The sequence below is a fragment of the Parasteatoda tepidariorum genome, chromosome 7 (genome assembly GCF_982258835.1).
Source record: "Parasteatoda tepidariorum strain Cologne lab strain chromosome 7, Ptep-v5.0, whole genome shotgun sequence".
Taxonomy (NCBI): domain Eukaryota; kingdom Metazoa; phylum Arthropoda; class Arachnida; order Araneae; family Theridiidae; genus Parasteatoda; species Parasteatoda tepidariorum.
This window is the reverse complement of record NC_141761.1, coordinates 38,816,250-38,888,338: the sequence shown is the minus strand read 5'-3', so window position 1 is coordinate 38,888,338 and position 72,089 is coordinate 38,816,250. Positions and strand designations below refer to the sequence as shown.

At 26.5% G+C, this 72,089-nt stretch overlaps 1 protein-coding gene and 1 long non-coding RNA gene across 2 annotated transcripts; one reads left to right on the top strand and one right to left on the bottom strand.

Moving 5' to 3' along the window:
- The first annotated feature begins 47,187 nt into the window (after positions 1 to 47,187).
- On the top strand, positions 47,188 to 57,840 carry LOC107447046 (short-chain dehydrogenase/reductase family 9C member 7). The gene is made up of 5 exons (XM_043040358.3): positions 47,188 to 47,453; positions 49,538 to 49,750; positions 51,130 to 51,312; positions 55,383 to 55,515; positions 56,108 to 57,840. Exons 1-5 carry the CDS (start codon positions 47,225 to 47,227, stop codon positions 56,439 to 56,441), a joined length of 1,092 nt encoding a protein of 363 aa, XP_042896292.2. The 5' UTR covers positions 47,188 to 47,224; the 3' UTR covers positions 56,442 to 57,840.
- Positions 57,841 to 57,893: 53 nt separating this feature from the next.
- On the bottom strand, positions 57,894 to 65,591 carry LOC107447055 (uncharacterized). The gene is made up of 4 exons (XR_001584474.4): positions 65,542 to 65,591; positions 64,313 to 64,327; positions 61,115 to 61,132; positions 57,894 to 58,019 (listed from the first exon to the last, which is right to left on the bottom strand). It is a non-coding gene; the product is annotated as an uncharacterized LOC107447055 (long non-coding RNA).
- Between the last annotated feature and the right edge of the window lie 6,498 nt (positions 65,592 to 72,089).

Sequence of the window (72,089 nt, the reverse complement as noted above, 5' to 3'; positions counted from 1 at the left end):
ATGAACGGACCACCCTGAACAACTTTTGATCTAACGACTGAATCTTTACATTCTAGGACTCAATCATAATAATTCGATGAAGTGACTTCAAATATGCTAAACAGCAATTGCAGATGATATTTTAAGCTAAGAAATAAAAAACCCTCTTTCTCTGAATAAACGTACTATTTTTTGACCGAATCCTATTTTTGAAGCCCCCCCCCCTCTACTTTGAAAAAATAAATATAGGGAAAACAACTCGTTCTAGACAGATTTTTTAACTATGTCTATATATTCTTAAAATAATAAATTGTGTGATTTCTTTAAAAAAAAAAAAAAAAAAAAAAAAAAATTAAATTTGTAATAATGTTACTCCTCTTTCTGACCTTTTATTGTGAAGGAAAAACTCGACTTTTCTTATCTGTAATTTAATTATTTAATAATATCTACCACAAAGTTTTAATAAAGCATTTAGATTAAAATTAAAGCATCGTTTTTATTAATTTTTAATTCTGCATACAATTTTTTCAATCTTTTTTTTAACACAGCAGATTTTTTTTCTCTTCAAGAAAAGAAATCATATTTACTGCTTTGATTTACAAATATATAGAATTATGATCTAAGTTATAATGTGGTAAAACAATCATCTACACTCTATAACAAAAAAATCGAACCACCAAGAAGCAATCATCCAATTGCTTTGAAATTTCGTTTGAATGAATGTTTTGAATAGATCAGGCGGGAATGATGCCGACTGGGGACGTATAGTTTTTAGCGACGAATCCCGCTTCCAACTGTGTCCTGACGATCATCGAAGACGTGTTTGGAGACGCACAGGGCAGAGGGGGGATCCTGCCTTCACTATTGCATGCCACACCGGCCTTCAACATTATGGTCTGGAGTGTCATTTCCTTTGACAGCCGGACTCCTTTCGTCGTCATTAGAGGTACACTTACTGCACAGCGGTACGTCGACGACATCCTGAGACCTCTTTTGCTACCGTTCCTTTCGCAGCGCCCTGGGCTGGCTTTTCAGCAGGGCAATGCCAAACCACATACGGCACGTATTGCTATGAGCTATCTGCAAGCTTGTCAAACTCTTCCTTGGCCTGCCAGATCACCAGATCTCTCTCCCATCGAGCATGTCTGAGGTATGATGGGAAGGCGATTGCTTCTAGCACGGAATGTTGATGACCTCGTTCGACAATTGGATCGAATTTGGCAGGAAATACCGCAAGAGACCACCCGGGATCTTTATCGGTCTATGCCACGCCGTGTGGCAGCTTATATTCAGGCTAGAGGCGGGTCAACACCTTATTGAACTTGTTACTGTAACTCTGCAATGAATTATTCAATTGTTCTAAAATTTTAATCATATACTATTCTGTACATTGTCTTCCTACCCACTAATTTTCGTTTCAATCGGACAAATTCTTCTTGGTTCTTTGATTCTTTTGTTATAGAGTGTATAATTCTTAATAAAAGTTAAGTTACAGAATTATAATAATGGCAATATTTCCATCCCAAATATGAAGATGATTATAGTTTGACAAACGGAAAACAGTATAGGCTTTAAATGGTTCCTTTTATAGTACGTCTTTTACGTAGATAGTTTTCTTAGGTGATAGGACAATATGTTTATAAATTTTTCTAACGTATAAAAATATTTGGAGAAGCGAATAAAAATCAAATGTCCTTGCATCATAAACAGTGATTTGATTAAATTTATTATTAGAAAATTAAAAGATCCTCAAATTTTAAACTAACAATAATAATAATAGACTTAATTCCCAAGCAAAAATCAACATAAATTACTCCTTTTGTTAAACAAAATAAAAATTTTCTCACCTTTGGATACAGTTTTCTGCTTTACATTTTGATTCTTTTTATGCAATATAGTTGGTTACATTAGTTATAGTTGGTAATTATTTTTATTAGATTGTTTATATTACATTTTTTTAATTAATTAATTTTTAATTGTAAATACAATTTCTCTATAAATCTCCCATATAGAGGTCATTGACCTCAGATATGCAAGATATAACATATTACTCATTATCCACAAACTTTTCTATGTGACTCATCTTCATCAACAAGATACTTAGAACAAGATTTATCCTGTATCATGTTGATCTGCTTTTCCTCGCTAGAATTGCTCTATTTTCCATTTCTATACGCAACTACGCAATCATAGAAACTGAAATATTCACAAAATGATCAGGTTGATAGTTTCAGATATTGGAATGTAACTGAGAAATGTTCTCTGAAACTATGTCATTATAACACTGAGAAGAAGAAAAAAGTATGGTCAAAACTACCAGTACAAGGTCAAATTTGTGATGTGTGGGGACATCAAGAGATTTCGGTAATTTCTACCAAAGTGCTTTGGTATGTACTTTTGCAAAATTTACAATAAATTATGGTTTTTAAATATATGATAAAATTTGGAAAATCTGGTAAATTTTAACATTTTTTACATAATACCTTAGAGCACGGTATAAAAACCGTTTATTAGGTTAGATTTGAGTTTCAGTTTTACATTGAAAAACGTGGTAATAAGACTGATAATTTTTATTAATTGTTACTATATAAATGGAGTAATTTCCAAATGAATGATTTAAATACATTGTAAATATTTCTGGTGCATTTAGGTGTACTACCAATTTTTGGTGTTGTGGTAAGTTAAACACATTTTTAATTACAGAGTTATAGGTATTGTACAGAAAATTATATAATATTCACTAATTAACAATTGCATGGCAGAATTTTTGCAAAATATTACTAAAAACTGTGCTTGTTTTTTTTTAATGCTTATGGAATAAAGCTAGATTGATTCTTATGCTTATAAAAGTATGCGTTGTCAATAAACAAACAAAGAAATATGAACAAACAAATAAATGAAACGACAACAGTAAGAAAGTAAATAAAAATTACAACTACATGCACTGTGAAAATTTTTAGTTTATCCCAACGCCAAAAATGGTGGCAACTATAAACCAAATTTTTTGAAATATACCGGGTATTTTGGTTTTATTGACAAATGTTATGGTTTTCTTTACCAAAATCGTCATGGTAATTTTACCAGAATTTTTTTTCTTTGTGTTCATTTCTGAGACACCCCGTTAAAATATGCTATGCAAAATAATGACATTCATAAGTCCAAGTGGACAGGAATTAAGTTGTGATCTAATCATTGTGGTGTCAGCTGTATTTCGTATAAAATTATCTTGATGTGTCTTATCTTGAATGCAAAATATACTGATTGCTTACTGACTACAGAAAAATTAATGATTTAGAAAATGTTTGACGAAAATTAATAGCCAAATATAATAAATATTAATAGCTAATTGAATTTGTTATTTCATTTCTTAATCATCGAATGTTAAAAAGCGAACCTTTTTATTTTTTTAAATAATTGTTAAAAAGCATGATACTTAGCATTAGGTGGGAATAAATTGAAATCAAAGAACTTAGTTATTTTGTTATAAAAATATAAAAAGTTTAGGCTAAAAAACAGTTTTTATCTTTAATTTTTTTTTAAAGTTAAGATCGTGAATTTTTTTTATTTTACGTCATAAAAAATCTTGAAAACTTTAGGCGAAATACCACTTTATATTATTTCATTGACAGTAAACAAATCATATTATATCATATTATTAAACATAACATAATGAATTGTTTTTACAATGAAGAACATGAATTTCACAATAGTCTTTTTTTCATTAAAGAACTTCATTAGATGGTTTCATTAAATAAAATGCTTTTTTATCTTGAAAGAGTAATTAATCATTTAGTTTTATTCAGAAGCTGCGTAAAAATGAAAACCCGATTAGTGCAATTTGTCTTTTCTTACAAAATCTAGGAAATATAAATGCATCCGAAAGTCTTTTATTTAAATTTGAAAGCCACATATATTAACAGATGAATAAGAAAAGCAAACAAAAGAAAACACACAGTAAATCTAGGCATTTATGGAATCGTTGAAAGAAATATGACGCAATCAAGCACGCAAGAGTCACATATAGAAAATGTTTGCAGAGTTTTCTACAGAAAATGAGAACAAATATGTAAAAAAAATATATATATATATATAAAAACTACGATTTTTTATCTAAGGTAAGTTCCAGACAATTTCATCATATGTTCAATTGACTTGCTACTTAAAATATACCTTCAGAAATTTCTCGGAAACAATGATTAAAAAGCAATTCGTAAAATTTTTATTTTAACATATTCAAACAAAACAGTCGAATAATCATAAATGAGATGGTATTCAAACTGTTAACTGTGGGAAAAACCATTTATCAATCAATTTTCTGCAATAAGGTTAAATAACTAGAAATTTTACGCACCAACTAAGCCCACTAATGAAGTCACTTGCAGTAGGATACACATTATAGCCGAGAGGACAAATCTGTTTAACTTTTGACCGACTGAATGGGGATTCGAGCCTCATCATAATCTACCTCCAATGCTCATCACCTAACAAAAAGCCTAGATCTAATGTCCACTTAAAAAATTGTATTGCAGTTTTGAAACCCCGCTACTTGTAAATGGTTAAGAAACCATTTAGTTTTGTATTCATGTTTTTTTAACCATACTGTTTTTTTAACCATACATCGATAGTTAGTAGTTGTGTAAGAACAAAATAAAATATTTGATAAATTCCGTCATCTTAATCTCATTTAATTTCTTTTATTACTCTTCTTTTATTTAAGAAGCTCCGCTATTAGTCTTATAAGTACGTGAAAATTCAACTCTGTTGTTGCATTTTAGCACATAATTGAATTCTTTGTATTACAAGTTTAACAGTTAATAAATCTCTAACCAATTGTCTAATATAAAAAATTTTTATGCTACCGTACTTCCTATTCTTATTCCTGCATGCCTTCGTAATCCCAAGTTTCTAAGTCTAATAGATTTTAAGCAGCAAAGCAAAATGAAAAGTATACAAAAAATGTGAGAAAATATTTTCAAAGAGCAAGGCACTTAAAATTGCATTTCAGACAACTTGAAATTTTCAAAAAAATAAAGTAAATCGATAATACTTTGTGTTAAGTTTATCAGTAAATATGGTACTTTTCACACACGTTAGTATTTTTTTGATACATGTAAAACAGTCGTTAAACAGCGGACCCTATTTATGGGTTTACGACTATTAACCTTCAACTCCGTACCCTTGTGATTTTGAACCCAATTTAGAAGGCAAGGGAAATCCTCGATCGAATATTGGGATAAATTTGCCTTCTTGGGGGACTTTTTGATGGATATAACCCGCATTTGCGTTACATGGAGAGGAAGATCACGAGAACCTCCCACGGTTACCCTGACTGCAAGGAGACTCTAACCCATCATCCGTCTACCACTGAGGATATTTCACGTCATCACTGTGGTTGGTGCAAGCCGGATGCGGAATTCCTATTGACTTGGATTCGAATCCGGTTAGCCTCATTGGAAGGCGAACGCTCTATAACCTGAGCCATCGCGCTTTATAAGTTTTATAGTTTTTGTTGAGCAACATAAATATAACGTTATGTTAAAAGCTCTAAACAGAAGTGACGTCGGCGGCCCTTAAGATTTTTTAATTTGAAGAGTTAGAAAAGAGTTATAGCGATTTAAAACAATTGTGAAAATTTTATAAGTAAAGTGTTTAGAGTGAATCAAATTTAAGAACTCATTAAAGCAACATAACACTGAGCATAAAGCATAATATAATAACATAAAGCAACATAAATATAACGTTGAGTTAAAAGCTCTAAACAGAAGTGACATCTGCGGCCATTAAGATTTTTTAATTTGAAGAGATAGAAAAAAGTTAAAGCGAATAAAAACAATTGTGAAAATTGTATAAGTAAAATGTTTAGAGTGAATCAAATTTAAGAACTCATTAAACTGTTTAGTAATTTTTGAAAAATTTCAATACAAGCAAAATGAAATTTCAGTTTTACTTACACTGAGAAACTTCCAGAATAAAATTTACCACAATTTTGACTCTATTGGAAAACGAAAAAACTCGGGAATTTCAACCGAAGTGCTTTGGTAATGATTTTGGTAAAATGGGTAAACATGGTTTTATTATGTGTGAAGGAATGTGGTAAGTGTTGTAACTTTGGTAGTTTTATCAGGATACCTTAGTGCATGACATAAAAACCATTTATTCAGTTAAATTTACTCTTCAGTATTGTATGCGTGGTAAGAACTATAATTTTGAATACCAGAATTTCCTGTAAGCCTTTGTCACATAAATGCGTACAATATAAATGAGGAAAAATGACCTTTTGAATTGTTAAATACCATAAAAATTTGATTTTATTAACTAGTATTATGATTATTTTTTAAATCAGAAATGTCATTTCCGTAGAATACGATAAATTTATCAGAATTTTCTTCTCAGTGCAGTGCCATTGATTTTTAATTTTATAGATTTTTTTTATAAACTTTTATTCTATTTCACTTGGACAAACAGTAATCGTATTGCAAATCTAAATTGATTACTGATGTGCTCAATATTACATATTGCATGCCTTAAGTATTTTTATGCCTTAGTAACAATAAAATAATCTGACAATGGCGTGTAAATTTTTTTTGAAAACAAGCTGAATATTTGAGTCAAAACTTACGTTTTTCTTTTTTTCATTGGTTTTCAAATGAAATAGTTCAAACAAACAAACTTTTATCTCTGAGCAAATTCAACTTATAGTTAGTCTACTGTAAGAACTCCATCCACCAAAAAGTCTGAGACCGTTTGCTGCTATGGAAACAAGAATAGTGCATTTTAGGGTGGGTAGCTTCTCTTCCCTCTAACACAATAGACAGGAGAAAAAGATTACCTTTCTCTAGCCGACCCAAACCAAAACTTGTCCTTAAAGATTATCCCACACCCCTACTTTAAGTAGTTATATCCCATTACCATAGTCACAGCCACGGATCCAGACGAATGACTGGGGGAGTTCTTACTTTAGACAAACTATAGCTTGTTATGTCTCTCAAAAAACAAGAATTAATACGCAGCAAAGCAATTTAAATCTCTGAGTAACTGCATTTACTGAAATTTAGTTTCCATAGTAGTAGTTTTGGATGAGCTTCTAAAAGTAACTTATAATTTTAATAGCCTTATTACTTTAAATTGTATGCAGAGATAAGAAAAATTTATTAAATCTCTTAATATTTTTTTTAAAATTTCATACGAATAACAAGGAAAACAAGATGTAAATATTTTGCCGTTCAAATTTTACGGATCAAAAAATCTGATATACTGTAATTTTTACAGTAATAATTATTGTGAAAAATCTGAATCACTGGAATTTAATAAATATTACAGTAAAAATTACAGCGTAAAATTTTACTGTAAAAATGGACTTTACGGATGCTTCAACCAGGATGCCAGTACCTTTTACAGTAATTTGTTCTAGAATTCCTTACAAGTTACATGATTTCTGCAGAGTTGATATTTTTTTAATTTGCTGTTCCATTGAAGCACAAAAATTTTCACTTAATAAACAGTTTATTTATTATTTTTTTATTAAGTAATATAAGTATGTAATAAGTTGGAAAAGAATTAGGGATTTAATTACATACAAATTCATTTTTATTTTACGATTCTAAATTTAGGTACCAAGTTACTACTTCAAATATATTTTAAAGCTTGTATTGTATGAATAAAATTAAATAAATCGTTTCCTTTCTTTCATAAAAAATATGATTTTTTATGTTTGTGTTCTTATTTTTTTTAACGAAATAACTGAAACACTGAAAATGTTAAATAATTTTAATTTTAACATATATTTATACATGCATAAATACATCATTATTTATATTCTTCGTTCATTTTTTCGGGGATTTATGTTTTTCAGTCTGAAATAAATAATAGAAATTAGGAACAGGACAATATGAAAGGGATAAATAATGATAATTTATATGAAAATGCAATGAAAAAATATATAATTTGAAAATATTTATATCCTCACCAGTTTTTCTTCTGTTACTTTCTAAGCTAAAATAATAAAAAAATATTATTAGGGAAAATATATTTATTGCTTAAAAAAAATTCCATGTTTGAAAATCTAACTTTACAATCGTAAGTTAAAATATAAAATGAACTAGGGTACCATTTATGTCATATAAATAACCATTTATGTATATAAACGTATTTATATTTTGAAACCTTTAAGTAACATTTTTGAAATAACTTAATTTTAAATTTTCACTATGAAGAACTTGGAGAAGATAAAATATAAACATCGCGAAAATATATAAAAAAAAGTTTAAATTAGTTTTTAAATCATGTGTGCAAAAAATTGATGATATATAAAAAAGAGTCCAAAAATTTCGGCCCTTTACTATAAACAGTAATTTCTAAATTTGTATCGAATGCATGTCACTAACCAAAATTTAATTTATGAAAAACATGCATAGGCTTTAATAAATTTTCGACCGATTATGCCAAAATATTATTATTAACGATCTTTCAAAATATTGTTATCTTAAGTGATGATAAGGGTATAATTTTTGAAGAAAAAATATATTTCTCTAATATTTGCCATGCTTATTTTAGTAAATAAGTTCAAAAAGCGTAAGGTTCTAGAACAATATCGAAGTTTGTTTCTCCAGTAGATGGCAGCACTATTATGGTTTGTTAAAATTTTTGGCATGAGTTAGAAGAAATAGTAGAGTGTTAAGGCCGTTCGGTTAAGGCCATAATTTAATGTAAAACTGTTGTAAAGTTTAGTAAGATGCTCCGAAAATTTGCGCGAATAACACCAAATGTTGTGAGATAAATAGGCAAAATTATTAGCCACGATATAAAAATTTAGTCCTGTCGAGAAGCAAAAAGGAATAAAAGGTCAAATAAGTTCATTATAGTTTAAAATTAAATTATAATTTGGTGCTTTTAAGAAATGTATTAATGTTATTTGCATAAACATCAATATTAGTTGCATTTATTTAATTAAGTAAATAGTAAGGAGTTAATAAGTTTTCGGTGGGGTACAAACTCGAGTCGGTGTAGTACAAAATTTTATTAAATTAAAGCTAATTTAGCTGCGAAATTATGTTCATTTATTCATTTAGTTTGTTAAAAAGTAATTTGAGCAAGTTTAAAGTTTGAGAATTTCATTCCTTCATTCAATTTAATTTTAACTACTGGTATTCAACCCTTATTATTTTCAGACTTAAACAATTATTGCTTTTACGAAGTCAGTGTTCTTTATTTCATCATTATTCATTATGAATTTTTGAGGACCTACCTGCTTTAGCTGCTGGAGCAGGTGCTGGAAAAAAATAAAAGTATGTATTTCTTATTAAAAATATCGCATACATATATAGGGACAATTTTTTTTTTAATTTTCAATTTGTCACTTATTGAATTTAAATAGAGGAAATATTTATGTTACTTAATTTTTTTCAGTTTTCCATGTTTAAAAAGTACAAATATATTTTAACTAAATTTTATTTTGATTCGTAGGAAATATCATATGAGATTAAATAAATTACTTCCCACTGTTATGGATTGAATTAGTTTGATTATCATTTTAAAGCTAAACCAAATCGGTAAAAAATTAAATTTGAAAACTATAAATTATTTTGTAAACGAATTGATAGTAGTTGAACATGCAACTACTATGATTTTAATTAGTTTTATTACAGTATTAATACAATCAATCCAGCCGGTAACAAATAAAATTAAATTACTGTAATTTAGTTTGTAAATACTTTCCATAAAAACATTTTTAAGTTTTAGGACTATCCATTATTTTCATTGATCATCTGGTCTTTTTTCTTTTTCGAAGCATTTGTTAAGGTTGCAGTTTCGAAACCATGTATATGGTTTTCGAACTAAACAATCATTGTGAAATAAACTCTAATGCAAAAAAACTTTCTGCTGGACAAGTATTTCAATTGCTTCACTTACAGAAATAAAACTTTCACTTTTGACGATTCAGCAATCCTTGTACAGTTTTTTCGTTAATTTTGAGAATAAATTGTCAGGAATTCACGTGACTTGTGACCAAACGCAATCACACAAATGTATGACGAAAATGTTTTCTCACCCCGAAATTTCATTGTAGTGTATTGTGGGGATTGTTGTTGTGGTGTATCCCCCAAAAGCTAATTTATTACTCAGTAAGATGCTCCGAAAATTTGAGCAAATAACACCAAATGTTCTTAGAAACATAGGCAAAATTATTAGCCACGATATACAAATTTAGTCTTGTCGAGAAGTAAAATTGAATAAAATGTGAAATAAGTTAATTATTGTTTAAAATTAAATTCTAATTTGGTGCTTTTAACAAATGTATTAATGTTATTTGCATAAACATCAATATTACTTGCATTTATTTTATTAAGTAAATATTAGTGTGTTAGGATTATTTTTTGATGCAGATTTAGATAAATTCAAAATGAAAATAAATAAATAACTAACTCCAATATATAGAACAATTCACTACTTGCAAATGAAATTAAAGTAATGGAATTTAAGTTATTTATCGCAATATATTATTATGTATGTAAAGAAATATTGTGAGCTAATTAATATTCCCAATAATAAAACTATTCCAAATGATGTGTTGTCGCTAGTGTTAGCCTTATCAAATTTAACGAGGAAAAAAAACTCGAGTCGGTCAGGTACAAAAGTTTTCTGATTTAAAGAAATTTTCAGAATATGGAGAGAGGGAAAACGTTTTCAGACTTTTCAAATTAAAACTATTTTAGCTGCGAAATCATCTACTCATTTATTTTGCAAAAGGTTATTTGACCAAGTTTAAGTGAAACTGAAAAATTTTTCCTTCATTTAGTCCTGTCGAGAATTAAAAAGGAATAAAAGGTCAAATAAGTTCATTATAGTTTAAAATTAAATTATAATTTGGTGCTTTTAAGAAATGTCTTAATGTTATTTGCATAAACATCAATATTAGTTGCATTTACTTAATTAAGTAAATAGTAAGGAGTTAATAAGTTTTCGGTGGGGTACAAACTCGAGTCGGTGGAGTACAAAATTTTATTAAATTAAAGCTAATTTAGCTGCGAAATTATGTTCATTTATTCATTTATTTTGTGAAAAAGTAATTTGAGCAAGTTTAAAGATTGATAATTGAATTTCATTCCTTCATTCAATTTAATTTTACCTACGAGTATTCAATCCTTATTGTTTTTAGACTCAAAAAATTATTTTACGAAGTCAGTGTTCTTTATTTCATCATTATTCATTATGAATTTTTGAGGACCTACCTGCTATAACTGCTGGAACTGGAAAAAAAATAAAAGTATGTATTTCTTATTAAAAATATCGCATACATATATATAGGGACAATTTTTTTTTAATTTTCAATTTGTCACTTGTTGAATTTAAATAGAGGAAATATTTATGTTACTTAATTTTTTTCAGTTTCCCATGTTTAAAAAGTACAAATATATTTTAACTAAATTTTATTTTGATTCGAGGGAAATATCATATGAGATTAAATAAATTACTTCCCACTGTTTTGGATTGAATTAGTTTGATTATCATTTTAAAGCTAAACCAAGTCGGTAAAAAATTAAATTTGAAAACTATAAATTATTTTGTAAACGAATTGATAGTAGTTGAACATGCAATTACTATGATTTTAATTAGTTTTATTACAGTATTAATACAATCAATCCAGCCGGTAACAAATAAAATTAAATTACTATAATTTAGTTTGTAAATACTTTCCATAAAAACAGTTTTAAGTTTTAGGACTATCCATTATTTTCATTGATCATCTGGTCTTTTTTCTTTTTCGAAGCATTTGTTAAGGTTGCAGTTTCAAAACCATGTATATGGTTTTCGAACTAAACAATCATTGTGAAATAAACTCTAATGCAAAACAACTTTCTGCTGGACAAGTATTTCAATTGCTTCACTTACAGAAATAAAACTTTCACTTTTGACGATTCAGCAATCCTTGTACAGTTTTTTCGTTAATTTTGAAAATAAATTGTCAGGAATTCACGTGACTTGTGACAAAACGCAATCTCACAAATGTATGACGAAAATGTTTTCTCACCCCGAAATCTCATTGTAGTGTATTGTGGGGATTGTTGTTGTGGTGTATCCCCCAAAACCTAATTTATTACTTAGTAAGATGCTCCGAAAATTTGAGCAAATAACACCAAATGTTCTCAGAAACATAGGCAAAATTATTAGCCACGATATACAAATTTAGTCTTGTCGAGAAGTAAAATTGAATAAAATGTGAAATAAGTTAATTATTGTTTAAAATTAAATTCTAATTTGATGCCTTTAACAAATGCATTAATGTTATTTGCATAAACATCAATATTAGTTGCATTTATTTTATTAAGTAAATATTAGTGTGTGAGGATTATTTTTTGATGTTGATTTAGATAAATTCAAAAATAAAATAAATAAATAAATAACTCCGATATATAGAACAATTCACTACTTGCAAATGAAATTAAAGTAATGGAATTTAAGTTATTTATCGCAATATATTATTATGTATGTAAAGAAATATTGTGAGCTAATTAATATTCACAATGAAACTATTCCAAATGATGTGTTGTCGCTAGTGTTAGCCTTATCAAATTTAACGAGGAAAAAAAACTCGAGTCGGTCAGGTACAAAAGTTTTCTGACTTAAAGAAATTTTCAGAATATGGAGAGAGGGAAAAAGTTTTCAGAATTTTCAAATTAAAACTATTTTAGCTGCGAAATCATCTATTCATTTATTTTGCAAAAAGTTATTTGACCAAGTTTAAATGAAACTGAAAAATTCATTCCTTCATTTAGTCCTGTCGAGAAGTAAAAAGGAATAAAAGGTCAAATAAGTTCATTATAGTTTAAAATTAAATTATAATTTGGTGCTTTTAAGAAATGTCTTAATGTTATTTGCATAAACATCAATATTAGTTGCATTTATTTAATTAAGTAAATAGTAAGAAGTTAATAAGTTTTCGGTGGGGTACAAACTCGATTCGGTGGAGTACAAAATTTTATTAAATTAAAGCTAATTTAGCTGCGAAATTATGTTCATTTATTCATTTATTTTGTTAAAAAGTAATTTGAGCAAGTTTAAAGATTGAGAATTTCATTCCTTCATTCAATTTAATTTTACCTACGAGTATTCAATCCTTATTGTTTTTAGACTCAAAAAATTATTGCCTTTTACGAAGTCAGTGTTCTTTATTTCATCATTATTCATTTTGAATTTTTGAGGACCTACCTGCTTTAGCTGAGGGACCAGGTGCTGGAAAAAAAATAGAAGTATGTATTTCTTATTAAAAATATCGCATACATATATAGGGACAATTTTTTTTTTAATTTTCAATTTGTCACTTGTTGAATTTAAATAGAGGAAATATTTATGTTACTTAATTTTTTTCAGTTTTCCATGTTTAAGAAGTACAAATATATTTCAACTAAATTTTATTTTGATTCGAGTGAAATATCATATGAGATTAAATAAAATACTTCCCACTATTATGAATTGAATTAGTTTGATTATCATTTTAAACTGAGCCAAGTCGGTAACGTGATTTGTGACTAAACACAATCTTTCAAATGTATGACGGAAATGTTTTCTCAACACGAAATCTCATTGCAGTGTATTGTGTGTGGGGGGGGGATTGTTGTGGCTTATTCCCCAACCTTCTGACGAAGTCAGGCGAGATCCATCAGACCGCTAACCAGCAGAAAACAGAGAACCAGAAGAGACGAAGAAGTCCTCCCTGGAAAGACCGAAATAGTGCAGGATGTGTTCTGCAGAGGACTGCTGAGTTTGACATTTATAGCAGACTACAAAAACCGTCTTTCGCTCAAAAAACCAGAGACTCTTTGCGTGTCTACTTGTCAATCTTGAAAATGCCGTTCGTGATGCTCTGCCCCAGTTAATAATAAACTAAGATGCTGTCTCTTTGCCGTTATACCAGTGGTTTCAGGAAAGGATCTTCCACTCTTTTGAAATTTCAGATTTAGCCTTAGATAGATGCTCTTATTATGTAAAGACTGAAGGGAAATGTGAAGAATTACAACCCTCCTTTGCAAAACAATCCGCTTGCTCATTTGTTGGAGATAGTTAGCAAGAATGACGAAACTAGTACAAAGACTAGGCAATTGAAAGTAAAGTGACGATTTAAGCAGAGTGGGCTGTATGGCAGTCAAGAAGATGGCTTTTTATCAGGAAGATATGGGTTTTCAATCCTGCTTCGGACACGGGTGTAATTTAACTTTCCATTCTATCTGTTTTTGTTGTGAAGTGCCCATGGTAAAGTGATTATAAGAAAAATCAGATACATTAGGCATTACAAGATTTTTTTCTGAGAAAAAAATAGAATTTCGAAATATTTCTTTAATTTTGTTGTAATTCGTTACCACGAAGTAGTGATAATAGTTAATTTGTCATTTTGAAGAATTATCTCGGAGTATATGCCAGAAATCGGTTTCGTCAAAAACAGAGAAAGTTTGGAGATATTTGCGAAATATTTGAGTATTATTTTCAATGTTTCGTGATTTTTATTAGTAAATATCAGATGAAATCAAATTTAAAGATTTCAAATTGTATTAAAAGTGCCAGATTCTTATAATTTTTTGAGATTTAATAGATTTTTAATAATTGCTTCGCTCCAAAATTTTCACATTTCAATATTGCTTAGTTTTTTCTTTCAAGAAATTAGAATATCTACCTTTTACTATATATTAATTTTAATGATTTAAAAAATTTGCTATTTTTGTTACTGTAAAGGCTGCCTTGATATTTCATTACTAATATTCAGAAGACAATATATTATTATTCTTATTATTTATGTATTTTCGTACACTTACCTGATTTAGCTGCGGATGCTTTTTCAGCTGAAAGGTATAAAAAGTTTTAAAGAGAAAAATTATTTTTTCTTTTCTTATAAAAATATTTATTTTGAGTTTCTTGTGCTTTAAAATATTCAAGAAAATTATGGATGAAAAAAAAATTATATTTTATAAAAAGAAGATGTATTATTATTATTATTTTTTTTTTTGCTCTTTAAATAAGTTTGTAAATTATAATTTTTTTTTTGATTTCAAGACACTTTCAAGAAGGAGGCGTTTTTAGTAAACTAATTAATTAAAAATATTTAGTGCAAATTTCGATGTATTTTTCTTTTTAAAAATAAAAGCCTTCGTAACATATTCATCTTTTGGCATCGTAAGAGCTTCAAGTTTATTTTTATTTGATTTCAAAATGTATTATTTTCTGATTACAGAATTGACCAAAACTAGTACTTATTTTAATGCAATAAAAAATCAAACGAATTCTGTTAATTTTTTTCAAATCAAGTTACTACTGTTAAATTATTTGAAATTTAATTTAAACTATTCATATATTTAAATTTAATTACTATTGTTACATAATTTAAAAGTTAATTCCACGAATCTTATAATCATTGAAATATAATTTTAACTGCATCATCTGTGATTTTTCTGTTCTCTATGTAAGCAAATTGGAAAGGGGAAAGAATGCAGAGAAGTAAATTAAAAATATGAAAATGCTTTCGCATGAACAAAACGTTAAATTTCATTTAAAAATAGTTTATTAAAAAAAGTTCACGTGCATGGTGTCCGCGTTACAATGGTTAATGGAAAAGTTCAAATACATTAGGAGCTATGAGATTTTTATTTGTTTGGGGAAAAAAAAGAATGACGAAACACTTCTTTAATTTTGATGAAATTTTTGATGAAATTTTACGAAATTTTTGCTAGGATCATATACCAGTAAACGATTTAGTCAAAAACGAAGAAAATTTAGTGGAATTTGAGCATCCACTTTTTATAGTGTAGCAGGTGGACTAATTCAAATTTATAAGATATATCGTTAAAAAAAACACTACAAAATTAGCTATGAATGCGTTTAGTTTAAATTACAAAGGATGTCAGTTTCCTACGTATATATATATGTATATATATATATATATATATATATATATATATATATATATATATATATATATATATATATATATATATATATATATATATATATATATATATATATATATATATATATATATATATATATATATATATATATATATATATATATATATATATATATATATATATATATATATATATATATATATACATATATATATATATATATATATATATATGTTTACCGGGTGAGTTTAATGAATAATATGTCATATTGGTGATATCAAAATAACGACAATTACTTACCAGATTCTGCAAGCTCTAAGGAAGATTATAATATATAGGTTAACTAATGCTATATTTCTTAAGAAGTTATGCTATCCATTTAAAACTTAACTAAATAAATGGAAAACAATGGAAATAAATTAAATGTGCTATGCAAAAATAGAAATAAATAGCATTTTAATGTAATTGAAAAGTTAATGTGTTAAAAAAAATTTATTACAACAATAGTTATTTTTAACATTTTTGAAGTTGCCTAAAAACATGAGATTTCAATTAGTTTTATACAATAAACAAATAAATAAACAAAATGGAAATTAAACTAGCGTTTTGATTTAGCCTATTAGACAAAATATGTTTTGCCAATGTTTTTAATTTTTCTAACAAGAAAAAAGACCCCATGTGATGGTTTGAATTTACTTTAATAATGGATTTTTACTTTAATAAGTTTGTAGAGAAAAATTTAATAAATTTGCCTTTTACAAAAAATTGCTTTTGGATTGTGATTAGATTAGGAAATGAAATTATATGATTTATTCTTTCAACTGGAGCGTATTTTGTACATGTCTTTGCATGTTCCATTCATGCTCGTTCTTTGAGGCGATGTTATCGAAGTTTATTGTAATATTAGCTACAAACAAGTCTCAAAACTTTTATTTATTGTTATGATTTGTTGATAAGTTATTACAAGTTATAATTACTATTTATTAAAGCTTATCATTGTTAACTTCAATATTTATATTAAATATTAATTTTAAATAAAGCTTAATGTTAAAAAATTTATTTTACTAAAGTCATAGTTGGTGGTCCTTATTTGTTCTCTATGAATTTTAAAGTTTTGTTTGTATTAGTATAAACATATTATTGTCATATTTAAAACATAATATCTATTTAATGATCAAATATATATTTACATTTAGTCTTTTCATATCTATTATTTTCGCAGTGCAATGAAATTTAACTGCTACCTTCAAAGGGTTAGCGGTCACTCAAAACCAAATGTTTTAATTTTTATCAGATCATTCTGAATTTTTTTCGGAATGTACTTTTAATAGAAATATACTTATGACATTTTATAAATATTTTTTTTAAGTTATGGCTAAATATATGTTTTAATTTTACGATATGATAGCTTTATAATAAAAAGATCCTTGCGTCTCAGTTTTGAATTGTTATGCTTAAATGACAATTAATTTTAAATTATATACATATAAGTATTACACTGTATTTAAATGGCTTTAAACACTTTATAAAGAAATAATGTTTAAAAAAATTTAGTAATGCTCAAATTTACAAAAACTCAAACACCTTATTTTATATGATAAATTTTAAAATAAGTCTTTCTTATCTATGTTTATCGATGATTTGCTTACACGCATTTAATATTAAAATTGCAAATTTTCAATTTGTTATCATAAAGCTTAAGTAATTTTTAGACTTTAAGAAGTTAAATACTTATAGGTTGTCAGATACTTTCGGCAATTTAGACACACATATGCTTTTATACATATAGCTGGATACATATGCCTTCACATTTATATACTATTGGTCAAACTAGTGTTCAGTATCAATATACACTGAAGAGCAAAAAAAACTGGTACAGGCATGAGTATGCAAATAAAGGGGTATGGAGCCAATCCAAGTACGGCCCTGCGATCGGCAACGCGTATATAAGACAACGAGTGTCTTGCACAGTTCTTAGATCGGTTACTGCTGCTACAGTGCCAGGTTATATAGATTTAAGAGAGTTTGAACGTGGTGTTATAGTCAGCAAAAGGGAGATGGGACATAGCATCTCCGAGATAGCAATGAAATTTGGATTTTCACGTACTACTACCATTTCACGAGCATACCGTGAGTATCGGAAATCCACCAAAATCTCCAGACATGAACATTATTGAACATATTTGGGATGCCTTGCAACATGATGTTCAGAAGATATCCCCACCCTCCCTTACTCCCTCTGGTTTATGGACAGCCCTGCAGGATTCATGATGTCAATTATCTCCAGCACTACTTCACACATTGATCGAATCCATGCCACGTCGTGTTGCGGCACTTCTGCGTACTCGTGGGGGCCCTACACGATATTAGGCAGGTATACCAGTTTTTTTGGCTCTTCAGTGTAAATACTTAAATAAAATTTCTAATATACTTACTTTGTAACCCAGCATTGACTAAAAAACACAATATTTGATTTTTAATTTGTAAATGAAATTGGTAGCTTTAAACTAAGGAGTATCTTTAAAATAATTATGTGTGTATAAAATTGATTATTTAAGACTGATAAAAGTACTTACTTGCTTTTCCTAGTTCTAAAAAAATTAAATTAATTTTATGTAAATAATTTAGTTGTTAAAAGTAAACATTTGTGCTTTTTAATTAAATCAGATGTAATACTATTTATAATTCAAAATTAATAAGATTTTATAAATATATTTCAAAATTAATATAACTTTTTTTTATTTTTTAAATGACTTTAAATACTATCAAAGCATGCAATAGCGTAAATTCTCTGTGTTTAGTCACTGGTCTAAACACAATGAATGAAATCAATGGCTGTGTTTGTTAAACAAGCATCAACAAGCTAATGATGCATGTGAATTGTGGTGAATTGGCATGTCTATGCTTTTCAATGAAAACATTCCTGTTTCAGGAAATATTTAGTTGACTTAATTTTTCTTCAAATTTTAACATTTTGTCTTATAGTTAACGGAAAGTTATTACGTTATAAATATAATGATTTATATTTTTATGATATTTTAAAGTTTTTACAAACACTGATTTTGTTACTTACCCTGTAAACCATCTTTAGCTAAAAAATGTTAATATTCACATATTAGTTTTGCTTAAGTTTTTACTGAAAATAGAATTTCAAAACAATTTTTAACTATGCAACCATAAAAATTACAGATAATTTGTAAAAGAAATTGTATTGATTTTAAAATAATAAATTAACAACATTTTTGAAAGTATAATTTAGAATTCATAGTATGTTTATCAATTTAATCTAATGGGGAAACAATGAGTTCAAAAAAATCTGCCGTAAATTAAAGTTGAGTCATGAGAGGGGGAATAATAGAAAATATATTTTAAAATTTTTTCAATTAATTTTAAAAATATATGTCAAAATATTTTAATATGCATAGAAGTATATTATTAATATAAGTTTTGAAGAAAATGTTATTGAAATTGACGTTCATATTCTATTATGCAAAATGTTGACTTAAAGCGAAATTTATATTAGATTGAAAAAGAATTATGAAAGTTCATATGAATTTTAAAACTTATCTTTAATCTGGATGTTCTGACGTCATGTAATTAGGTTCGTTTTGATTGAAAACAAAAAATGTCTTAAAAAACATTTAAAATAGCAGAAATATTTGGTATATTGGTATTTTCTAGATTATTTTAACCTTGTTTTTAAGAATGCACTACGGAAGAAAAAAGTTTAAAATGTAATAATTTAAAATTTTTATAATTGGAATAATTTTAATTTTTATTATTTTTAACTAAAATTAAATGAAGAAATAAAGTAAAATAAAATTTTGTGGGGAAATGAAGTTTACCTTCTTGTACTCCAGCTGAAAATAAATTATAATACAAAATTATTACTGTCTAAGTTTAAAACATTGCAATTTATGAATCTCAAATATTATTATAATAATATTTTATCACTTAAAAAAATTTACTTAAAAAGCAAGTTAAAACACAATTATATGCACTTAAATAAATGATTTTATTGCGTACAAGTGATTTTTAAACATAATGAGTGAACAGTGAAAAGAATTTAACCCCGAAAAGTATCGAAAATCAAATGTTAAAAAGAAAAAATTATAATTCGACATTTAATAACATCGACGTTTGTTATTTTATTTCATTACTGTCTAACGCATTTTATCAAATCAGTTGCTTATCAAATTGAAGCATCTAAAGTTTAACTACTAAACATACTAAAGACTATATTGCAAGCAGTGATTCTTTTTCACAATTCTATTAGGGTTAAATTTTACACATTTCGTTTTCTTTGTTCAATTAAGATTACTTCATAATAAGAGATGAATAATGTCTACAAATGCACATATTATTCAGGGAGAGCATGTTTTTAGATTTATGCATTTATTGATTAGTAATTTTTTACAGTTTCCATAAATTTTGGAAAAAAAAACTTCATTAATATATCAACTAGAAAATTTTATTCATTAAATTAAATCTAAATATGCATTCAAATTTTTTCATCTCTTTTTTTCATGCTTCAATTTATATTAAGAGTAAAACATGAGTATAAATTACCTTTAAGATCATCTCCAACTGAAAAAAAAAATTTTTTTTATTTTTATTACATTACTTTTTAAACATGTAAGACTCATATATATTTGTAACTTTCTTGGAGAAAAAAACCAGCTCACATAAAATAGAAAATATGAACAACAACAGCAGTTCTATTTTACATGCTCACTTTCTGAATTGTTAAGAAAATTTAATAAAAGTAATACTAAAAATAAAATTAATCAATCTATTCTTGCCATTACGAATAACTATGAGAATATAAATGAATCTGTGCGTTTTCTTTGTAGAAAACACTTTAAAAAAAGTGATTTATGGAAATAATATTTTTGTTATATGATTCGAATATATGAACTAAAATCATTATTATAGCTTGTTTTATTGATTAGGTTTATAAAACATAATTAAAATATCTTTTACACTAATACACTACATAATAAAGAATGTTATAGCATATGAAACTTTTTAAATACTTACCGGTTTGATTGAGTTCTAAATTAATTGAAAATTAATAGTGTTTAATGAAAAGAGGTAAATTATATTAGTGAATGACATAAATATACATTTAATTAACATCATATCAAATCTTAATATATTTAAACAAATTTGACTTATTTATATGACATATATTTATATGACATATATTTATATGATATATATAAATATATATCATATAAATATGTCTAATGAAATTTTTATCAAGAAATCAAACTTTTCTTTTTCTCGGGTTTATTTTCATTTTTAAAGAAGAGCTAAAATCAAAATTAAAATATTATAAGTTCTGATAACTTATTATATTTTAATTTAGTTCTGATAACTTTTTATATTTAAAATATAATAAGTTTAGTCATTTTATCTAAAGCTGTATGCATAAAAATATTTCAAAATTATTTCTATTTCTGTGAAAATTGAATAAAAAACTGTAAAAGGCCATCCATAAATGATGTATCGTTAATATTTTAACATTTCCACTTTGTCACAAAGTTATACACATCACTTAACCTTACACCCATTGTGAAGCTAAATAATATAAACATATACCAGTAGTTGTGAAACAAAATACAGAATACATACTATAAATCATACTCAAAGTTTTATTTTTAAACTACATGTGAGTTTAAAAATTATGGCATTAGTGAGTTTAAAAATTATTATAATTGGATGCTTGTATATTTTAACATAAAATATGAAAAAAGTGTTAAGGACAAGTAATGTAAAAATATTATTTTAGCAAAAAAATTTGTTATTACACTTCTTGTAACCTTCTCACTTTTCCATGTTATAAACTGACACCTTTTTACTTTCAACTTAGCATGACAGGAATTGAAAACGTCCTCTTAAATCTTGTCGATAAATAAACACTTTTATGAATTTTGTCTAAATTTACTACTAAGCTCACTTTAAAATGCGTATAATGATATAGATTTTTAGTGGTTAGTAGATTTCTAGGGAGTGTACTTTTTCAGATTTATGCTGTTCTTTATTTTCTATATTTTATTTAGTTTCATTTATGAAAAAAAACATGTCATCACACTTGTTGGGTGAAGTTTATTAAGCTCTTATAAACAATAAAACAAGGCAATAATCTGACTAAAAGGAAATTTGTTAAAAATCATTCTATGCATTTCACAATAACTATCCTATTATTGTTTAAGAATAATTCAGTAAAGATTATTTAGAATATACAATTACTGACATTAATAACAATTATTATGAGAAATTTTTTACCTTCTAGTTTTCCACCTAAAGTAGATGAATGATTTTATTTTACTACTGGTTTATAAAACAGCATACAGAAGAAACAGATATGTTTAATTATGTTTTTAGGTTATGTATAACATATATGTTATGTAAAAATATATGTTATGTAAAGAAATAAAGTTATTAGATACTTTTTATTTTAATTAAAATTCCTCCTTAATATTTAGATTTTCTCAGAATTTACTTTTACATGATTGCTGATTGTTTAAAATGTTAACTGAAAAAGAATTTTAATAGAATTTGTTATTTTTATAAAGATTTTTTGACTATAAAAAGATTTAATCTAGTTAAATTTTTTATGCACACTAAATATGAAATGCTTAAACACTGTTTTACTTTAACTTTGATGGAATATATACTAATAAAAGTAACTTTTTCGTATTAAAACGTGACATGATAATAATACAGTAAATAAAATTTATTAAATACTCTTTCGTACTAGAATTTAAATTAGTATTGAAAATTTTCTGCTTTTATTAATGCAGGTAGATAGCTTAGTTTCATTCAGAACAAGACGAAAGAGTAAATATGTGATAAAAAATGAAAACATAGCTTACTTTTCAAAAGTTCTGAAAAGCATTAAAATATATATATTAATATCCATTATATGAAACTGATTTTTTACAACGCATAAAAATTTCAACATATTTTGCTATAAATTTTTAATAAACTCATGTTTGTATGTTATCAATTAAAAATTTATTCTAATACTTTTAATGATTTATAAAGTTTAACCATAAATCTTAAATCTGCTTACTTTCCTTTATTTAATTTGCCTCTCGGAAACTAGTATGAGAGTTAGATAATTTTTTTTGACATCGTAAAAAATTAGGTTTAGTACTGACATTCTTTAAAATTCTTCATACTAATGTATTTAGTCAAAATCTGAGTCTAAGAACAAAAACTGGAGCAGTTCTTACAGACACTAGATACGGTGTTATGTTAGTGTAGTCAGATTATTTTAATTGCAAACACAAGCAATAGTTAAAATTTAAAATTTATTAGCTAAAGTTAATAGTTTAAGTTTACAAACTTTTAAAACCATTTTCAAAAAATAAAATCTTTTAACTGCATTTCTGAAAAAATTAAGTAACTAAAAGAGATAATTGAAATGTTGACATGCATTTATTTTAAATTTTAATTTTTTTTCACTATTGAATATATACTAAAATAATTGTTATAATTATTGTTTTGAAAGTTTGTAATATTATTTATTTCGTGCCCAAATTTATGTTATTTCAAATAAATATTATTTTTCTATTAAACTAATTACGCTATAATTTACTATCCATTTAAAAATTCAAAATGGCTCCTTAATGATTGCTTGCCTCATTGATACATTTTCTCACCAATAGAAACGAAAATTTTCTGTTACGTTTTATGCACGAATATTTAGTACTACTGTGTTACTAACCTTTTTGTAATAAGGATAAATATTACATATTTCTAGTTGTATTATATTTTGCTTATTAGAAGCTTAAGTTTTTGTTTTATATGAAAAATGATAGATTCGGTAAGCGGCAGATATTTAATCAGCAAATTAGTTTACTTATTACATACTAAGATTCGTTTACTTTTTAATTTATCTTTCAAAAATTCTGTAAAAAATGCGCATTTTACTTTTGTGGTTAAAATTTTATTAAACATTAGTGCGCCTTTTAAACCGTTAAAATTAACAGTTTGCAATTTAATAGTAAAATGGCTAATGGTACTTTAGCTGCAAAAATATCCACTTTTTTTCATTTTTAATGGTCCTCATTTATAAATACTAAACATCTTCAAACTGAAGATTTTGATACTTACCATCAATACCGGTTTGCACTACCAATATAAATATAAAAATTTGAATACTAATCGAAAGAGCAATTTATGAAGAAATGAATCTTAAATTAAAAGATATTTATTTAAAAACAATTTTTTGCTCCTAACGTAGAGATTAAATAATAATGAAAATATTTTTTATTAAATATTTATTATTTATAAAAACAGAAATATATCATTTATAACACTTAAATTTGCTGCTTATGTAATTCATACATCACAGATATATGAATTATATTGCAATTCCTTCATGATTTAAGAATCTTTAGTTTATCAATTCAAATTCCAATAAGAAACTTTAAATTTGTAATAATATACATAAAATAATGTTTAACTCCAATTCTTTTTTCAAATTGTAGACAATAAAAGAACATATTTCAGACACCTTCTAGTCACTGAAAAATGAATTTCTGAAACGATTATTTTCAAAACGTAATTAATTGAACGCTTTAAAAGTTTTTAGGCTTTTCAAACATTTATGTTTTTAAATATTTAATAACTTAATTTACTTATATCATTTTATATCAAAATATCGAAGACTTAATCAGGTTATATTAACTTGAAATATAAAGTTCTTAAAGTAAGTCTCTCTGAAGAAAACACGTGAAAGATATTAAGCTTTTTTCTTAGGTGCAATTTAATCTTTTCCTGAATTTAATTATATTTAGGCGATTTGATTTAATGATTTAAGCCATAATTTAGAATAATTTATTTTTGCTCCAAAATTCTCAAAATTTGTGCACTAGTGTTTAGATTTTGACCTTAAAAGTCATTTTTTCCAAACTAATAATTAAACTGTTGTAAAAAGCAATGTATTTTTTTTTTTAATATTAACCGTTTTTTCTTATTAATAAACATTAAAAAATATTAACATTCTTGACAATCATACTGTACACAAAGTTGTTCAAAATTATAAAATCTGCATCAAATAAGGTTTAATGAACCCTTATAGATATTTTAAACTTCTTGGGTCTAATTCGCGTAATAATAATTATAAACTGTTAAAAAATAAAATGAAGTTAATTTTTTTCCCGTCTGTCCGGTTTTTTTTCATTCCTTTATTGTCCATTTCTTTACTTACCATTGGTAATAAATTCTGAAACAATGAAAAAAAATTATTATTTATGTTATAGTTCTGATCTGTAAAGTTTTAATGATTTTATGACCAATTAAGTAGTAAAACTACGCGAATATAACATATTAAAAATATTTTTAGGAAGTTTTCTAAAATATTTTGATAGTTTTTTTTTCTTACTTAAACTTATTACTTATATTAAAATGTTTCATGCACTGTTAGAATTTTCATACTAAAAGTACCTTGAAATAACTAGCAGCAGACTGTTCATCCAGTTAACTGTGAAATTTATGCATAAAAAGCTTCTTTAAAATTACGGGTTTGAAACCGTTCACAATCAGTATAGTTAAAAAACGGTAAATACAAAACTGCATGGTTTTGTAACCATTTACAGCTGGCTTGGTTCTTGAACTATAAAAAGGAAATCTATTTGCACAGGGTTAGGTTATGCTAAGCTTTTCGTTTAATAATGGATATTGGAGTTATAGCTGAATTGTGTTTTGTCAAGTGAACCATGGAATATGGCCTAATCAATCCTTCTAGTGGTGCCATCTGTTGTGATATATGAGGAATACTATGTTATACAGCATGTGGTTTTGCAAGCTTAGCATTAATAATATTTCATTTTTCAATAGTTCAAGGTTTTGGACTATAGGGATCTATAGGGATAGGACTATAGGGATCTAAGTGGCTTTATTAGGTGCTCACCACACACTTATTTTTATAATATTATTAGGCTCCAGCTGTTTTTTTTTCTTTTTTTTTCTCTTCTTTTTCTTTTTTTTTCTTTTTTTTTTCTTTGATGATGGAAGGAGAACACTCGAATTCGTAAATCTCATCACATTACTAAGTTTACACCTTTCGAAGTACGTGCGCTAGATTCTAATTGGCTCACAAAATTCTAGTGCTCCAATTGGCCGTAAAATCTTCGTTATTTGACCGTATAGACGAAAACAGAGAAAAAGTGAATACCGCAGCACAGCTTGAATACCGTAGAATGCATATCATAATCTATTCTTTTCTTTTATAGTTATTAGATTTTTTGGTTGAGCATTGCAAAATGCCAATTAAACAAAATGTTTTTTAATAACGTTTTTCAGGAAATTTTTAACATCATGTTGTATGTTTTTAACTTCATGCTATTTTATAAGCTGTACATCCGAAAAATATTTCCCAACTATTTATAATTTTATAGTTTATAGTTATGAAATATATTATGAATTTACAATTCTTTAAATTCATAAATCAAATAAATAAATTTTCAGTAAAAATGTAGGGAATTTTCATATGTTAATTGCTTCATTTTAAAGCAATGCTAAAAGTTTGGCTAAGCTTTGAAGTAGTAATATGAAACGTGATTTACGAAAATTCTTCTTAAAAATAACATTAATTATGCAGAATACTGTACACTTACTTTCGGCAAATGATGCAACTAAAAATAAATAAAAACATTTTAAATTAATTTTTTCCGTCAATTATTTTTGAAATATAATTGGTGCAAATGTATTTTTTTTTAACAAATGTGTAAATTTTTTATATTATGTTTGCAAAAAATGCACTTAACGGCTTTAAATATGGTTCCAAATTTATTTTTATTAAGGAGTATATTAGCATTTAGTTATAAATTTCAAATTCTGCTAAAAATTTTTAGCGGTTGCTCTGTAAAGACTAACCTTAATATGTATTTTTAGAATCCATAATAAAAATGGTTTTGAAATCTCAGAAATCCCTTTATAAGAAAACGGTAGTATTCAACACAATGTGTTTATTGCCGCAATAAATAGAGAGCAGTTGAACGACGATTATTAGCATCATTTTCGCATTTCAACATCCAATTAAACTTGTTTTGATGCTTATTTCTGCTATTAACTAATCGAATTTGTCAGATTTAGACGACGCCTTTCTTTTTTCTTCGGTTAAATATTAATTTGCTCTCCCTCCTAACGTGTATACTTTTTCTCATTTCGATAAACATTTTAAAAATACATATTAAAGGTGATCTTTATGAAAAATTTTTTGCATTAATGCACTTCAAGTTTATTTTGTTTACAACCCTTTAAAAGTCTGTTTCTAAACTATGATAAACTGCTTTTTTATAAAATGGTGACCTACATGACAAGATATGAAAGCCTCATTCTTTTAAGAAAGAGAAATGTTTATCAAAACTAATTCTAAGAATAAAAATTTATTCAAGAAATTTACTCTATTTACGAAATTTTTCTTTTTTAAATTTAATGGATACATAAAAGTTAATGATTAAACTAAAAAATTTTATCCTTGGAGCTGGAGTGAGCTTTTGAATTTATGGTAATTTTTATGGTGATTTATTGTTAGTATTTAATTGAACAACCAAGGTACCGAATTTTTGACCTCTTTGGGGGCTATTCATTTATTTGGCATTCAACTAACATGCATTTGCATTTCTAATTGAATATGATTAAAAAAAAATCCAGACAGAATTACATCTGTTTTACAGTAAAAGAATAATAATTTGAAACGTATTGTTTTTTAGGTAATTTTTATCAGTAGCTTCTCTTATATTTTTTAACTTACATTAGAAAACTATTTTATACACAGATTAAAAAAATCAGAAATTATGTAAACTTACCTTTGTCAGTTAAACCTAGAAACACAAATAAAAAATACTAAATATTTTTTATTTAGAATGAAAGCACTTTGTGAAAAAGAATCTGAATGGTGTTTCCGAACATAAAACTAAGTGTTTTCATTATGAAAATTTGAATTTTATCTGTAAAAATATAGTGTTAAATGAAAAATAAAATTCTTAAGTTTCAGAGATCATGAAGGACGGAAGAACTAACAAAAATTACTGTGTATAAAGGAAAAAATAAGAAATTGTGACAAAAGTGAGACAATAAGATGCAAACACTTTGTAATGTTGTAGACATTGATGAGTTGATTTGGGTAAAGAAATAAAAGTTAGGGGCAATCATTGTTTCTACACACCACCAATTTTTTGTATTGAAACGAGAAAATATTACAATATTTTTGCTCAAACATAGAAGAAGAACAGAATTTGAGAAAAAAAAACTTGCTGTAATGTTTCAAAAAATCTTGCTGTGATGTTTGATATTTTTTACTAATTGTTATCTAATTACCTTGTATATTTTTAAGTGATTAGCAGCTTATTGCATAGCTGATGTTAAAAATTCTACTGTTTTTTTTTAACTTTTCCTTGCTAACTGCAGACGCCTGAATTACATTTTACAATTTCTAGCCATTCAAAAGTAAATATTTTCAGGTTTTGTGTTCTATATTTTATTTCATAATCATCGTTTAGCAGCCGACCCAAATGTTTGGGCTTACAGCTACTAATGTTCAACTTCGTTCGGTTAGCCTAACGGCAAGGGGACTCTGACATATGATTCGTCAACAACTGAACTACGTCAACACTGTGCTCGATGCAAGCTAGATACGGAATTCGCATCGACCAGTCGTCAATGGGATTCAAATCCGGTTCACCTCACAAAAATCATTGAAAATGCTTTCTAGTTAAAATAATTATGCTCAAACTAATATACCCTAATCAATCCGTGAATTAAATCTTCACGCATATTCCGAAATTAAAGAGTATCATTAAAGTAACAAAAAATTGCAGCATATAAATCAATATTATTAAATAATCTTAATAATAAATCAATATCATCAATAGCAATAATTTTAATTGCTCTCCATACAGAGTATCTGGAAATTAGCATAGATTGTAATTGTTGTTGATACAAATTGAAGGTTAAAATATGAATAAATTTCAATTTAAAGCTCTTTTCCAAACTATTTAGAAAAATAAAAGTTTATTGATTTGAAATTAAGATTAAGTATTCTTTATTTAAATGTTTTTGCGCGTATTGTTCAGTAAAAGTTTCCTCATCCGACAGACTAGCTGCAGTTACAAAAATTATCTTTAAGTACTTGAGATATTTGAAGAAGTAACGCTATCCTGATAATACTGCTGGTACAATTTGCTGATAAAATTGATATAAGTACTATTATAATATCCAATTTTTAATTTATAATTTTTTATAGAAATTGTATATGCTTTAAACAATTGATTCTTTCTATACTACATTCAAAATAATTAAGAGCTTTTCATTTTCATGAATAAAATACATACCAACAAAAACGTCATCTGAAAAATTTAAATGAATTTAATTTTGTAAAATAAAATATTGCTTATGTAGTTAAAGGTCTAAATAAATATTTGTAGATAATTTGAACTATATTTAATTAGTAATTATTTGATACGATTTAGGTCTTTTGAAATGTTTAAAGTGCAATTTAGTTCTGTATTTTTACGGTGAAAACAATTCTGTTAAAATTACCGTACTGTATGGTAATAATATGTCTGGCACAAAAAAAAACATTATTCTGGTTAATAAAATCAAAATACATGGTATTTAAATCATTCATTCTACAATTTTTCCGTTCATATGTAAACGAACGATTTTCGAGAAAGTCTGTTTTTTATAATTACAGTTCTCACCTTTGAGAACGGAAACGTAAATTTACTAGAATTAATAGTTTTTGTGCCATGATCTAAGATATCACTATAAAATTACCAAATTTTGTCTCATATTATAAAGCAATATTTTATTTTTAATTTTACCAAAATTATCAACGTAACGCTTCTTTAAAATAAAGTATCTTTTGGTATTCGCGTAAAGTTAGCTGGTTTTACCATATTCTGGTAGTTTTGAGTTTTTTTTTTCTCAGTGTACAATTAATGATATAAAGAAAGTAATTTTGTCTTTCCATGTCATTTTTTATTTTTGATAATGTTGGTACTTGGTTATTTATTAAAATTATGTTGTTAGTATTTTCAAAGTTTGTTACGGAGACAAAAATTAGTTTTAAAAACAAAATTAAATGGCTGTATATTTTTTATAGTTAACAAATTATGCAAATAAAGTCTAAATACAGTTATTAAATTTAGTTTTATACTTATTAAATTTGGTCATTAGACTTTCAGTTTTGTTATTGCGTTTTTAAACCATCAAATTTATTTATCAGAATTTTATGCAAATAGCCTAGTATTAAATTATGTTAAAAAGTAGTATATTTAAAATATTTTAAGTAAATTTTTAAAAAAAATTAAATTAAAAAAAACTCTTCTTTTATAATGAGTGTAACAGATTTTATCGATATTTTACAGATTTTATTGTCAGATTTTGCGGATTATAGACAAATTTTATAGTTTTTAATTTTTTTAAAAATTCTTTAAGTTCGCAAACTACTTTTAATACGATATTATTTCAGAGAATATCATTATACCTCAGTATATAGCAATTGTTTTAATACCTTAGTTTATTGTATTGTGTATTGTAATTCTTTCCCTTATAAAGTGAAATCTATGTGCTATAGCAAAAAAGATTGTGAATTAATACCACCCAAACTTTGAATCAGATAAGAATTATTAAGAATATGCAATAAAATTACAATAAGAAAGCTCTCCAAAAATTATACTTACGTAATTCGTTTAAATCTAATCAGAAATAAAAATATTATAAATATATAAGCTTTTAAAAATCAGCGAAAATTATTACTTGATTGAAATTCAATAAAATATAATATTATTCAAAAAGTGTATTTCGAAGGTGCATTTTTTTAAATTTTACTAGATTTAAATTTCTTTTTTAATCCCTTATTTTTTATTTTATTTTAATTTAATAAGCATTTGCTTAATTTCTAAGGAATATGCGGATTTTTTGAAGATGAGAATTCACAATTTATTCATTAATCATAAAGACAAATATTTAGGAAATTTTCTTTTTTTATGACCAAATCATTTTCCAGAAAATGTTCCAAGCAAACGTTTTGTAAAAACTCACACGATTTCATGTGAAAATCATTTGGCAAATCGTCAGAAAATAAAGTTTATTTTATCTAAATATAAACATCTCTTTAATAAACATCTCTTTAATAAATCAATAAACATTTTAATAAAAAATTGTCTCTCAGAAATAAAATAATCAATGCATTCTGCATTGAATTCCAGGTAAAATGCCTAAAATAATTGTATTTTTTTGTATGATAAAGCTTTGGTACCGAAACGTAAATAATCTAATAGTATGCATTGAAAATTAGCTTGATTTTAATATAATCGCATTTTATAAGTTACATTATAACATTATGCATAAATTTATGAATTATTTTATTTTTTATTTGTGTTATAAGTAGTTTTTCACTCGCAAAATTATTTCTAAGTACAACATAACAAATTTAATGACTTACCATTTTCTAAAATAAGAAAAAAAGTTATTTGAAATGTAATATGGTGATTATCATAATGGAAAATATTAAGTGCATGTTACAAGAATATTCTGCCATAAAAGCTTAACAAGCATTAATTTTATACATTGTAGTTTTTTTTCCTTTTAGTTGCATGAAAAAATTCAGTCTCGCTTGAAATTAAATCTAAATTAAACATTAAAAAATCATACTAGAAAAGTCTATCGTAGTACAGTTTAAAAGCTTTCAAAAGCATGTCCATGAAATTTTTTTTTTACCAAGTTTGATAAAATTTGAAGGAAGATCTTTTGATTAATCTCTTTACAATGTACTGCTCAGAAAAAACTTTTTCATTTGTAAATTTGTTAAGAACTTCTGAAAATTAAACAGTATTTGTAGTATATTTTCTGAAAACTTGAAAGGAAAAGGAATTTTTACTCAAAACAAGAAGTAAGGTTTTCAGGGTTTTTTTACACCAGGAAAATTTAGTACAGTCAATAAATAACAATCAATCAAACAATCTAGAACTTCTGTGTTTCTATCGATGCGTTTTACTTAGGTTATTTATGTTTGATCTTAACAGATAACACTTACACGAAGTGTTATTTGTTACCTTCTTCCCTGGATATATCCTGGACATATCGTCGATAGTTTGGGGTTAGCTCAGGAAGATGTACATGCAAGTCCATTTCTGGTGTTGGACTTTGCTAGGGTAAATAGCCTCATGGATCTGATCTAGTTGTTGCTAGATTCTGAAGGGTTGAACACAACATGTTTGATTTAGCTTTGCATTTTATTAAAAAAATATCACGCACATTTCAGGCATGGATTACGATAACTTATGAAAATTGAACAAAAATGAAATTCGAGAAATAATTTTGGTTCAAAATTAGAGAAATATATATATGTCTCTATTTGTTGTCTGTATTTAGTATGCTTAAAAATAAAGGTTATAAATAAATGAATTGATATTCGTAATAGGTCGAGCTACTTGTCTGTGCTCGGTAATTTAAATGTTATGACTGTATTATTGTCTTTATATTTTTATAATTTAAGTTGTGCAAGCAGCCTATTTTTCTGTAAAATATTTATAATCAGCGAAATAATACATGTAGCAGGTATAACTGTACTTTTGTTTACTATAAAAAATATTTTAAATAAGAAAATAACTACTCACCAGTGGAATCAGCTAAATATCAAAAAAAATAACACAATATATTTTATATGAAAACAAATTTAACAATTACGTTTACAAATTCAACTTAATCTGAAGCATGCATAAGAAGTTATATACTCAAATCAAATTTCAAAATAGTTGATTTTCAGTAGGTTGGTTCAAACTCAAAAGAAGTATTCATAATCTGAATTAGATATAAAATGCTTTACATTTTTTGAATGATTGAAAAAACTATATATTTTCGATGCGTAGTTAATTCAATTTTACAAATCCACAGCGGAATTTTAAAAAAGAAAAATATTTCAGAGTCAGAAAATTTAGAGAAAATTCTCATTTCAATTAATGGTAAATAATTATTTGAAATATATCTATAGAATAAGGACATTCTTTATGCAAACATTTAGAAACTATTAATTTTGTAACGCCTGGTTTATGTATATTTTGTGCAAAACAATCGTTATTATAGTATTCCCTAATAAAAACTTTTTATATAAATTTTAACAAAATTATGAATAAAATATTGAATATTAGTTTAAGATAAAACTATAACAATTAAAAGCTTGTTACGTCATATTAAATAGAATCATATTGTTTAGATATCTGCAAAAAAGATTCAGAAATCATGTATCTTATTTATCAAAAAAAAGTGGAACATTTTTTGCTGATATTAAATTAATTCATTAGTTTAAAAATTAGAAAATGAGTTTTTAGGAACCATATTTTAAGCTGATTCCACAGAATTGATTACTTTATAGCGAAAATTGATTAAAGGAATAATGTATTGAAATAACGTACGTTGTTGCTAATGTGGTCTTACAATTTTAAGCTTAGCGTTTCAGAAAAGTAACTTTTGTCCGCTTTAGAAATATTTTAAAACCTGATGCCTACTTACTAACTGAAGGCAAATTGTACATTTTAATCATTATGTCTGTAAGAACTTGTTTACAAACATTTAAATATATGTTTCTGATAGCACTTTATTTTTTTCAGAAAGTATATGTTTTATGTTTTTATTGTAAAGGTTTAAGTAAAACTTGTAAACAATACGACTACCAAAGCAATATTGATGAAAAAGTTTAATTTATGTTTTAATTATTATTTTGGAAACATACTTAAAATCCTGTATTCTGTTGTGTTTTATTCAAAAGCTTGATACTTTTGGAATTGTTCGAAAGCAATATATCATCAAAAATTATTTTCGAGTCGCATAACACATCTCTTCATTTGTTCAAGAGGGCTTATTAGCACCAGCATTATTTTTTACCTAAAGCATGCACTAGCGAAATCACTCAGTCTTTTGGAACGGTTAAAAGCTTAAAGCCACGGTCACTGATTTTACTTTATTCTTTCTAAACTAAACAGGCTTGTTGGATAGGCTAATTTTCATTTCCTTTCTCTTTATTTTCATTTCCTTTCTCTTTATTTTCATTTTCTTATCTCTTCCTTGGATTGAATTTTCACTATCCAGTTATCTGTTCACTTTTTAATTTCTATGTTGTTGTTTTTTTTAATTTACATAACAGAATCATATTTTTATTAAAAACCTCTATCCTGTTGAACTTAACTATTTTAAACTATTTAGAAGAAATATTTATTACAGAGATAATTTATTAAAAATCATAAATAATAATATTAAATACAAATAATAATTAAGTTATGTTTTATAATTAATAGTTGGAAAAAATATTAGATATTTTATTTAAATTTATTCAAAGTGAAATGTAATAAAAATATATTTATTGTTAAATATATTTTCAAATTTAGTTAAAACACACTCCAAAATGAAATTCGCATCACCTGGAAATATATTTCAATGAATAATGGAAAAATAGGACGTAGAAAAAGAAAAGCTGAGTTTTAATTTTTTTCTTCTGATTTCTAATGCTAACACGAAACTGTATCAAATTTATAAAATTCAAATTTGTTGATAGAGTGTAAATCATGTTGTTGATTTTAGCTAAATAATGTTTTATACAGTAGAGATAAATATCAATGTTTCTATTGCGTGAAAGTTCCGGACATTGCTTGGAGAACTTTTATTTTTACGCATGTTTAGAATTTCTAAACAAGTGCAAGATTGCGTTTCAAAGTAAAATAGTTTCAACAGCATCAATGCACTATAATCTGGACAAAAAATATGGTTTAACACTTACCGGGAGCTGCAGCTAAAAAAGGAAAATCAGGTTTTTAAAATACCAAGTAATTTTATCAAAAGAAAACACTTTAGTATAAGAAAAATATATGTCTTCTCAATTAAAAATAATTAATTCATGATTTCATTTAAGTTAAAATATTCGATAAAATCTAAAAATTAACACGCATGGATGGGATGAGTTTAAAATAAATTTCATTATGTTATAAGAGACATTTTTGATTGGATATTTCATTTTTCAAAATACAATTGAATTTCCTATAGATAGTTTCTGGATTCAAGTTTCTGCTGTTCAAAATTTTATTATTCAGGCTACCAAGATTATGCATATACAGGCACGGTGTTATAAAAATTGTCAAAAATAAATTTGAAACCCTTAATCCAAAGGAGATTGATCTATATAATATTACATTAAAACTAAAAATTATTACAAAATTTTAACTGTTATTGTATTTAATACTTGCTCTTTCCCAAAACAGAGAAGTAAATCCAAAATGAAAGAATATGTAGAACCTAAAGACTGCTGTTAAAATGCATTGCAACACTACAGAAATCTCGTTATATCCTTATATGAAGCTTTTTTTCCTATAATTTGCTTAAATTCCCCAAAACAGTCTATATGCTCTGAAAACAATGTGAAAATATAATAATTTAATGAAAATATGATTTTTAAATATATTAAATATATTAGGAATCATTAGGAATTTTGCAAAAAATATATTAGGAATATTGCAGATTGCTCTTTAGCATCCTAACACATAGTTTCTAACTGATGAAACTACTTAAGTGCAATTGACGAAACTTTTTATTGTAAGTGTATACTAAAGTGAAGCAATTTAAATATTATTCCAACAAAAGCCTGTTTCTGAAAATACGAAAATACAATTGGAAATTAAGATGCTTTTGAGTCAAACTTTAAAAATCTCTCAGGAACACTACTGGTAGCTCGTTATGTCCTATCTATATGCATATTTTTTTTATCGTAATCAATTCAGAGCCAAATAAGTATCTAAATGTTCGAAAAAAAGTGCAAAATAAGATAACCTTTAAGTCAAACTTTTAAAATTCTTCAGAAATGCTAGAAAAAGCTCGTTATATAGCAACATACACCTTTTATTTTTTCTTTCCATCCATTGATATTACATTCAATTGTACAACTATTACAAGGTCTTGTATTTAAAAGAAGCTCCAATAAAGGTGAAACATTTCAGAAATTCTACGTTAATTTAGAAATAAAATTAAGCCAAACTTTTAAAATCGGTTTTCAATTTTAAAGAAAGCTTCTTATACCCTAACTATTATTTCGACTTTTTATTTTTAATAATTTAGACAAGAGACTTCAGATTTAGAAAGTTGATAATTGACAGAGTGGGTATAAAAATGTTTCTTTTCTTCTTATATAAACATGTTTTAATATTTTAGCTAAAATTTTAGAACTTTTCCACTTAATTATTTAAGAAATATTAGTGCAAACCATTGGAACAATATTTAAGTTAAATCTATTATTTTCTGAAGAAAGTAACTAAATAAGATTTAAAAAAAAATCTTATGGTTTGTTTGCATTGTACTGCTTATCACGAATTTATAACCAAATCGTAAAATGTTCCAAATGAGATTAAAACAAGCTCATTTTTTTAAAATTAAAATGAAAACAAGAGGATTTAATACCCTTGATAGTCTTAGAACATACATAATAATAGGAATGTTATAGTATTAAAAACATTTGACAAATTTATTTTATAAAAATATTTAAACCACTTTTAAACAAGCAACGTGTAAATGATGTATGGAAAAATATTTAAAGAATACTGAAATATCAGAAATTTAGTTATTATTTTGTTTAAATCAAACTAACATTTATTATTAGCTTTTTTTAATTTTATTTTTAGAAAAACATTTATTTAGAATTACTTTCTATTAATCTATTAGTAAAATTTAAGAATAAATTATTCTAATAATCTTTATTTCAATTTCTTACCTGCTATTCCAGCGAAAGCTACAATTAGGGCAAAAAACAATTTAGACATTTTTGTTTCGCAAACTATGAAACTCCTGTAACTACTATAAAGAAGTGTTTTGCTAAACTTCGAAGTTCTTTATATACAATTCAAAAAGTCAATAAAATAAAAATAAAATAAGAGATATTTATGAATAAATTAATTTTTTCACATTATTTCCATAAATAAATAAAAGTTGAGGCATATGAATGATTCATGATTATTAAAACATAAAGGTCGCAGTTGAATCTTAGAAGCATTAAACGTTGAAAAAAATTTATTTCAGTTAAAAGCAATTTTATTTTTATTAGATATAGATATCAAAATATATATTCTAGAAAAATCAATGTCGTAAACCTGTATATTATGTTTAATTAAACATTAAACGCATAATGGTTATTTAATGTCTGCATAAAATGTTTTACTAAATAAATGTTAAATGTTATAATGTTCTTGGAAGTAATTTATTGCAGAATTTCATAAAACTTTCCTAAAATCACGGATTTGGTAGCTAGGAATTTTAAATGCATAAAAAAATAATAAATCAATAATAAAAAAATAAAAAGCAGCATATTGAAGTAGTTTTACTTAAACTCAACTGCTTGTTTTGAGTACATTGCACTTTTAAAACTTTATCTTTTTATTCAACTTTAAACATTATTTAAAGTAATTTAAGAAACTTTATACTACTTATTAAAATCCTTAGATTAATTCTCAATTGTTTAATCCAACACGCATTGTATATGTTACCGGCAAAGTTTGAAATCCGGCATTTTATAGAAAGCCTAGGCATTGTATATAATGCCTAAAACTAGTCGGCTATGAATGAAATGATTTATATTTCACACATTTCCTAGGCATTCTATAGAATACCAAATAAGAAACCGGCAAAATATAAAATCTTCTGTGGACATGACAGTAAAGCCGATGAAATGAATATTTTGTGTAATATTTGTTTCTAAACTGAAAATAATTGTGACTTAAACGTGAATTTTTATACGAAAATTTTGTTTCCCTTAATAAGAAAGGCAGACATTATGTTTTGTACAACTTTCATTTTTCTTTTACGCATTTTGAATAAATTGTTTTAATAATCTCATTATGTTTTCAGAATAACTTTTTTATTTTTGAGAAAAACGCATCATTTACATAATAACCTCATCAGGACATTTTTTTCACACTTTGCCTAAATAGCATTTGTCATTCTATAGAATGCCTAGGTATTATATAGAATGCCTAGGGAAAGTATCTAATACGTCTCATATTTCATACCTAGCCGAAAAACATCCGGCATTATATACAATGCCTAGGCATTTTATAGAACGCTGGCGATTCTTACTTTGCCGGTAACATATATATAGCAAATATTGTTTTTAGTTTTTTTATCTGTTTGTGATACCTACTTAGCCGTTATGAGTTTTAATCTCTAGGTTTTTCGGATGACAATGCACCTGATTAGAGCTCCAAAATTTGACTACAGATCATTTTTTAAGAAAATAAATTCGTGATCTAGCTTAGTATTCATCCCTTTATTAGCTGAACTCTAAACTACATCAAAGTAAGAACATAGTATTTATCTCTGAAACTTACAAACGCAAGATTAAAGAAATTTGTTTATTCTTCTTTTGTATTCTACTTATTCATTACTTTTTAAATACTAGGAATAACATTGGAATCTGATAGAATCTTATACGCCACTCTTCAAAACAACTACCCATTAGACAAATTACTTAGTACATACCTATTCTCAGTACACTGTAAGAAATTTCGAGCTATGTTACGCCAAACATTGGTATTCACTTGATGGCTACATAAACTGGTGTTCAGTTTTAGTATATATTGGTGTTTTCACTAGCTCCAAACAACGAGAGAAGGTTGCACCAAAAAATGGGATTTTGAAAGAACCTAAAAGCAGCGAAAGGTTGCACAACAAATTAGTGTTTTGAAAAGAAGTAAAAGCGGAGGAAGGTTGCACCATGATTTGGTATTTTTGAAGGGAACTAAAAGCGAGAAAGATTGCACCATTATTAGTTACTTTTAAAGTGCTAAAAATCAGAGTAAGGTTGCACCATTATTTTTAAAGAGCCAAAAAGCAGAGAAAGTTAGCATCATTATTAAATATTTATAAAAAAAGAAGACAATTTAAATCAAAATTATATAAATCATATTATAATTTAATTATTTAAATCTATAAAAATTAAAAAAACTAATTTTATTTTAGATGTGTTATGCAATAGACATATAAATCTATATTACATAACACATCTAAAATTAAAATAATTTTTCTTTCAATTTTTATAGATTTAAATAGTTAAACTATAATTTGATTTCTATGAATTTTATTTAAATTATTTTCCGTTTTTTTAATAAATATTTAATAGTGATGCTAACTTTCTCTGCTTTTTGGCGCTTTAGAAATGTTTTCTTTATGATAAAATTTTTTTCTTTCCTCAGGTTGATATATGTAAAATTAAAATTCTTTTTTACATTTCATTCGTTAAAGTCCCAACAGATGCTATAGATTTAGTACCAATAATTTTTTAAAGAGGCAAAAAAGAATTTTAATTTTAGGCTGAAGCAGATTCTGATTACTATGTATTTTGATATTTTATTATTTAAAAATGAAAATATTACTTTCACAAATAAAAATTTATATATAATATTGGATTATTCAACCCCCAATCTCTAATTAAAGAAACATTCCAATATTAATTACATTGGAGCATGGAAATAATAAATTTGAAGTAAATTATGAAATGTAAAAATAATGAAATAACTTGGAAATATGGACAAAAAATATACAGACTTACATCGATATTCAAACATAATTTATTCATTTACAATCACTTTGATGTTTGTATACATAGACAGAATATAATAATTTTTGTGCAAAATCTTAAAATTTAAATATATTATATTTTTTTTATTCATATCACAGCATTTATTAAGAAAATACAAAATATTCACTCGAAAATATGATAGATGGTATGTTTTTGTTACTAAGAGAGTGCATTCAATTCAAACTTATTTTTAATTTACAGTAATTTAAAATAAAAATTGTGTTAACATATGCCTCAATGTTTACAGTTTTGAAATTTGGGATCATCTAAAAATAATTTTCAATATTTTATTAAGATACTAAATTGATATACTCTGCCTCATCTGAATAAAAGTTTACAATATAATTAAATTACTTTTATACTAACATAATTTACTACTTGATTAAAAGATTAAAATTTAACTCAGTTTGGAAAAATTACAGTCATTTTTTTACAAATTAGTAAATGGTGGTGAGTATTTGAGAAAAAGCAATATTTTTATTACATGTTCATTATTATATTCATTATTATATATTCATTATTATATATTCATTATTATATATTCATTATTATATATTCATTATTATATATTCATTATTATATATTCATTATTATATATTCATTATTATAAATTCATTATTATAGATTTTTCTGGTGCTATTACTTTAGGTACATCGCACTTTTCAATTGATTGTTGAAAACACAACAAGATTTAAAAAGATTACACACAAATAAAACTTTCGAGCCTTTTCACACAATAATAATTGTTTTTCCAAACACAGGTTCTTCATACTCAAAGCTTGAAACTATACACATTCCTTGTTTGTAAGCTGTTCTTGAAACTAGTACTTTTGAAGTTCGAGAAAACTGTTTATAGCCTTCTAGAATTCTTGTAATATTAATAGAATAAATATTTTTATTATTAGGCTTTTGCACTGGTTATAACAATATTATTTCTTAAGCTTCTTTCTTGATGAAAAGCATTGAAGTTGTTGGTGCATTTGTGATAGTGAAAGAAGACTAAAAATAATGAAATTTATGGTTATAAAATGTATAGGAATTGAAATAATTTCTCAGAAGAAACAAAATTTGAACCCTTACATTTTTGAAACATAGAAAGATCAATCAAAGTAAGTCATATTTTACTTACTATTTTTAAAAATACAATATTTAAAAAAATTGAGAAATAGTTGTTCTTATGTAGAAAAAGGTTTAAACACTACACCGTCTGAAAAATTTTTTCGAGACTAAATATTTATAGGGGGGGAGGGTATTTTTTTCTTAAGACACCTTTCTCCCATAAAGATCCTGAAAAGGAAAGTTTCGATATTTTAAGACATTATTATTATTTTTCTGTTGGTAAAATGCACCAAAGCACCCAAGTAGAATTTCTCCTCGTGATAAATTTGGAATAGAATTTCATGCAGGGTGACCCCGCAAAAATTTGTATTTGAGAAAAAGTATCACCGATGTGGTTTCATAATAAATTCGGTAAAATTTACAATAAAAAATGGGTTTGTGGCGTAACTACCACTACGAATATTAAACATCAATTCACTGGTATATAAGACATGCTAACTTGATTCCATCAAGAGGTACCTTTTGATAGATGAAGGTTGGCATGGTCGATAACTCCGCCCCCCCCAGGTTTATAATATTTGATAAAATTTTGCAAATATAGTAAAATTTGATGATTTTATCATACCTTAGAACATGGCAAAAAACATTTATTCGGTTAACTTTACTTTTCAGCTTTATATTTTTTACTAAATGTGTGGTAGTAAGAACTATAATTTTAAAAGCTAGAATTTCTGATAAACCATTACCATAAGAAAGAAAGAAACTACCAAATGAATTGTTTAAAAACCATATACTTTAATTTTACTAACTAAAATTATGTTTTTTTTAATTATTATTATTAGAAATGCGATTACTATACTGTTCGGTAATTTTGCTAGAATTTTTTTTCGTGTACTAATGCGCATTTTTTCATTACTGTTAAGCGGCTAGTTGGATATATGAGATCTATTTTCGGAAAATATAATTTTAAATGTGAATAACATATTTATGTTTAAGTCATGCTTATAGGAAACAAAATCTATGTTTGTTTCCTATAACATCAGCATTAATTTATCTACTTGAATTTCTTAATGCATTTATTTTTTATGATTTTAGACTCAGCTATTGCGCTCGGTGCCATAAAGTACTTTTAACGTAGGCATTTTTAAAATAATGTCTTACGCAAGAAACATAAGGCGCTTTCGATGTAGCTCTTTTACAATAACTTCTTTCGCAAGTAAAATAATATGCTTTTGATGTAGTTATTTATTTTAAATGATCGTGTAGTAGAACTATCGATAATAATTGGAGAAAAAAAATTAGAGTTGTAGAGGGTGAGTATTTTAAATTTTAAATAATAGTTTCTTATAAAGTGGTTTTTAATTTCATTACAGCTTGTTGCTCCATAATAAAAATTATGGGATATATTGGATTTTTCACCCCAAAAGTGCTTTTTATAGCTATATTTTATTTATTATATCTGCATTTTTATTTTGCTATAAAAATAATAGGGATTAACTTCGAAAATTCGATAAACATAACAAATTAGTTGTTAATAATTTAAATTAATTTTAATTTATTATCTTAAAATTTAAGTAGTTATATTTTATTTTTGTATTTATCACATATACTGATATATTTTTTTAATTTTTAAGATAATTTCACTATTATCAAGGTTTGGATTATTAAAATAGATTTAAAGTCAAAAGTTAGTACATGAAAAACATATTTTAATTGTAGTTATATTTAGAACAGTCAATTAAAATAACAAACTCTGTGGTCTCAGATACATATAATATTAGAATTTCAATATATTCATCGAATTTAGATACTTATATATAATGCTTTGATAATTTTATGTTTGAAGTAAGATACAAAAGAAATTATACTTAATTATAGAAGCCCAATTTGTAATCTTATTCAAAATTTTGCTAAAACTTCAGTAATACAATTAAGTTTTATTTAACTCAGAGAAAACTGGAATTATATGTCTTTCTGGCATCTTAATGTTATCAGATTAAGCAAAACTTGTTATTAAGAGTTCACCTTAACCCCAAAATAAAGATTTATAATAATCAGTATCACTTGTCATAATTCTGTTGCTTGAAGTCAACTTCTAACAATCAAATAAAGCATAACTAATAACATTGATTTTACTAGTGATACCAAACATACAAAATCTATGATACTATGATACCATGAATACCATGATTCGATGATACCACGATTCAAAAGAACATGTGATAAAACTAACTTTTGATTGATTCGAGCTGCAAGCTAACAAATCACTCTTATTACAAAATATTTTTAAAATCCTATGAAAAATCCTTTCTTTGGAATAAGGCGTGAATCGATGATCAGAGAGAGACTTAAAGTTGAGAGTTAGGTCCGTCATGTCTTTAAGCGAATATACACCAAATTTGGTGCGGATTGGTTAAGAATTTCGAGTTTTCGAATTGGTTGAGATACAACTCGAGAGTGTTACTCCACATACCACACAGAATTGCATATTATAACGTACACATAAACGATTCACTTTATTTAGAAAGATTAATTTTATTGAGATTTATAGTCAGAAAATTATTTAATTTCAACAAAACGAAACTATAGTTAGAGTTTTTAAATAGATTACTTTTGCTCCTTAAAATAATCATTTTGTTAAAATTTTTTGAGATACAACTCGAGAGTGTTACTCCACATACCACACAGAGTTGCACATTATAACGTACACATAAACGATTTGCTTTATTTAGAAAGATTAGTTTTATTGAGATTTATAATCAGAAAAATATTTAATTTCAGCAAAACGAAACTATGGTTAGCATTTTTAAATAGATTAATTTTGCTCCTTAAAATAATCTTTTTCGTTAAAATCTTTTGAGATACAACTCGAGAGTGTTACTCCACATACCACACGGAATTGCGCATTATAACGTACACATAAGCGATTTGCTTTATTTAAAAAGATTATATTTATTGAGATTTATAGTCAGAAAAATATTTAATTTCAACAAAACGAAACTACATTTAGAGTTTTTAAATTGATTAATTTTGCTCCTTAAAATAATCTTTTTCGTTAAAATTTTTTGAGATACAACTCGAGAGTGTTACTCCATATAACACACAGAATTGCACATTATAACGTACACATAAACGATTTGCTTTATTTAAAAAGATTAATTTTATTGAAATTTATAGTCAGAAAAATATTTAATTTCAACAAAACGAAACTATAGTTAGAGTTTTTAAATAGATTATTTTTGCTCCTTAAAATAATCTTTTTCGTTAAAATTTTTTGAGATACAACTCTAGAGTGTTACTCCACATACCACACAGAATTGCACAGTATAACGTACACATAAACGATTTGCTTTATTTAAAAAGATTAATTTTATTGAGATTTATAGTCAGAAAAATATTTAATTTGAACAAAACGAAACTATATTTAAAGTTTTTAAATAGATTAATTTTGCTCCTTAAAATAATCGTTTTCGTTAAACTTTTTTGAGATACAACTCGAGAGTGTTACTCCACATACCACACAGAATTGCACATTATAACGTACACATAAACGATTCGCTTTATTTAGAAAGATTAATTTTATTGAGATTTATAGTCAGAAAATTATTTAATTTCAACAAAACGAAACTATAGTTAGAGTTTTTAAATAGATTAATTTTGCTCCTTAAAATAATCTTTTTCGTTAAAATTTTTTAAGATACAACTCGAGAGTGTTACTCCACATACCACACAGAATTGCACATTATAACGTACACATAAACGATTTGCTTTATTTAAAAAGATTAATTTTATTGAGATTTATAGTCGGAAAAATATTTAATTTCAACAAAACGAAACTATAGTTAGAGTTTTTAAATAGATTAATTTTGCTCCTTAAAATAATCTTTTTCGTTAAAATTTTTTGAGATACAACTCGAGAGTGTTACTCCACATACCACACAGAATTGCACATTATAACGTACACATAAACAATTTGCTTTATTTAAAAAGATTAATTTTATTGAGATTTATAGTATGAAAAATATTTAATTTCAACAAAACGAAACTATACTTAAAGTTTTTAAATAGATTAATTTTGCTCCTTAAAATAATCTTTTTCGTTAAAAGTTTTTGAGATACAACTCGAGAGTGTTATTCCACATACCACACAGAATTGCACATTATAACGTACACATAAACGATTTGCTTTATTTAAAAATATAAATTTTATTGAGATTTATAGTCAGAAAAATATTTAATTTTAACAAAACGAAACTATATTTAAAGTTTTTAAATAGATTAATTTTGCTCCTTAAAATAATCTTTTTCGTTAAAATTTTTTGAGATACAACTCGAGAGTGTTACTCCACATACCACACAGAATTGCACATTATAACGTACACATAAACGATTCGCTTTATTTAGAAAGATTAATTTTATTGAGATTTATAGTCAGAAAAATATTTAATTTCAGCAAAACGAAACTATAGTTAGAGTTTTTAAATAGATTAATTTTGCTCCTTAAAATAATCTTTTTCGTTAAAATTTTTTGAGATACAACTCGAGAGTATTACTATGTTTTTGAGGAACTGCCTTATCATAAAAGAAGAGATGGATATTTGATCTCATGTCAATAAAACTGTAAGGACTTAGTGTGACGCATTGCTTTTAACAGCTGAACAAACATAAAGCAACCGTTCAAAACTATTTAGTTCAAAAGTAGAAAAATCAGCTGTCGATAATTCATTTTAAGAATGTCAGTTTATGTTTGAACCAGCTATTTCAAAATTCTGCTAAAAACGTCTTCTAAAGTAAAAAAAAAATGTAAAATGTAGTTATAGCAACAGTTTTTTATTCTTAAAAACCAAAAATTTCGTGATGTTCTTTATTTTCATCGAGCAGAAGCGTTGAAATAAATATCTAATTATCAATTTAAAATTTTTGAGAGATATCTTGCATTCAGAAAAACATACAAAAATTGATTAAGCGCTCTATATACAGTTCTTCTCATTTTGTAAAAAAAAAATTTATTTTACATTTTACAGTTGTATTTCATTATAAATTAAACACAGAAAATTATTTTATTTTAATATTGCAATTATTGATGAATAAAACTGATTAATACCTATTTTGAATTAACAAGCTTTCATTCTAAGTTTTAACTTCTTTATTTTTAAAATTTTTTTTTTTATTTTATGTAAGCAAAATTTTTATTTTATAGTTAAAAAATATTTAAACGGATCTGTTTACAAAAGGAAAAACACATTTTTATAGCGTTTAAAAACATTTTATAGTAACACAACAACTGTTTTTACGAGCATAGTTACAATTTAAGGTTAAGTATACTTTCCAAGTTTGCATACCTCAATAATTACAACAAAACTTTAAAAAAAGTGAAAGCAAATTTGTTAAAAATTCTATTATAATTCTAATAATTTCCGTAAGTTACCGTCCATAACTAAAGAAAATATAGTTGTAATGGTTTATTTTTTAAATAAAGAATTGTTCGTTATGAGTTCATTTATAAAAATTAATTTTAATTTTTATTACTTTTAATGACAAAACACAGTTGTACTGTATTAATCCATGTGTTTATTATATCTATCAATACGTGTTTATTTCAGCAGTAAATATAATAGAAAATCATTTTAATATTTAAATATTTACTAAAAAATATTAAAAGGAGAAAGTCTGATGTTTTTATTATGGTTACAGGTAGTATTTTCCAGTTTATATAATTTTTTTAGACTAAATTTCCTTCCTGAAGTTTAAAATTATGAATTAAAATGCTCCAAAAATGAATATTTTATCCGAAAAGCTTAATTTTTAAAAAAAATATAGAGTAATTATTTTTTGTTTATGTAGCTTTATTAATAGCCAAATAACGATAAGCTACGAAACAGAATAAAATTGAAAAAGAAAATAATTCTTATTCAGAAAATATTTTTTATAAGAACTCAAAAACTATACTCCATTAGAATATTAATTAGTAATTAAGTATTGAATATTAAGTCAGAAATAAATAAAAAATTGTATCACCGTAAACTTCCAACTAAATGTTTCCTCAAATTCAATCTAAGATGCAAGACTGAATGGCACCAAAAGTTAAAAAAGAAGAATTGATTATTTTTTAAGAATTAAATTTTGTTGTTTTTAAACAGTTAAAAAGAGAAATTATGAAAGGCGTACTTGCTTGGTTTCTTAAAAAACAAAGTTTGCCACTATCAATGCGTATGGACCACAATTTTAATATATGCATTTGCAAAAGAATTCTTCCCTTAAAAAAGTCTATTCGGGCATGCATTTTGTGGACTAACATTCCCGGTAGGGCAAATGGAACAGTTGAGACTTTTTAAGTCTCAACTGTTAAGTATATATATATATAAATTTAGTTTGTAATTAATTTGTGATCACATTTTATTATATTTGAAACCTGAACCAATTTTTCTGTATTCACAAGTGAACATTTTTGCTAAAATAAGCACGAGCATTCATTAAAAGCTAGAAATCCTATCAAGTTATCTACTTCTCCAAGAAGAAAGCAGGTTATCCTTTACTTTTTATTAAGTAGTTTTTCACGCATTTCGTGTGATATGGATACATAATGTGGAATTAGTTAACAAAAATGTATGTAAGTGTATTTTTAATGAAATCCTTATTCGAATGAAACCTTTACTTCGAGATGCATCGTTTGCGAAAATTTAACACTGTGTGTGTAATTCATCTAATTTATTGCGGGATATTCTTTTGTCTGTTTAGTTATTACTTTTATTTTATAAAATGTATTTGTTGTTTCATAGTTGGTTTTGTGGTTATATTTATAAATGTTGGAATTTTGTGTTTTAAAATCACGAAAAAGACATTTTTCGGACAAAAAATAAACTCAAAGGGTAAAGCAGTATTTATTACAGGTAAGAACAAAAATTAATGCTAGTAAATGGTTAACAACTTTCTGTAGTGTGTCTATTTTGCAATTTTTATGTGCAGATATGGCTTATTTAATTTAATTTTGAAAAAATTCGATTAATTTAAAAGTCACGAAACATTTAAAAGGAAAAAAAACTACACCGAAATCATACGAAAGTTTTTATACGATGCAAAAAAAAGGACGCAAATATTTCCAAGATAATTCTTGAACATTAATAATTTAAAGTGTTAAATATAGATATATTTTATTTTTATGTAAAAGGTCTGAGATTTTGAAACCCAGGAATATAGTACTTCATGTTAGTGATCTGCATGATCCCCGTACTGCAGAAAAAGTATGTCAAAACTACCTGAATTTCGTAAAATTACGTCATTTTTGATCTATGGTAGCAAAAAAAATCTTTAATTTTTACGGAAGCGCGTTCATAACGAATCGAGCAAAATAAACAATTGAATATGGTTTTATAATAAGTAATAAAATGTGGTAAAAATAGTAAAATCTGGTAAATTTATCAAAAACCATTCATTCAGTTAAATTTACTTTTCCTTTTAGTATTTTTTATTAAATATGGGGTAATTAGAACTGTCTGTAATTTCAGAATCAGAATTTTCGGTAAACCGTTACTATATGAATGGAAAAATTATCAACTGGATGGTTTCAATGTCGTATATATTGGTTTTTACTACCAGAATTATATTTTTTCATTACCAGAAATGCCATTACCATGCAATGCGAAAATTTAAGCAGAGTTTTTCTCTGGGTGATACGTAATTCATAACACACTCATTTCTGTATTTCTTTTTTGAGTGTTGGAATTTTAGGCTTTAAAGCTTTCAGTCTTTTGCAAACGATCGCAAGAACCAATTTGGCAAATCCCGTAGGCCACACATGTTCTATATAATGTAAGTATCAGAACTGTATTAGCAAGAGCATTGTTCTGGTACCCTGAGTGTCACCTCCATTAAATCTACTTTAGTATAAAACCATTTTTACCGTAATATTTGCTTAATTACACTAATAGACTTTTGCTCTGTAAAATTTTGAGGGAAAAATAGATTTTACTGTAACAAATAGCGGCTATCTTTTTCTCAGTACTCTTTATCGTAATTTGATCCTGAGATTTTACAGTGATGATAAAGTTAAATAAGTTTAACTGAGGATGAAGTTAACAACTTTTTCAACTACATTGTTAATAGTATGATAAGCAATGGGAAAATAAGATTCAACACAAACTTTCTAGAGTAATAAGTCAAAGAAAAACCAAAAATGTAGTCTTATACTGTAACATTTTACGGTTAAAATGGCTTTTACGGTAAAAGGGGTGTTGTGGATAATAAATCCAAAGTGTTGGTATTTTTTACCATAATTTAATCCGGAATTCTTTACAACGTAGAACAGTTACTGTGGTCATTTTGATCGCAAAAACTGTTCTACGTTGTGCTTTTTAAAAATGATTTTTAAGCATACAAGTTTTTGGAATCTATCGCAAGTCTGCGCATAATACGCAGGATGCAAAATTCTTTTTGGTTTACGTCAGTATGCAAAGCATTTTTTATTTATTTTACTCAACTTTTGATGTTATATGTATAATAATTGCATTTTTGCGCTAATTGGGAGTATTGCTAGTTGTATCTTTGCTTTGTGAGTCGTCCTCGAAGGAAGTTGATTAACAAGATTACCACCAACAGTGATGCGTTCATGAGTATTAATAACTTGCATCCTAAGCACAGAAACTGGCACTTAATTACTCTCTTAACTTTGTTTGTATGAGAGTATAAAATTATCAGCTTCATTGTTTGCTGAAAATGATTATATGTTTTTCTGAAGGATATGCCCAACTGATACTTTACCATTCAGTTTTTTGTCTCTCCTGTAAAGTTAGTTTCGTTAGAAATTCCCGGTTTTTGAACTTATTGATTACTTACTGTGTCAAACAATAACTTATTGTGTCAAAAGTTTTAATTAAAAAATGGTAAACATTTGCTGGTATATATTTATTGGGATAATAAAATAAACCAACTATAAATATATTAAATTTATAAAAAATTACGTAAATTCTTTTTACAGGATGTGACAGAGGCTTTGGTCACTTTTTAACAGATCGGTTACTTTCAAAAGGATATCAAGTATTTGCTAGTTGCTTGTCTCCATCTACAGCAGATGTTTTGAAGCTTCAGTCTAAATACTCTCAACAGTTACATATTTTCGAGCTTGATGTCACAAATGATGAAAGTGTAAAAAGAGCATATGATTTCGTGAAAATTAACTTAAATAAATGCGGTAAGGCAATTATTTATTTAGGTATGTTTGTAATTGCTATTTATTCAATTACCATTACTTTATATTCTAAGCCAACAATATAAATAAGTGCAATCTGGAAACTCAGAAATAAATAAGAAATTTAGTATTTGTAATCCCAAAAATTTTTTTTCAAGAAGTTTAAGAAAATATTTTTATTCACTACCAAGATCTAAGAGATTTCTGCATATTAAACTGCAGTAAAGTTTTCTACACATTTTTCTGAAATATTTCACACGCTTTTCAAAAAGATCTAAATTTTTTCAGACTATGAAACTTGTATTGACATCTGTACAGCATTTAGAAAATTGTTTCACATCTTTATTGTTGTTATGTTCCTTTCGAGCTAATACGGTTCATAATACCGTTACTTAATTTTTATTCAATCTTCATTGTTTTTTGTCATGATAACTTGTTTTAATGCTTGTTTGAAGAACATAATTTTTAAAAAAATCAAAATTAAAATAATATTTTTAAAAACCACGTTTTTGAAGTGGAGAATAATAATTAAAAAACAAAAATTTAAAAAACGAAAAACGTGGGACGCATGAAATACATAACATTAACTGTATATGTGCTCATGAGAATATGTGTATGTATATCTGTAATTGTATCTGAATGCGGATGTGGATGTGGTTGTGCATGTGTAAGAGTAAGAAAATGTGTATATGTACTGTTATGTATTTCATGCTCCCCACGTTTTTCGTTTTATAAATTTTCGTTTTTTAATTTTAATTTTCCACTACAAAAACGCAGTTTTTAAAAATATTATTTTGATTTTGATTTTTTTTGTACTTCCAAAATATCAATTTTTTCACTCAAGTGTACACAAATCACACACCGTTCACAATTTTTTCACTCACTATGACGCTAATTTGAAATAATTGAATCGACAACAAGAGACAATCGCGAAAATATAAATTTTTCTTTAATTTTAATTTTATTTTACTTTGTATGTCTTTTTTTCTCTTCATTTTTATGCATTGTCATCCAATTCTGAACTATGTGCCAAATTTGAAGCCTGTAGCTAGTCGGGAAATCAGTTTAAAATCGATTACAAAATTCCACCCAAACAGGAAGGCAAGTTGATATAAACGTGGTAAAAGAGATACATTTACACATAATTTATAATGTCAGAATAATTGCAGCACATTCTTGCATATCACTAAAACTTTATATCTCCAAAATAATATCAAGAAATCTTTTGAAAAGTACATATATGAAAAAAGGTAATATGCTTCTTGGAATATTAAGGAAGTTCCAAATTTTTTCTTCCTCTTTGTTCTTTATGGTAAATAAAATATTTCACCTAAAAATAATGTTTTTTTTAATATTTATCTGATCCAATAATTTCATTTCAGAACTTTGGGCTGTAGTTAATAATGCTGGTGTCCTTAAGGGATTTCATGCTGAGTTCTCAAATATTCAAGACTACAAAGACTCTATTGAAGTAAACACTTTGGGAATCATCCGTGTAACAATGGCATTTTTACCATTACTGAAAAAAAGCAGAGGTCGGATAATTAATGTGACAAGCATGTCAGGTAACATACAGGGGTTACCCAAATGAAAATGGTCATAGATGAATGTGTCAGACATTCTGCAGCGATATTAGTGTCAACCTTCAAGGTTTTAAATTAAAATGAAAGCACTTCAGATTGCGTAACGCAGATTAACAAGCCTTAAAAATGAATGTGTTCACACTGCAGTTCGGTGAAACATTCACCGTTTAAATGATAGGAGCATAAAACTTGGTACACATGTATCGCATTTATGAAACTTCAATTCTGGTATGTATGTGTCAAAAGAAGTACAGCATATGAATACAAACTCTTAAAGCACCTAAACTAATTCTTTGATTGACTTGTGTATCGTCTCATATAATTTAGAGTAAAAATTTCGTAGAAAACAAAGTCCCACTTGCTTATGATAGCAATATTAGATATCTAAATAGGTATAAGTACAAATTTGTACTTTTTGTACAGAAAATTCATATAATTTAAATCCAATCGTCTGGTGATTATTCTCCTTCAATTCAGTCTAAAAAAATGAAATTTGAATACACACTCTTAAAGTACCTGAACTAATTGTTCGATTGACTTGTGTGTCTCTCATATAATTTAGAGTAAAACGCACATAGAAAACATAGTCCCTCTTGCTTTGATAGCAATATTAGATACCTAAATAGATTCAAGCACAAATTTTTACTTTTTGTACAGAAAATTCATATAATTTAAATCCAACTGTCTGGAAATTATTCTGCTTTAATTCAGTCTGAAAAAATGAAATCTGAAATTATACCTTACTGGCCTATCTAGAAGTTCAGTTCTCCCCTTTAAACTAACCCATTTCTCACATAAAGGGGAGGGAGAAAGAGAGTTTTTCATGTATCATTTATAGGAATATGAAAAAGCATCTTTTTAAATAAAAAAAAACCTTTCTTTCTATGATTATTAGACTAATTATGAAATAAATCTGAATACTTCAGTATTAATTAATCCATAAATTGATTTAAATAAATATATTATAAATAAATTATAGGCATATATTAATAAAGTATAATAATGCACAATATTTTTAAGATAACAGTTTATTATTTAAAAACCAAAATAAATTAGTACTAGGGGGCGTCATTAGGTAAAGTTAGCAGGTGTCATATATTGTCCCAAGTGATATATTGAGATAGATAACTGCATTCTCAAACTTTCAAATTTGATCATTTCTTTATTATATATCATTCAAAATCGAAAAAATATTCACATCAAAAAAATAAAAAATAATGCATTAAAGTCCGTCATTTTGAACAACCGCTATTATTGTTATAAACTAAATCAGAGATCATCTCCATCGAAAATTATAGTTTCATGGTGTTACACATTTTCCAAGTTTTATATTTCTGTCATTAAAGACGCAATTCGTTCGATTACTTCACAATCTGCCGTACTATACGTTGTACTGAAATGAATATGCCCAGATCAGGACAATGCTTCATAGAGTGATCCGTAGTGTTCGTAGTGTGGCCGAATGAGAGAATAATGCAAATGATAGACCCTTATGGAGAACCATTACTTGTACATATAGCGCTGAACACAAGGTTTAACAGTTTCTATAAAGCCTTTATATCAATATCGGAACTGCCAACACTCAGAGGAAGTAAACACCATGATTTCTAGTGTATCATAAACTTTTGCTAATGAAATGATTATTGAAATGAATCGAGGACATCAATGTAGTGCTCTGTTTGAATACAGGAATGTTGCAACTATCTCCAGCCACGACTTAAAGTACTATTACAGTTTACTCTGATCTGGCCAAAACAGTTTCATCATAATTTTGCATTCACTTGAATTGCTTTTATTTGAATTAATTAAGCACTTTTTTTTCCTTCTGCGACAATATGTTTTTCTTTATGACTTAAAATTGTGGTGTTGCTGTCTCTCTCGCATTTACATCTATTTTTCATTTGGGCAACCCTTATATTCCATTATTTTTGTATTCTTTAACTAGTAAATGTTTTATAATTTGTATTTTCAATATGCATATTTAACCTGAATTCTTTCATTTTTGCGCAACTTATTAAATTAAATTTACTTTTTGTTAACTTTTTGGTTAAAATAGTAAATGAGCTCAAATATATTCTTTAAACTACAAAAAATAGGAATATAATATAGGATATTTAAATCAAAACTTGCATTTTCTGTATAAAAATACGTCGAATTCAATTTAGTTTATCCTAAATTCTTATTAATTCGATCATCCATCGAAAAAGACGAATAACACTTTCCGTACCTTTTTATACAATTAATAAGATACAAGTGAGTTTAGAAAATTTTAAATTCGTACTAATTGGAAATTTTAAGTATTATTCTCCTGCTTAATTACTGCATTAAGAGCAGAATAAATATTGAAATGGATGATTAATGCAGAATAAATATGAAAATAGATGATTAATGCATAAAAAATATTAAAATTTCAAACATGCATACAAAATGCCCTGTTTTTGAGATAAATGTTATTAAACTGCAGTACTGTTCAACTTTCGCAGTATATTATGCATTCTCTTACTCGAATTTTTAACGATAAACATTTAATTTAGTCTGACTGGTGCACGATTTCGTATTGTTGATTAACACTAATTTACTGATGATTATCTTGTTTACCCCATTCTTAGGACTGGAATCCAACTAGTGCAGAAATAGTTGACTTCTCTTTGTCACTTAAAAAGTCAAAATGTTTTTATCGTTTACATTTTAATTAGATTATTTAAAGCAAAAAATATGTAGAAATATTGAAACACAATTAAACATTTAATGACATAATGTTTAAATAAACTCATTGGGTTTTCCCCTATTTTTTTGCATCGTCAAAAATACTTTAAATGCTCCCATTTACTTAATGCTTTCAAAATTATCTTAGAAGGAGACAAATTAAAAGTTTCAAAACGTAGATGGTTGAAATGTCATTAAAGTTTTTTCAAGCTCATATTTTAAATTTTACAAAACCGTATGTTGTAAACTGAAATGCTCTATAAAATGTTTCAGAATAAAATAAAAATGTATTTTAATTACAACGAACGTTAAAAATCAAAAGTTTGTTGTATGTGATTCGAAATGAAATAATATATGCATACTCATATGTAAATATTCCGTGAAATATAATTTTAAAGAGCTTCTCAGACGCTTCTTTTTGCAATGATTTGCATTCGATATTGATATTTTTACTATAATTTTCATTTAAGAAAATTTTATATGAATTGATTAGACTGGATCAGAACAAAGCGTAACGAAGAAAATGTAACCCTCTTAAATATTAACAATCTAAATGCTTATCTTAATAGATTAATCATGCCATGATCTCAAATATGCTAATTATTTAATGCTAACTATTAATTGAGTTACGGAATCAGATACAAAAACAACAAACTTAACTTTTTTTGCTGGTTTGGAACTTTGACCATCAAAATATAAGAAGTGTCAGTTGTTCGGAAAATTATTATTAAGATTATTTTCCGAATTAAATAGCCGTATTTGTACAATTTTCATTCCCAAGAACTTTTTAACTGTTTTTTCACGAGTTTCGTGTAATGTCATTTAAAATACATTGTTTGAAAAGGAGTAAAAACTTGTGTTTGTCCATAATTAAGTAGAATAAATTATTAAAAATTATATTTTCCTTAAAATTGTCTTTAAAAAAATTTTTATAGTTGTAATGCAAGAATTTTTTGATTCGTTTCGCAAGATACGGATAAAAAATAAAAAGAAAATGAAATTAGTGTTAAGGGATTCAAAAAGGGGGTAGGGAGAAGATTCGATCGAAGAGAGAAAAATTCAATAGCTATCCTGACCTAACTATTGAGACCATACTTTTCCCATCGTGATTATCAGCTCCCTCTCCATATTTTGATTGTCAAAAAACCAAATTCGTAAAAGAATGCATGCTAAGTCAGCGAAAGTATGTTTTAGTGTCTGATTCATTTGCTTAATTAATAGTTCACAATACTTAGTTATTTTTGGGAGGTAACTCTTTTGAACCATTAAAAGAAGCATTTAACTTGCGGAAATCTCATCATTAGGACAAAAGTTATTCAGAGTGATTTGTTTCTTTTTTTTAATAGGAAGATCTGCTGTGACAACAGTATCACCATATGTGACGAGTAAATATGCTGCTGTTGGTTTCAACGACTGTTTGAGGCATGAGCTAAGTGTATGGGGGATCCGTGTAATATCCATAGAACCAGATTATTTTCGGTATGCATTGTACCATACTTAATCCGTTAAAAAAAATATTAGTTCCTATCAAAATAATTGATTTTGTTGAACAGTTTGAACTAAGTGGATGAAAGTTCTAAAAGATAATCTAGCGAAATTGAGGAAATTAGCTTTAAATTTTAAATAATGAAAATAATAAATATCGCTTGCTTTAGTTTTTGTTCTAAAAACTAAGTGCTAAACACTAATGCAAACTGCTGGTGTCTTATCTTTCACGCATTCAACATTTCTGTTGTATTCGAAAATTACTCATTTTATTTACCGACTGCTTATAACGAAATGCATTTAAAATCCTCTAGTTTCATCTTCCTTAAGCATTTTCCAGACTGAAAATACTTAAAGATAGTCACTTAGTAACCCTGTCTTTTGAGAACACTAAAATTTTAAGGCATGGAAAAATAAATTGATACCATTTAGTTCAACTTTTCAAAAAATTTACATCTTTCAAAATTTCAATATTTTTCAATTTTTTTTAAACTTATTAAGTTTTCTTTAAGTTCTGTTAAGATTTTTAAGATCTTTTAAGTTCTCAAACTATATTTTTAAACTATTTTCAACTTTTGTTATTTAGAACAAAACTTTTATCACCAGAAGGCATGGAACAAGACATAGATTTTATGATGACATCATTGCCATCGCATGTCAGAGATGATTATGCTGAAAATTTCTTTGCAGACTTCAAAAATTCTCGGAAAGCAATTTTACGAAGTGCATCATCCAAACATCACATAGTTATAAATGACCTGGAACATGCAATTGGTAGCGTTTATCCGGAAGATGTGTACAGACCCTGTGGATTACTTCAAAGCATTCCATATATATGGTTATATGATTCTATGTCACCAACATTCCAAAATCTTTTCATGAAACTATGTCTCATTGGAGCTACGAAACCTAAAGGATAATGTGAAATGAAAGTGAACAGAAAATGATTTTAATCAAACGCCATATATATATCTCTATGTGTCACTCTGACAATCAGGGTCAATTGCACCCTCAAAAGGAAATCATAAGTTTTCAGGATCTCATCATCTTCCCTCATTCTAGTGAAATAGTCTTATTAAAGGACATGACCTGCCCGAACCAACCAAAATTTCGCTGCCGTAAATAGTGATATTTTAAATATTAAGGGGTTACACGTCTTTTGCTCAAATGGTTTATACACTTTATTTGAAAACAAATAAGCTACAGCAACCTTCCTTCAATATAGGAGAAATTGACCTTTAATATTCGATTCTATTACCACGGATTGGGTAACGATAAGAGTTACGCAGTGTATGTGTGTGTAGTATAACTATTGCATTTTTTCACAACATCGTCTATTTAAATTTTTTTTTTTAAGATGAAATTACTGAAACTCCCTACTTTATCAATATTGATTCAATGTATTTCTCATGTTCATCACTCTTTCTTTCTAAGACTCTGGTGTGTCTTGAATTTAAAAAGGCAGTGCAGGATGCCTATAAATCACTTTTCATAAACAGAAATTTGAAACAAAGAAAAATATATATGTAAATTAAGGAGATTATTAGAAAGAGTTAGAAATACTTTTCTAAAGGAGGAATGCGTTAAAATCCTGATTGTGTGTCAACATTTCTTTCAAAACATTTTGAAAATAGATGATTTCCTGTCAACATAAAGAACTTTTTCATCTGCGATTATGTAATTGTATTTTCTTATAACAATAATTGAACATTTTTAATTGATCGTATTTAAAATCCCTATTCTTCAACACCTTTATACATAAGTTTTTTTTCCTCTTCCGTGAGATTCGAAAATGAAATGTTTGATTGTCATAATTTCATATGCATTTTATTATCAAAATTCAATGATAAACTTTGAAATATGTTCAGTAGTTTTGAAGATTAATGACTAAATCTGAAAATTCTACTAATCTTAAACGCGATCGTATTAATAGTTGTATTAGCAGTATCGTATTAGCATTAGCAAAACTTCCTAAGCAGTTTTTAATAAAAATTGGTCACTGCGATAGATTCTTAAGAAAAAAATAACTTTAACAAACCTGTTTCGTTATTAATAAATACTGGATAATTTTTATAACTACTAATTTATCATTTTTGACTGTTACAAAATTTAAGACCTCCGCAATAATTAAAATATATACGAGAATTGATGGTGCAATTCTAGAATTGATACTGCTTTTATAGGAGAATTACTAGAATCATTGTATTATAAAGCTGAAAATTTATAGTTTAAACTATGTCAATGTTATAGCTATAATGATGTAGTATGTTTTGTATTCTCAACTGTAAATAAAATTACCTAAACTTATTAAAAAATAGATTCGATGGGTTTTTTTTCTTTAGTTTTCACATTTTCCACAAATAAGTCGATAGATACAATTTCAGACAAAAGAACAATATTATTTCAATTTAGATTTTTATTGGAATTGCACAATCACAACACATTCCCTGGTTTTATGGCGTCCTACTTGAAAAGATACTTGAAGTAGCCCTTGAATTCTAATAAAATAATAATAATAAATAAATAGAGTAACACACATATACACACACATATGTATTATATATATATATATATATATATATATATATATATATATATATATATATATGTATGCATGTATGTATGTATGTATGTATGTATGTATGTATGTATGTATGTATGTATGTATGTATGTATGTATGTATGTATGTATGTATGTATGTATGTATGTATGTATGTATGTATAAAATTTTGGTTGGCGATAGCCGCATTTTCAGAAATATGTTACAAATAGTTTGCTCAGGAGAGCGAACTAAAATTTGAACCCCATAATCTTAATTTTACTTTTAAGATATTTCGATATATCTAGAGAGCTTTTAAAACGAATTGAAAACTGTTCGCTAACAATTATGAAATTCGTTTATCCAAAGATAATTCCATGCAAAAATTAAATTTAAGTATACATTTATAATTTTTTATTAATTTTAATAATAGTCGAAAGAAAGTTTGAGCTAAAGTATGGAACGTCTAAAAGTATCTAATTTTGCTAAGCAAAATGTAAAAATTGAGCAAAATCTGTTGAATAATTCCCGAGAAGTTAAATTTTAGAAAAGTCATACAGTTAAAATTTGATTTCTCTGGAACTATTCAAATGATTTCGTTCAAATTAATTTTACCATATATAATTAGATACTTGAAAATGTTGTAAAGAATTGTACACCCTACAACTCAAAAGTTTTTCTACTATTATTGAAAAAAATAATAATAAATCGTTCTCCTGACCAAGTAATATGAGCAATATTTCTCGGATGGCAGATTTGGGTGTCAAAAATCCGAATCCGTTGAAAAAAGATATGATTATTAAGAGAAAGTACACTTTTGTGTCTGTTTTCGTAATCTCAAATATAGTCTGCACTTATTAATTAGCATATTTCAGATCACGCCTCACGAATCATTAAGATTGAGTTCTGGAACCTGAAGATCCGATCATTAAGGGGACACTTCAGGTTCAAAATGATTTTTTTAAAATATCAACCAATTTTAATGAAAATTTCATAGATTGTGAATAAAGCACTTAGAAAGATATTCCCAAAATTTGAAGCAAAAATATTAATTTGTTGAAAAGTTATAATTTTTTTAATAATTTATCCGCAAGTTAAATTACTAAATGTTCCAATATTTCAAAATGTTTCCTGCGCATGAGTTTTTATCGTAGCTGTATGAAACTCATTTATATTACAGTTTGAATAAGTATAAATAAAATTGGATATGTTTGAACAACTTAGCACTTAATTTTAAACATATAAAAAGTTAAAATATCATAGTCTTTATATAATTTTTAAAAATTGAAATTTGAATAACAATTTAAAGTAATTTAAAAAATATTCAGTGAGTATTCAGCTTTTATTTATATCACATTGGTTACGGAACATTAGGCCAATCATATATATGAGAAAAAAATAAAGATTTATTCAAAACTCATGCGCAAGGAACTTTTCGAAGTTTGAATATTATCGTAAAAAACAACATTGAGAAAAAACAGTTTAACTATAAAAACAGACAGTTTACATAACCTTGTTTACAAATCTTGAAATGCTTATAACTTTGCAAAAAATGACTGAAATTGAAAAATTTTTCTTTTAAATTGTAGCTAGATATAACTATTATTTTTTGAAACAAAAATTGAAAAAAGTATAATTTGGTCGATTTTTGGGTTTTTCATCGTGAAGTGTCCCCTTAAATCAAATTTATTCTAGGTGGTTCATTTTCTTTTTGGCGCACTTCTCAAATTAATTAAGCGTGCCAGCCAGGTGGCCAAGTGGTTAGCGTGCCTGACTGTGAAGTCAATAGCTGTGGGTTTGAATCCCGCTCAGGTCATTGAGGTTTCTCTCTGCATGTTGTCCTCTGTTGTGTGTGAATGTGACCCACCCTATGAATCTGTGGTAGTGTAGCGTGGGGAATGTTGCTGCTCTCAGTGACTTTGATTACAAAATACTCGCTAGGCAACTCAAATTATAAAGCACTTCCGGCACCTTATGTGGCAAAGAACGATAAGTTCAATGCTTGTCGATTTTTTTATTTTTTTATTTCCAATGAGCTGCACAATCGGTCTTGCCGATGAGAAGATCTAGTGTGTTCTCCAGACGTGGTATCCACTCTTTCAGGACCACCACTATGGGTGAGATACCGTTGGTCATGTTAATTTGGACGTCTAGTTTCTGCCACACTAGATGGCTGGCAGTACCGAGACTCTATTTGGATACTAAAGTGCTTTTCGAATTTAATTTTGCCAGAAATGCCAAGAGCCAATAAGGCACTCCAGGGATCTTTTACGTGCCGCATAATCATACGACATGACCGCTGAGGATTTTCTGCATCCCGAAAAACCGGTACCTGGGCCGGGGATCGAACCCGCAGACTTGGGCTCAGAAGGCCGACGACAAACCAACTGCGCCACCCAGCCACATGCTTGTCGTTAAGAAGAAGAAGAAAACAATAATTAAGCGTTGTCTGTAAATGGAGATTTTCGAAGATTTTCCTGAACGAATTTCACATTAACCTTTTCTCCATTAACTTTGCGTTCCAGTACATTGCTTGTTTTTTTCAAAATTAATACAGATTTATCCTTGATGGCTCAGGGGATAGAGAGTTCACTTTCCAATGTGGTGAACCGTATTCGAACTCCGCATCCGGCTTGCACAGACCACAATGCTGACGAAAAATATCCTTAGTGGTAGACGTCCCTTGCCGGGGAAGATTTCCGTGGTTTTCCTCTCCATGCAATGCAAAGGTGGGTTAGTTACCTCAAAAATTCCTCCACTAAAGCAAATTTCTTCCAAAATTTGATCCAAAAGTTCCCTTATCTTTTGGATTGGCTTCAAAATTACAAGGCTACGGAGTTGAACATTAGTAGTCGTAAATCCAAAATTGGGTCGGTTGTTCAACGATGGTTATAAAACTATTTCCCGGCACACACACATGTCATAATTAGGTTAAGACATCAATTTCTAGTTTAGTCTGAGTAGTTAAAATCCTGAAACAGTTATGCTATGATGCATGGAATAACATGAAATTATTCAGTTGAATTCATTATTATACAGTTTTTAGCCATTACCTGGAAATACTGCATCAACTGAAAATTAAGAATTAGAAAAATTAGAGAGAGTAAAAGTTTAGTCATTGATGCTACGCATTTTCTATTTAAAATCTAATTTTTTTTTGTTGTATAGATAAAAGGTAGCTTCTTTTTCGTTCTTTTTTTTTGTTCGCTAACAAAATTCACTGGAAACATTTTCATTTCAAATGATCAAAAAAGCATCCCATGAATTTTCTTTGATTCAGCTGATTATTATCCAGAAATTTGAACTTTTTTGAATTAGCAACTATTTAAATTAACATTTCACTGATTATAAATACTTTTTTAAGTCTTTTTTTAAGTTTAACAAGGCATCGCCTTAATGGAAATGACTTAGAAAAAAACTCACAGCTCTGCGAAATCAACGACAAAAGATATATTATAAAATCCATCAACCGTTTAAGATTCGGGTACTTGAGGATCTTGAAAATCAGCAGAGATGGAGTAAGAATTTTCTGCCTTGCAACATTGCCCAGATGTATCAGGAACTCCTCTCCACGTGTTTACCTTGCTCATCTAGGAAAATACGCTCCCTTTCGTGGAGCAACTCAACTCGAACAAGATCACCGAGATTGCTGCTAGTGTGCTTTCAACCCAACGAGTATATTTGATCTTCCGTGGAGACGACACCACTACTAAGCATAAATGACTTAAAATCAAGCCTGTGACAATTAAAGTATGTGCAAATAATAAAAACATTTTAAACTGTCGTGAAAGTGTTTTGATTTATTTCCTTATATCTGGAATAGTTATGACACTGACTATTATTTTGTGTTCTACTTTTTCCACATTAACTAATACGAAAAAAATACTTTCAGTGGACTTTTGCATTGAAGGTCAAAGTCATCTAACATTTTTCAAAATAATGCTATTTTCCTAGACTTTGAATGTCAAAATCTACATGTGCCAACAGTAAACCACAAAGGTATATGGTATATATTTTTATGAATACGCACGCATGAGTAGTAAACCTGAACAATTAATATATGTTTGTTGTGTACATTTAGCCTGACTATGGTAAAAGGCTAGACTTCGAATGTCAAAATCTACATGTGCCAACAGTAAACCGCAAAGGAAAATGGTATATATTTTTATGAATACGTACGCAAGAGTAGTAAACCTGAACAATTAATATATGTGTGTGGTGTACATTTAGCGTGACCTTTATATGGTAAAAGGCTAAATTTTGGGTCAACTTTCATCAAAACTAGACAGTTATAAAGTTTGCTCGAACAGAAGCCTTAATTATTGGAAAAACAAAATTATTTCACAAATCTATGCTTACAGATTTAACTTTTATATATTACGGAGCTAAACTTTGAGGCCCGTACCTGTGAAATTGGATTCGGAAATCGTTATGAGAAAGATGTAAATTGTTTAAACAAAGCGATTTGAACCCAATATGAATATCCAAAGTAAACACCCTCAACTAAAGTGAACTCTAGAAGGGGCATATAGAGCGAAACATACTTGTTACTGTCTAGGCAACAGTTATAATATTTCCAATGTGTTTTTTTTTTTTTTTACACTGAATGAAAAAAATAACACTGCCACCCTTATGCAACCTAAACGCACTTCTTCGTGAAAATCTCTTTTTCGATTCAATGCGTTTGACATTGCTTTCTGGGTAATTATGTTACTGATGATTTTTTTTAAAAAAATCTATACGAATTATTCAGTTAACAAACACTTTTAAGAGTTATTCAATTTTTAAATGCAAAAAGTACCTAACTGTATTTTTATACAGAAATCTTAACTAATTAAATATATAAAAATATATTTATTTATTAAACTGTATAAAATATGTTTGATTTAAATCAGTTGCCTAAAAACGAAATTATGTGATTTAAATCAATGATTTAAAAAAAAATCATATGATTTAAATCCTACCCAACCTGCTATTTATTCGTTATATATATTTTGAAAAACACTTTATTTATATATTTTGAAAGTATCTAAAAACTATGATTATAGGCTTTCAGCTATATGGTTTAATGTCTTGAAAGGATAAGCCGGATAAAACTGATTTTCACTTCCTATTCCTTCTCATATAATTAAACACTGGAAACACTGGAAACACTGGAAACTTTAATGTGAAAACTGATTAAAGCATAAATATTTTTTGCTCACTAATAAATTGCCCAATATGCATTTCAAGTTATGATTAAAGAGAGATATACTAATAAACTATCCAGTGTTTACGTGTTTGTTCACGGCAGACTTAGCACAATTCTTATTTTTTCTTCTTCCTGTTTCCACGACGTTTACAAACGATCAATTTCTTTGGAAGATAAAAACTAGTTATCATACATAATATTCTTGACATTTTGAATTGAAGGAAACAAACAAATTACAAATAATAATAATAATGCTTTAAAATTTTACAATGTGTTTCCCTACGATTTTTACTAACTGTCAGTTTCAATTTTTTACAAGGTTTGAATTTACTACTGTACTTCTTCGGAGGATTAAAATTAGTAATCATGCGTAATATTAGGGGGGATATTTTGAACAGTGGGAAATGAAAAATTACGAACAAATATATAATGTTTGAAAATTGTACTGTGTGTGTGTCTGTGATTTTTACATATTTAATACGATATTTCAATTTCCATTATTTTTTACCAGGTTGGAAAGTAATTATTAGGGATGCGTTTTATATTATAGGGATAATATTCGCGATATTTGAATTGCAGGAAACAAGAAATTACAAAAAAAAATAATAATAATGCTTGAAAATTGTACTGTGTGTTTCTCTATGAAATATATTGGTTATATAGATTTATGAAATAAACCAACCTGAAAAAATCAAACTAAAACTTTTCTGCTACACTGAAGTTGTTGAAAACTAAAAGTCTTCCTTAAAGTACTAATTGATACCAATGAATTAAAAAATAAATCAGAATACTTGTCAAGCAAGGAAGGAATGAAACTTGGCAGGATTTTATTCTTATCGTATTTATATGTATTATTTAATTTTAGATTCAAAAACATATTTTCAAAGCAAAATTTATATTTTTCTTGACAAATTAAAAATTGAATGTTAAGTGACTAATTATATTTAGAACTTTTACAAAAAATTATTTTAATTTCTTTTTACTATTGATTTTTGTTCACTTATTTTTTTTTAAATAAAGTATGTTCAATATAATTTATGTATCAATATAATTTACTTACTTTGAGAACCCAAGTCTATGAGAATAAGAATATTATTAGCTTCACGCTCAAATAAGTACTTATTAAAAATATGATATTTTAAGTTTTCAAACTAATGCTATGTGTTTGGAGTCTATGCTTATGAAAAGTCATACATGTTTTCAAAAAATTTATTTGTACTAGTTATTTGTTATGGTTGATCATTTTGGTAATAGATAGGTGAAAAAAAATTTTTTGCTTAAAATATGTCCTCGGAGAAAAATTCAAACTTTTTTTCCGGGTTGCTACATCGAAATATTTCTTAAACTATTTCGCCAATGATGCCCATCTTCTAAATTCATTGTTTCAGTTTAAATTTTATATCGTAAACAACAGCCATTATGTTTTTAATATTTGTTTTTAAAACAAATTTATTAAATTCATTTTATAATAAAACAAATTTAAATAATTTCGTCAAAAAAACAAGTGCCTTACATTTCTAGACATTAAAATTTAACTATATTATTTCTCTGGAGAAAAAATCACTTCAATTATTATCCCAATTGAAGTTTTGAAAAACGTTGAGAATTAGAAACCTAATAACTATTTTAACCACTATTTAAGCCAAAGAATGAGCTTATGAGCACATTTTCTTGCATCTTTCATGAGAGCAATTAATTCTAAGAGTACAATTTCGTACACCTTTAGAAACAAAACTCTCTGTTTTGACATGTAGTCAAACTTTGTCTTTAGATGTAATTCATTATATTTAAAAAATTGTCCAAAAATCATGAAATTTTGAAAAAACAACTGTTCAACAAAAATACATCTTCCTTCGAATGTATGCAAAATGTATGCACAATGTATGCAAAAACATTATTTACATGATTTTAATATCTTCAAACAAGTGACGAGTGTAATCTCTCTATTTGGATTCAATTCTCGTACTTAACATTTTTCAAGAAATAATTTTCAAATAGGAAAAGAATTTCCTTAATATTCTGTACACATTTTGCAATTTGCGTTGTATTTTGTTATATACATTAATGTCTACTTAATACATCTGTAATTAAATGGAGCAATCATCCTTAATTAAATACAATAATCATCCTTAAATAAATTTTCCAAAATATTGTTATTTCTTAGATTTTGAAAAAGCCTAGAACTTTAAACTTTCCTTCCTCTTATTAGAAAGTCAGAAAAATTGCTTATTTTCAAATGAAATAACTTATGCAAAATGATAATTAAATTAAAATTATTTTTTAACTTACTGTCAAATTCTACGACTGAAACAAAGAAGAAATATATATATATATATATATATATATATATATATATATATATATATACAATAAGAGCAAAAGAGATAAAAAGGAAAAAAAAGAGAAAAACGAAGAAGATTAATAAGTTTTATTTACAGCGCATAAGTCTCAAAAATAAATTAATAAGTTAAAAATATAGAGTAAATTTGGGAAATATTTAAGATTATTGAAAAGAAAAGAAGAAAAATTATTAAAATAAAATAAATAATTTAAAAAAAATTCAAAATATATTTTTAAATGATGAAAAACAAAAAATGAAAAGATATAATCTCTACATCCCATCACACGATTATATCCGCAAAATGGAGTGCTTTCTAATATTGGATGAAGATACCCAATGCAAAATATAAGTGTAACATAAGTGTAAAGAGCAGTAAAAAAAAATGTATTTTCGAGTACTCCTCGCACTATTGTTGATTAAAAGAAAGGATAAGATCTCAAAGAATGAGGAAACGAGAAGTGAACAGATGATTTTTAGAACAACAGGTGTGTAACACTTGTGAAACGCAGTTGCTTTTTAATCACAGAATAACTATGGCTGGTGCATTAAAAGCAACTCTGTTCCTCTATTTCCAGCGCCTTCTCTTCGTAAATTCATCATTGGACCTCAGTGCTTCATTCTTCGAGATTTTATCCTTTCTTTTAATCACTCTTTTAATCACTCTGTTAACCAGCAGAAGTCAAGTCCTTTTTTCTTAGTCAGTTTGTAGCTGGTAATCCTTACAATTTTATAAGATGATTTAGTCATGTCATGGAATTTTAATGTATGTATATTTTGAAAATGTGCGTTTGTTTGAAGCGAAAAACTACCTAGAAAAGAAATTTTCATTCGGCACCGTTCGACAACATCTTAAAGGGAGTTTACTCTAATACGGAGCCGATAGTAAATAACACACGCTACCGGCTTTTTTGTGAGCTGATTTATCTTTTCAAATATAAGTTTATTAAGTCCAATAAAAAATTTATTCAAAAAAGACTTTTACTTTATTATTTAAATAGAAATAATAAATTTAAGAAAATTTTTTTTGAAGATTGGTTTTGATTTCAGACATAAACTAATACTTATTTATTTTTCTCAATTTTTATTATTATGAATGATTATTTCGGAAAAATTATAACACTTTTTAAAAATATATAAATAGTTTTCGTGTAAAAATATATGACTGCTTAAACTTTCCTGCCACAATACAAAAACAACTTGATCATTATTTATCACAGAATAATATTTTAATCTTTCCATTAATTTAATTAATCGCAAATAGTATATATTATCCAGTAATTTCGCACTATTGTATTGCAATTGATAATTAAAATTGAATTTTGTTACAATTAATTTGATGTTAGTAACAATATGAAAAGTGAAATTATAACCAAATATTTAGCACTTATATTCTCTGTAGTATAAATATTATGTTCCGCAGTATAACATTTATTTAAATTTAAACTCTTAAAATTTAAATCAGTTTTATCTAAACAGTTTAATTGCGAACATAACATCATTAATTAAGACAATACTTTTTATGATAAATTATTAAAGTAAAAGTTGTAGTTTTTATTAAATAAATGCGTTTCAATAATAGATATTTAGTGAATATTTTCGCGTAAAGTAATTAAAAAAGAATAGGAAGTTTTTTGAAATTGAAAATTAAACAAATAAAAACTTCTTACATTGCTGTGTTAGATCTAAAAATATTACATATATATGAACATGTATATAAATAATAAAATATAACATATAATTAATTATTTTGTTACCATAACATTTGTTGCGGCATAAAATTAATTAAAACTGTAGGAGCATAAATGCTTTTAATACAATTTTTATTGAAAAAAAATTCTGTACTGCATATTAATGATATTTTTTGGTTAAAAATTAAGCAAACAACATAATTCTATTTAATAAACCTAAATCTGTGGTATTAAAACCAGTAATTCAGTAATTTTTCTGTTTGTTATGGTAATGGTTTAGCGAAAATTCCGATTTTCAAAATTGTATCTCTTCCAAATTTACCACATTAACCAAATTTCATCAGCTATTACAAAGCCATATTTTATTATTAATTTTATAAAAAGCATTACCATAGCTCTTCGATAAAAATTACCGAGCTTCTTGATGCCCATATAGAAAGTAACGAAACTCTTTAAATTTTATAATATTCTAGTAGTTTCGACCATGCTTTTTTCTCATACAATTAGATAATTTATGCTTAGCTGTTTTCTCTAAAGCAGATCAAATTTTAAGATTGTTTTGTGGCATTATTTTAATGCTTAAAATAGCTACAGAAGTTAGTTCAAAATTAATCGCATGTATTTCTTTTTAAACTAATACTTCTGCATGCAATCGTTTCTGAAAATAAGACGCCCTGTTTGTGTATCTAATTATTCTGACTTCATATATTCTTTAGTATGGCTAAAAAAAATTGAGTATAAAAATCTATTATACGTATCTTGAAAACAACATATAAAGCACTTGTAACCATAACTAAAATCATGTTTTTAAATGTTTAGTGAAGTATCTTGTAGAATAAGTAACAGAAAACCTTTTATTTAAAAAAAAATCTCTACGAATTTATGACCAATTCAAAACTTTTGTGAGAAAATAATCAGCTGATTTTTCATAAAGATGATCTATGATTATGATTATGATATGATTATGATAAAGATGCTCTATGAATCTATGATTTTTTATAATGCGGCAAGCTGAACATTTATTTTCCATTTTTTGGCAGATTTTGGGATATCTTTGGCAGATTTTGGGATATACACCTTTTATGCTTAATATATAATTTTCAGACCATAATTTTTCCTTTGTTTATTCAGTCTATACTATCTTATTTCTAAATATTTAACAAAAAATTTGAAATGATCCTGAAAATCTATACATTTTATACTTTAAAGATATAGCTAGATAGTTATAACTTTAACTTACCGATCATCGTATTTTCTATGCAAAAGAAAAAGTAATAATATAAATTTCAGAATATGCATTATTAAGCCCATAAAATACGTATAATTATTGAAATCACTTAAAAGTTTACAGTTTGCTTAACTTAATTATGAAAGAAACATAAAAATAAAAAGTTTTAAAGAGATGACCGTAACTTGCTTCCAATGTAATAACTAACGATTAAAGAGTTTACCAAATATTAAGTTACAAATATTTCAAATATCTTACTCAAGTTATTTATAAATGTTCTGACTGGAAAGTTCGCTTGCCAAGAAGAGCTGAAAGATCACTTGGATTTCATGTCAAACAATTATTTTAAAATTCTTCGGGTGTAGATTTGTAATGGACTAATTTTCCTCAGATTTTCATTTTACCAGAAGAAATAAATGATTGCTTTATTTTGACAGCAATGAAATTAAGTAGCAAATTTAACTCTGAAGACAATGTTTTTAATGTTTAAATTTAAGAAGAAACAATATTTTTAAACATAAGAATATTATACATATAATACTTTAAGATATTAAAGATATGTAAGATATTGTATTTAGATTATTGATTATTTGATTCAGACCTCAGCAGTTAGTAATGATTAAAAGAAATACTTCATCATTTCCATATATCTAAACATATTCTGCCTTAAATAACTAATTGTATGTTATAAATAAGAGTTTTAAATAACAAATTGTATCTTATAAATAAGAGTTGTAAATAACAAATTGTATGTTATAAATAAGAGTTACAATGTGATTATATGATATAAATATATTAAAACATGTTTGCTATAATTAAGAGAATTTATTTTATTAATTTTTTTAATAACTATTACTAAAATATATATATAATTTTATGTAAAATACGCTGATCATAATTCGAAGCATTCAAATTTTGAAAGGTTGGATAGTAAAGAAAAAAATTATATTGAATGCTAAAATTACATAGAATAACAAATAAATAAATAAAAATAATAATAATAGTTTTGATGGAAAATCTAGGATAGATGGCCTCAGTTTTTTCAAATCGAAATAAAATTATTTGGAATAGAGATACAAGAAATATTTATGCATATTTTAAATTCTCTTACATGCGTTCAACATATTTTGAGCACAAAATAATAGAATTTGAGAACGCAATAAGAAAAAAAAAATTTGAAATTGAACCAACAAGTGGCCATCTCCTCTTAATGTCTAGGTGAGAAGGCCATCGAAGGGAATGTGTAGTTAAAATGTGGAAAATAACACATTTCATACACTTAGACAGGAAAAACTGTACAATAAGCTGCGATGAATGATTTTTATCTTGGAAAGTAAGAAAAGAAAAATTAATGCACAAAATATTACACAAATTTAACCAATTACTTTCTATGGAATTTAGTTGTGGTATTCTATTCTTCTCAACAGCTAGAATCGATTAATACGTTGAGCTCTGTCGTGTAGGTCATAGGGTTCAATCAGATAATATGTCTACTACTATGTATGCTACAGTCTGTAGAATAGAAATGTAATATGCAGGGTTGTACGGTCCTCAAAAATTAAATAACTGAAGTTTCAGTATTGTAATTAAAAACTTAAGGATTTCTTTTTATCAGCTTTCATCGTAAAATTACAAAACTAAACCAATCCAAAAGAAAACTATTAATTATCCAATAATTTCATAATTAGATTTATTTATTTGAAGATATTTAGCTTGGTTATGAGGACTAATTTACTAAAATACATATTATTTTCTTACTCTTTCAGTTTATTTTTAATTTCTTTAAAGGACACTACTATCTTTGATGTAACAATACTTATTAATGAACAGTGGCCATCTCTCCTCTATTTTATATGTTCATCTCTCCTAAAGTTGATGATGAAATGACCACTGAATTTGTAGCATCATTCCAATAAAATATTATTTTGCTTTTACTCAGGAATAATACATAGAACTATATATGTGCTGTAAAGGTCCAGCTGGATGATGAAATATTTAACCTACATACTGAAAGAAAAAAGAATATGTGCATGTATAAGAATTTAAAATATGCATTAAAATTTTGTTGTATCTCTATTCTTAGTACTTTTCTTTCGATTTGAAAAAAAATATGGCCATCTGTCTTAGACTTATTCTAAAAGCTCTCTTTTTGGAAAGGAAGAAAAAAAATATACTTCAGTTGATGGGTGAAAGATTTGCTTGATGCATTTGTTGGTCAAGAAAAATAATTTAAGCTTAAATAAAAAAAACATTAAAATTTTTCACAATGTTTTTTCGCAAAAAGCAATGCTCTGTTTAATTTGCTAAACAAGTTGAACAGCTTCCCGCAAAACTGCGTCTACTGCAATATATTTAAAAATATTTGAGATATTCGAACTGGCCATCTCTTCACTATGGTCATCTTACATAGACTTGCCCTATATTTTCAGATTGCTACTTACACGTGGTCACAATTTTATTATTTTCACATAACGAACAGTGTATTTAAGACAGAATTGCAGGTAAAAGAATTCCGAAAATTTAATTTGCTTTTAAAGTATTTGAAGTTAAGGAATTTCTTAAAATTATAAAATTATATGAATAACTTTAAGTTAGATAGTAAATTTATAACAATACTCACTTCCTCTCATTTCTTTAAGGAAAGAAAAAATTAATTATAGCGAATAAAATATTTGTAGCAAACATACTATCAGGAAAATCCCGACACACAAACAGATGGTATTCTAATTTTTTTTTTTTTTAAAATTCGAATTAAAAAATAAATAAAAGTGCGTAATTTTTATTTTACTCTGACTGTGCAAGCATTTTTTTAGATGACTACAAATATAGCAGTTTTTTTTAAATGAAAAACAGTATTCAAGCACAAAAATATTAAGTTGAAAACAAAGGAAGTTAATACTCATGAGAAAATTGTAGGGAAAAATGCAAACTTGATTCCAATTTTCATTTCTAGGTCTAATAAGATTTATGATCTTAACACCATTTTTTAAGAACGTTTATCAATTCAAATGTATCATTCAATCCAACAATAAGCAAAATAGGTTTTATTAAGAATGCAAAACATTATCCCAATCGTTGCAATTATGTTGCAAATAATAAATTCCATTCTTACGGGGTTAATAATTTATTTAAAATTGTTATTCGTAATTGCAAAATATGCCAAAAGAGATCTGCATTTAGCAAAGGGTCATTTTAGTGAATCGCTTTTTCCTGAAGTCAATATGGACGCACAATGCACTGTAAAAAATGGATACTCAAATATCCGAATGAATTTTTATTCAAAGTAAAGAAATAACTATTGTCACTTATTCAAGAATTAAATTTTGTAAGAATTAAGGAAATATTTCATCATTTTTTTTCTAGAAAATAACCTCTTAATATCAAATGTATCTAACTTTTCTTATGATCACTTAACCGTGGGTACCATATAGGTAGATCAATGTCTCCCTAGCAATACAAGAAAGACCGATAGAATGTAAACATAAATTACACACGCGTCGAACTCGGGATTCAGTCCCGGAATTCATGACAAAATTTGCGATTCTTCTTCCTTGATCCTATTCCTGCACTAGAATTGCTG

Coding starts and splice junctions, on each gene's coding strand:
- LOC107447046 (XM_043040358.3), top strand. CDS start 47,225: ATGCATCGTTTGCGAAAATTTAACACTGTGTGTGTAATTCATCTAATT. Junction 49,751..51,129: donor AATTAACTTAAATAAATGCG/GTAAGGCAATTA, acceptor ATTTCATTTCAG/AACTTTGGGCTGTAGTTAAT. Junction 55,516..56,107: donor ATAGAACCAGATTATTTTCG/GTATGCATTGTA, acceptor TTTGTTATTTAG/AACAAAACTTTTATCACCAG.